Source organism: Trachemys scripta, chromosome 2, assembly GCF_013100865.1.
Source record: "Trachemys scripta elegans isolate TJP31775 chromosome 2, CAS_Tse_1.0, whole genome shotgun sequence".
In the NCBI taxonomy this organism is placed as follows: domain Eukaryota; kingdom Metazoa; phylum Chordata; order Testudines; family Emydidae; genus Trachemys; species Trachemys scripta.
Genome location: NC_048299.1, coordinates 199,285,816 through 199,346,763, shown reverse-complemented (window position 1 = coordinate 199,346,763; position 60,948 = coordinate 199,285,816). Strand labels below are relative to the sequence as shown.

Below are 60,948 nucleotides of genomic sequence, written 5' to 3'. Positions count from 1 at the left end.
CATTTTTGCCCATTTATAGTTGAAATATAACATTGATAATAATTATATTATTTACACTTAAAATAAAGAAGTATTCATGTTCCTTAGGATCATTTTAACAATTAATATTGTGAAGTTGTGACTCCCTATTTCCATATACAGGAGACAGCTCAGTCTGTAGTATTTTAGAAGTTTTGTTGAGATTGTGGTAAATTAAGGAACAATTAACAATCCCTTCCCACCCCCCCCCCCCTCCCAAAAAAAATCCCCAAACAAACAAAGCAAAACAAAACCTTGCCTGAATGATTTCAAAAAAAGATTTCACAGATTCTGAGGCAATGATAGTTGGAAAAACTGGCCAAGATCATCCCTTCCTGTGGGAGATTTCTCAGAAGGTAAACATTCTCATGCAGATTCCCCTGTAGAGATCTTTCTACACACAATCCTATTGGGAGGTGCCCCCCTAAAAGGCCATGGAACCTATCCTTTAAGTTGCAGGCAGCGATCTGCAGGGCGCCTGGTACCAAATCCCTCCCCTCAACAGCACAGCTAATTCCACTGAGGCATATTTCTACAGACATCCCTTCATAGAGGCGCCAAGTTTCTAATCTGCTGGGGAGTGCTCGACCCCCGGCTCTGCCCAGGCCCTGCCTCCACTCCACTCCACTCCTTCCCCCAATGCCCCACCCCGTCTTGCTTCTTCCCACCCTGCCTCTTCCCCGCCCAGTTCTGCCCCCTCCCCCAAGAGCGCTGCGCCCTCGCTCCTCCCCGCTCACCCCCAGCGCCTCCTGATGCTGCGAAACAGCTGATCCACAGCAGACGCTGGGATGGAGGGGGAGGCACTGATCAGTGGGGCCTGCCAGTGGGTAGGAGACGCTGGGGGAAATCGGGGGGGCTGATAGGGGGCTGCCGGTGGGTGCTCAGCACCTACCATTTTTTTCCTGGGAGTCTGTGCCTATGCATCCCTTTGCCTCAGCTGTCCTAGGAAGAGTGAGGGGAAGCTACATGACAAAGACAATACAGCCTCAGATTGCATTATCTTTGATTAATTTTCATGGGGCTAGATTTGGAACAATATATCTCTCTACAAATTCTGCCCACTTGCCCTCCCTCCCACCTCCAGTCCATCTCTCGTATACAGCATGAAAAGGCCTCTGAAGAGTACATGGAGACAACTGAGCCCTACTCCTTTCTACACAGAAAGGGTAGATGAGTGCTGTGTCCTCTCCATTTGTTGATCCAGGGGACACATCTAGGCTATTATGAATGTGAAAAGTCTAACCTTTAGAAGAGCAAGTATTGTATGCACCAGCTAGATTAAAGAGAGGAATTTAAGGGGGTGGACAAAGAAGCAGGATAACTCCGCTTGACCAATTACCCAAAATTGCCAACCTGCTGCACTAATAGCTAATAAGTACAGTGAATGAGGAAAAAGGAGGAAATAAAAGTGTCAAGGATTCCAACAGATGAAATTTCATGGGTTCTAGGTGTACTATATGCTTCTTGCATAACTACACCCAAAAATTCTTTTAAAAAAATATTTTGTTCCCATACTTATAACTTTTTCTACAAATTTCAGTTTTGTTAGACATAATTTACCTCATTGGTTTTACTAATGTGTACAAAGGACAAGTATGCAGAATCATCAAATAGAGATTTCCTCGTTTTCTGAAATTAAAACATGTTAGTGCTAATAACAAAATTATTTTTATATTCTAAGAATACATATCTTTGAAGTATTTTAAAATACCTAACCAAGCACTGCTATATGCTCCCATGCAGTGTTCAATCCCTCTAAAAATATTTTATCCTGAAAAGATAATGATCAGTCTAAACATGTTTCAACATTTAAATTTTTGTTCAATTTAATTTCTTAAGTTACTTTTTGGATAAAGTTGCTTTTGTCTTTAACTACAAGCGATAGTTTCAAGTTGCTGCTCCGCTTCAGCTGCCATGGCTGCCGCCTGTAACTGTTCTGTTTCACTCTGGATGGCGTTGGCTGTTGTAATTTGTTTCCTTTCACTGTGCATATTGTTCTCGTGCCTTTTTAGATCAGATGCTTTAGCAAATGCTTTAGTGCAAGAGCTGCAGACAAAAGGTTTTTCCCCTCGGTGTCTTCTTTCATGATCTTTTAGATGGGACTTGTGCTTGAAAGCTTTATCACACATATGGCATGCAAATGGCCTTTCATTACTATGGACTCTTTCATGCTTTTTCAGATCTGGAGCTCGAATAAAAGACTTTCCGCACACCTCACAGCTATAAGGCTTGTAACCTGTATGGATTTTCAGGTGCTCTTTCAAGTGAGCCTGTGTGGTAAACCCTTTAGTGCACATTTCACAAACAAATGGTCTATCAGCAGTATGGAGCTTTTCATGTTTTCTCAATCGTGCTTCATCAGTAAATGTCTTACCGCATGCTTGACATGCAATCTGTTCCCTGTGACCATAAAGCAAATACTCAAACTTCATGTCAGCAGCTGCTGTTGTCCATCCTGGCGTCTGTTCATCTTTCACTTCACTTATGCCATCATTAAAGGTTAGAGCTTGAGGGGTTTGAGATCCTAAGTCTTTTGATTCAGTTGTTTCCATGGGCTCCACTTCTTGACCATAGCAGTTTACTTTTCGAACCTCTTCACTCCCCAACTCTTTTAGAATTGCTTCTTGAACTCTTAGTGTATTAGTAGGAGATTTCCCATCTTCCTGACTTGGAGGAGTTCCTTCTACTGTTACATCTGATGGGCTATCATCATGATCTCCAATTTCCTCAACCTCGTCATCTTGGTTATCATTAGATTCTCCAATAGAACGATTTATTTTCAGACAATACTTACTCTTGGATTGGGCGTTTTCTTCGGGACTAGATACATCACGTTTCTGGGAACAAAGTTTATCCAAAAACCTAATACCAAGAATCTGACCTGATGACATCATCAAATTTACATCTTCCTTCTTAACTGAAATCTTTGCAGTATACATATAATTTAGAACCTCTTCAAATATATCAGAACGAAGGAAATCTATCTCTATTACTGATGAGCTATCAACCTCCAGTTTCTTGAAAAGCTTTTTGAAGTAGGTACTGCATGCAGCAAGCACACACCGGTGCGCTCTGAATTTCACATCTTCTACCACAATAGCTATGTCACAAAATTCTCCTTCCAGACGTTGTTCATTTAATGTTTTCAGAAACACTGTTTTGTGATCATCATCATTATATTTAATGCTTTCAGACATACTGATGAAAAACTCCTGGAGAGAGAAAGAAAAAAAAAAGTCTTGACTTTTTACTAAAACACTAACTCATAAGATATGATTCTAAGTGTCATCTACAAAATAAAAAATAAGAATTATCAAATGAAAACATTAACTTAATTTGATCAGAACATGTCCTCCAGACTGTAAAAAATATTAATGTTAAGTCTCTTTTTCACCTAGTACCATGTACATATTTTGAAGAAAAAAAATGCTATTTTTTTCAATGACCAATTTTATTTGTAAGGAAATATAAATTTACTCACATATTTACATTAAATCTGCTTTTGTAATTCTAACTGGCATATTTAAATTTGCATATTTCTTATAACAAAAAGAAATGTCAATAAGTATTTACACATTTAAACATATAAGCTCTAGAAACGTACATAAAATAACCATTTACCATTGTAACCCAAACTAAATACAAAACATAAAAGGTTAAGCCATACCATGAACAATGCAGGAAATTTTCTTAATAATCAATCACTAAACTTTTGACAGACGACTAATCCTTATTATGGGCACTCTGAACCTGAAAGAAAGAACATTGGAGAAGGTAAGAACAGAGAATTATACACTATCTTAATCTGTTTCTCAAATTAAGTAACATAATTAAATAACATGTTCAGCAATATTAAAAGTTATTCAGGAAATTAAGAGTCTATTCTCACCTTTTCAAGCAGTTAAAAACTATACAACTTGTTTTGTTAAAGTAAAATTTAAATGAAATTAAGTTTTGACTAATTTTATAGCAAACAGTATTTGATCTATGAATTGCAAGGGTGGTTAGGAAATAGCTATAAAAATACACCACAGCTGCAGAATTGTGCGCTAAAGGCACAATGGAATCCACAGCCCCAAGTTAGGGGCCTAGGCTCCCCATAAAATTCATAGATTCCAAAGCTAGAAGGAATCATTGTGATCATCTAGTCTGACCTCAAGTATAACACAGGCCATATAATGTCCCCAAAATAATTACTAGAGTGTATCTTTTAGGATTTAAAAATTACCACTGATGGAGAATGCACCACAACTCTTGGTACATTGTTCTTATGGTTAATTACCCTCACTGTCAAAAATTTACAACTTATTTCCAGTCTTAATTTGTCTAGCTTCAACTTCCAGACATTGGATTATGTTGTACCTTTTTCTGCTAGATTGAATAGATTTATTATATATTTGTCCCCAATGTAGGTTCTTACATACAATAGCGTTGGAACAATTTTTATAGTGGGGTGCTGAAAGCCACAGAACAAAACTTTAAGCCCTGTATATGATGGAAACCATTTCAAGCCAGGGAATGCTGGCACACACCCCAGCACCTCTGGTTCCAGCACCCCTGCTTACAGACTGTAATCAAGTTATCCCTTAACCTTCTCTTTGTTAAATTTAATAGATTAAGCTCCTATCACTAGAAAACACGTTTTCTAATCCTTTAATAATTCTCGTGGCTCTTCTCTGAAACCTTTCCAATTTATCAACATCCTTCTTGAATTGTAGACACCAGCAGCAGTTGCACCAGTGTCAAATACAGAGGTAAAATAACCTATCTATTCCTACTCCGGGTTCCTGTTTATGCATCCAAGGATTGCAATAGCCCTCCTTTTAGCCACAGCATCAAACTGGGAGCTCATGTTCATCTCATTATCCACCATGATCCTCAAATCTTTTTCAGAGTCACTGTTTCCCAGGATAAAGTCCCTCATCCTGAAAGTATGAACTACATTCTTTGTTTCTAAATGTATAAATTTACATTTAACCATATTTAAACAAACATACTGTTTGCCTGAAGATTCATGGGAAGAGTTAGGTGCCATGGACTAAAATTATAATGGGGACAGTGTCATCAACTCCATCTCCTAGCTGTTTTGTGTGGGGTTAGGCATGCTTTGACAACATCTACTCCTACTGGATTGGGAACTGCAGGCAATATAAGCAAGGAAACACCTAGTTTGAGGATCCTGCTGGGGCTTAGGCATGAGATGGTCTCCTGAGCACCTAGACCGGGCCGACAAACTTTTTGGCCTGAGGGCCACATCGGGTTTCCAAAATTGTATGGGGGTCTGGTTAGGGAAGGCTGTGCCTCCCCAAACAGCCAGCTGTGGCCCGGTCTCCGACCCCTATCTGACCCCCCCTGCTTCTCATCCCCTGATGTGCCCCCTGGGACTCCTGCCGCATCCAACCCCCTGTTCCCTGATGGCCCCCCACCCCATTCACGCCCCTGCTCCCTATCCCTACTGCCCCCAAAACACCCACCCCTGACTGCCCCCCGCCGCCCCATCCACCCCCCCCTCCTTCCTGAACTTCTGCACCCATTCAACACCCCCTCCCCGCCCCGTTCTCCACCCTCTGTGCTGCCCGGCCATCCAGAGCATTGCACTGGCGGTGCAGTGAGCTGAGGCTGCGGGGGAGGGGGAAAAGCAGGGGAGGGGATGGGGGCTAGCCTCCCGGGCCAGGAGCTCAAGGGCTGGGCAGGAGGGTCCTGTGGGCTGTATGTGGCCCACGGGCCATAGTTTAACCACCTCTGGCCTGGACTGAGACATGTTCATTGGCAGAAACTTAGGCACCCAGGGGACTTTAACAATAGAAATTTAGATGCCTAGGGAGTTTAGGCACCTACGGAGAGTTAGGTGGCAGCTGAGTGGCATTTCTGAGGCTCTCAGTGGCACATCAATGTTGGCCTTAGGCGCCTAAGTCCTTTTATGGATCAGGATTCCGCCCCCCCCCCCCAAGTAATGACGTTCTAAAATAATCAGGTATGAGAGGCGTACAGAACAATTTCAATGTATAAAAGAAAACAAGAACCGCTTTAAAAACTATGGGACTAGGAACTAACTTTTTTACAAATAGTAAAGAGTCCCTGTTAATGGTCAATAGCATGTCTTGTCATTTTTTGTATAAACAAAACACTGATTTAAAATTTAAAAGAGTTTTTCTGTTGTCCCATTGATAAGCATCTTTTCAACCTAACAGATTGTTATGGGAAAACTGAAATAGTGTATACATAACACATTATCAAATCTCTAAGTACCTACCCAGGGAACAAATATTGAGGAGGCTCTTCAATCTAGCAGAGAAAGGTATAACCTGAGCCAGTGGCTGGAAGTTGAAGCTAGAGAAATTCAGACAGGAAATAAGGCATATATTTTCAACAGTGACGGTCATGAGGGATGCATCACCAGCAACTTTCAAATCAAGATTGGATGTTTTTCTAAAAGATCTGCTCTAAGAATTGTTTTTGGGGAAGTTCTCTAGCCTGTGTTATACCGGAGATCAAACTAGATGATCACAATGGTCCCTTTTGGCCTTGGAAACTATTAATCTATATAAATGCACAGATGTATACAAACCGAAAATAGAAAATTTGCTAGCTTCTTTCAATGCTTGTAATCTTGCAGCAGGCACTGTGGTGCCTACTATGGAGCTGGTGTGCACTATGAGGCAACTGTGTAAAATTCCACTTAAATAAGGGTCACTTTTTTTTAAACAGGCAAGTAAAATAGTGTTTTGTTTTGCCCTTTTTAAACAGCTGTTCTCCCCACCCCACTGAGGCAGGGGTGTGTTTTTGTTTTTGTTCTGTGGTGTACACACAGCACCCAGCGCTAAAGCATCCCGATCACTGGGCCTAACGTAAAACAACAGCAAAGCTGCACGAAGCCACGTGGTGTTTCTCGCTCACCAAATCACCTGGGTTTAGGCAGCGGCGCGCACCTAACTGCGGCGACACGCGAGTAAGGGGCCGAGCCCGGCGTGCGCCCACGGGCCCGGGTGTCCCTGGCCCAGTGCGTGCGCCCGGAGCCAGCTGTGCGAGCGTCCCCTGGGCCGCGGCAGAGTGCAGGTGCGCGGGCCATGGCGGTGCGCGGCGCCAGGCGGGCACTGCCGGGCTCTGCTCCTCGCTGCGGGTTGTTAGAGACCGGAGCCCGGCTTCTTCTCCAGAGCGAGCCTCGCAGCGCCAGCCCGGGCCCGTCCGCGCCGCCTCTCGGGGCTGCGCCGAGGACAGGCGGAGGCGGGATCCCCTGCGCGGTGCCCGCGCATTGCCCGCCCCCTCCCGCCTGCAGAGCGGCGGCGGCCCCGCGGGGCAGGGCCAGGGCGCGCAGGCGGCGGCCCCGCTCCCCTTTGTTGCAGTGGGCTCGGGGCTGGCGCGCGGCGGCGGCGTCTCTTCGCGCGCGTCGGGAAGGAAGGAAGGAGGGAGGGGGTGAAGCAGCGGCGCGCGGCGGCTGCTGCGGCTGGCGGCGGCGGGCGCGTCTGTGGCGCCTCCATGTCTCCGGCGCGAGCCGGCCAGGCTGACGGGCAGCAGCCTCAGTGACGAGAGCGCGCGCAGCGGCCCCGCCGTGTGTATGCGGGGGAGCCGCGCTTACCTGCTGCCGCCGCCGCCGCGCTCAGTGCCGCAGTTCGCGGGGACGCTGCTGCTGGTGGGACGGGGGCTTTGGGGGGGGGGGGGGTCTGCGCGCGTCTCTCTGGCCGTCACCGCCGCCTCCTGCACGAGCATCTAGTGCGCGCACGCGCCGGGGTACGTGCATGCGCGGTGCGGGCAGGGCGCGCCTGTCGAGTGGGGGCAGGGGGACTTGCTCATTCTCGCGGGCCGCGCTCCCCCTCCCTCGCGGGCCGCGCTGTGCGAGACGAGGGGTGGCGCTCGCGCGCCGCGGCGACTGTGAGGCTCGCGCGGCCGCGAGGCGGTGACGTCATCCCGAAGCGGGCGCCAAAAGGAGGAGGCGTTTTCTCGGGAACCCGCCCAGCCACGCTTGGGTGCGCGAGCTTGGCGCCCGCCCGCCTCACGGAGCCGTCCCGCAGCGCGGCAGCGAGCTGGGTTGGCTGCTGAGGTGCCGCGGGGTAACGGTCGCCGCGCGGCCTGGGTGTGGGTCCGGCAGGGAAGTGGGGCCGCCTCGCGCCCCTACCCGCAGCGCCGGGCCGAGGTGCTGCCACTCCCCGCGGGCCCGGCAGGTGGAGGAGGATGAGCGTCGTGTGCTACCTCCTGCGGGGGCAGTTGTAGCGGGGCCCCCAGCTGCCCCCCCCCCTGCTCCTGTAACAGCGGTGTACGTGGGCCGAAGGGGGCGCGGCGGCCCAGCTTTCTCTGGCCGGGTCTGACTGGGGGGGGGGCGAAGGAAACCTGCGGGGCAGTAACAGAACTAGCAGGGGAGGCTGATCATTAGCCAAGTGCCCCTTGGCCGTGCGCCTGTGTGATGGCGACAAGGCCAACACTGGGTCAGCGCCCACAGACCACCTGCCTGATAGGTAAGAGGAACAGGAGCAATGCCCCTGTGGATATATTTTTCTCACTATAACACCTGCCCTATCACCCATCTCGCCCCCACAGCAGAGGAAGGGGCCTGGAATCACATCACTGCTGAGAACATCACTTTCAATTGCTTCAATTGGGCGGCTGGAACAATTTGTATAATGAGGGTGCTGAGAGCCATTGAGCCAAACTATAAACCGTGTATATGATGAAAACCACTTCAAGCCAGCCCCCTATTCCAGCACTTATGCTAGGGTTTCAATTTTTGTAAGAATAATATGTCCACTGAACAACCAGGACAATTTATTTCATTACCAATCTTGTGTTCTCTTCTGTTTCAAAATGAAAAATGAGCTCTTAAAATACCAGCCAGATGGCAAGATGTTCGGTGAAATAAATTGCGGGTAAATATAAATTTAAAATGTTACAAAATAATGCCTAAATCTTTTAGAATAGCACAAAAGCAGAAATTGGTTTGGAAAAGATTAATGCAGAATCTTGATGGCTACATAGCTGCTGACTTAGGAACCATTTTTGACAAAGAATGCCAGAGAATATTGCAATAAAAACTTACTAGAAAAATCAGCTCATACTGTGGGAGAAACAAAGTGACTACCTTCAAAATTGCTGACCCTTATCCTGGTGTCTCACTCCTCTGTGATATTTTTATGTAATGAGATATATATATATATATATATATATATATATATATATATATATATATATAATTTGTTAATTTTCTTTCTACCTGAGCACATCTTTTAACTGTTAAAGCCTGTTGTCCGTCAGTTGCAGATACAATAGAAATAACTCCTCATTGTGCCACTGGATACCAAAGGTTGCCAACCTTAGGATTTAACAGTAATATGGGAAGGTTATAACCAAGAAGTAGGTCTAATGTCACACTGGTGATTAATATTGTGAAATTTGTATTATTATAAGGAAATATGGATACTGCTACTGTCTGTCACCAAACAGGGAGAAACAAGTTCTTTCTCAGACAGGAGAGCAGGCAGCTATTTACCTGTCTCCTAGGTAAATTAAGTATGATGGAATCAAAACAATGGAAGCCCTATTTACATACGAGGGGATGGGAAACCCACAGGAAGGAGAAAAAAGCATAAGGTCACCTTGCCTCTTGGAACGAAGTCATTGAACTTTAGAAGATGGCAGAGAGGGATAGCTCAGTGGTTTGAGCATTGGCCTGCTAAACCCAGGGTTGTGAGTTCAATCCTTGAGGGGGCCATTTAGGGAACTGGGATAAAAATCTGTCTGGGGATTGGTCCTTGCTTTGAGCAGGGGGTTGGACTAGATGATCTCCTGAGGTCCTTTCCAACCCTGATATTCTATGATTAAGATATAAGCAAAGACAGAAGCTGTCTTTGGCATCCATCAATAGGTTGCTTAACCAAGGCTGACTGCATAGCACACAGACTCTCAGGGTGTGACCTGCATGTTTGTTGAGGACTGTAAGCATCCCAGGCAGAGAGCTAGAGCAGCAAACCTGGGCGCCTCACAATGCTTTGCTACTGTAGGTCTCTGCAGTGTGAGCTACTCAGGCTTACCGAGTCGGTGACACAAGCTCTTACTGATCTGGAATGCACCCCAACCCCATGACAGAGCAAACAGAGACAAAGACTTGCTGATTTCTACCTGTTGATGCTAGAGCACTGTGTGATTGTTAGTTATGTGGCTGAATAAAAACAAGTATGTGCCTATGAGCAACATGACCTAAGGTTTTGGGTTACTTAAATTTAGCAGCACCACATAATGAAACAAATTACATGGGAACTCAACCAAGCATTAATAAACAGCTTAGCTTAAATTGTTAGTGGGAGACTTACTTATTTCCCTGTTGAAACTAGAAGAAAAAGTTTCTGACTGTATTCGGTCTTTAAGGTAATGATTTGCAAATTGTGAGCTTAGGACTAAAGATTTTACTTCCCAATTCACTTTTGAAACATGATTAAGCAGTAGAGATGGTCAACAAATAGGGCAAATGTATGACACAGCAAAACCAAATGTTTTTGCAAAAAGCCTAATGTATAAAATATTCCTACAGTGATCCCACATAAAATAAACTAAAAGGAAGAAAAAAGGACGGAAGTAAAAAATGGCATGGGGAAAGCATACATTTAAAATCAATTTTACATGATTTGCTAACGAGTTTACAAATTTTGGGGATGATGAAATGGTACTTCTTTTAATAAATGAAAATAGCAGCTATTCAGTAGAAATGTATTTGTGCATTAAGACACACAGTCTTAATTTAGCTTGCAATGCATATGGAGAAGGCACTGTGGTATCGCTTATGAGAAAGATAAGGAGAGACTGATTGGCTTTGACTCTAGAACTAGAAGAATCATGTACAAAGAAAAAGAGTCTCCATCCATAATTTTTGGTGTATGAAAATTCCACAACTATATAGCTGAAAATGTACCTTAGTTACTGACCACAACACCTTGATGGTCATGTTAAGGTTCTGTGTCAGCAGTATCTGCGCAAACCCCACTAGGAATGCAACACTGGGCATTGATCTTACTTATATTTATAATATTGAATATTGGAAGTCATTAGACCTTGGAAATGATAGCTCAGGGGTTGGCAACCTTTCAGAAGTGGTGTGCCGAGTCTTCATTTATTCACTCTAATTTAAGGTTTCGCGTGCCAGTAATACATTTTAATGTTTTTAGATGTCTCTTTCTCTAAGTCTATAATATAACTAAACTATTGTATGTGAAGTAAATAAGGTTTTTAAAATGTTTAAGAAGCTTCATTTAAATTTAAAATGGTCACTGGCCAGGACCCAGGCAGTGTGAGCGCCATTGAAAATGAGCTCGCGTGCCGCCTTTGGCACACGTGCCATAGGTTGCCTACCCCTGTGATAGCTTATCAATATCACCATATAAGGATCTTCAGAAGATATTGGTGAAGGGATTTGAGAAGACATTATTCTATCCCAAGTTTAACGAATGGGTGGCTGAGTTTTGTGGCTTAAGGAGGCTTTTCAACTGTACATAGTAAGATTTATTTCTGGTGACCAGGACTAGATTAAGATACCAGACAAAATCCTCAATTGGTATAAATCAGTGTAATGGCAATGAAATATCTGACCCAGCTGGTGTCAAGCACCATGGAAGTATCTGAACTGTTTGTACAAGGGCATAAGGTCTATATGACAGGAAACATAAATCTGTGGAGACTCTCCATCTAAGTGATCAACTCCCTTCTAGTGGACTTTCAGGGTCTGATTTTCATTCACTCCTGATTTATGCTGACATAATTCCATTTATTTCAAAGGACTCGCTCATAATTTACACTAGGGTGAGAGAAGAATCAGGCCCCTCAGAATTTTTTGAAGTAATTCCAATGATTCCAATGGTCAAGGAAACAGTCAGTACCAACCAGCAGGAAGAGAAGTGTTCAAGCACCGATGGTATTCTGCAATAGTACTATTACCTCTGGAAAAAATATCCTTGGAAATTCAGACTACATACCACAAACTGGAACAAGAAATGAATCCACAAAGCTTCAGAGACATCACCCAATCTGTACTCATAAATCTCCTACCCAAATGGAGATAAACAGTTAATCCAGTTAAAAACATATCTATACCTACAGGACCTAATCTGAATTTGTTCACAAGTTAAAAGAAGTCTACCTTGTTGTAATAATAATATAATAAAAGCACTTAATTTTAAAACAATTGTTAACTATTTTAAATCTAAGTATAAGAGACTATTTTGCATATCTTATATAAAATGTTAACAATCTGGTTGTTTTCTCTGTACCTTTGTGTATCTGTGTGTTTCCTCATATGTAATAGAGCAGAGGAGTGTAACAGTAATAGCATATAGTGACACATTCTTTATGCTCACACAACTCCCATCAAAATGAATGTAAATTGTACTTGCATACCCTATTAAAAATTAATAGAAGTTGCAGCTGCATATCTGATGGCAGAATTTAGCCCACTACATATTAAAGTAAATATTTAATAGACAACCTAATAAAAATGTAATATAACAATGTCAATGCAAGTTATTTTTATTATGCAAATCTTAATCTTTTCATAGTCTGACCTGTGTGCATTTAAATGTGCACCTTTAGTGTTGCAGAAACATACTGTAGGTTTTTGCATTTACAGTAGCTTTCTTGGATCAGATGCTTCTCTCTACTGTGCAGAATAAGCAAAAGAATAAGAAGATAAACACAAGGGGCCCAAAGTTAATTAAGGGGGGGGTAGCAAAACTTGTTCAGCATACTCTCCCATGGCATTTCCATGGGATGTAAGTGAATTTACTAGGGCAGAGGGGGATGGAGTCAGGGAGCAGATGCTTTGTGCATGATGCTCCCCTAGCAACCTGGCAGACCTCCCAGTTGAAATCTGCGTGGGAGTTAATGATGTGTCTTGCAGCATTAACTCCCCTCTGTAGTTTCTAGAATCCTTAGAGAAGAGGATAGCGTGAAGACACCCTGGGAGGGCTGGGCTGCAATATGGAGGGAATGACAGCACAGCCCTTGATCAAGCTATTCTACCAGGAAGAAGTGGGAGTCCTAGGAGCTGAGTAGAGTTAAAATGCCTTTTGATTCCCAAAATTCTACAGGATTGGAGGATCCTTAAGCTGTGCATTATTAAGGGGCTGTGTAACCTACTGTGTCTACAGTGTAGCCAAAATACTTTGTCCCGGAGACCTTGTTCACTTTGGCCCTAAATTACTATACTGCACTAACATTGCTTAAGTAGTTTTTACTTTAAGTAGTTCTCTTAGCAGAGGTTCATGTACACTTTGTGCCACAGATACACAAGGTTGTATGTGTATCTAAGATTGTGGGACAGTATACATTCTATTGTATTCTTAATGGTTCCCAATGGCTCATTTTTGGTTACCAGCTCACCCTTTTGGAACATTTCCTAGCAAAGTTGCCAAACGTAGCTGTTTGCATACTCATGTCTTTTCTCCCTGTCTGTTCTTTGCCCTGTTCTCGTGGGTTTTTTTTTTTTTTTTAAACTCTTCTTTTTTCTTGCACACCCATTGTTCGTCTGCTCCTTTCTTGCTCTTTCACTCTCAGTTCTCTTGGTCTACATCCAGTCCTTGCCTCCCTTCCAATCCCAATTACCTCTTTCCCCAGTGATCTTCTCTCTTCTGTCTCCCCACTTCCAGTGTTGGCATCCCTCTGCTCTCTCTTCACTGTTTTGGTGCTGTTCCCCTGCCCCCCCTCCCCCCGGTTCTGGGCTCCCCATTGCCTCCTTGCCCATTCCCGCTGCACATTCCCTCATGCTCTTTCTTCACCCCATGCTAAGCAATGTGCTCCCTGCCTGTTGCCATAGAGACTGTAGGGATCACCACTGTATAGCATCACCCATGGGAAGGGCGGAAGGGATGGCAATGAGTAGGAGCAGCAGTTCCCAGGAGAAAACTGAGGTTTGGTGCTCCACATGCTGGGACTCTTTGTCCTAACTAAAGAGGGTATTACAACATACAGATTAAACATTCAACCTTAACTTCGGTATTTCTTGAGTGGTTCCAATTGCTTTATTGGAGGGGTACTTTTGCATTTGATAAATAGTTAATATTTTTAAACACCGAAAATATAAAGTAATAAGTAAGAATTATTATTTCTATGCTGAGTTCCCTTTTTTGTGCAAATCATGAAGTGAATGCACTGTATAAAGAGGCTGGCCCCCTTTTATGGCTGGTTTATCGCTATGAACAGGTTCCTTAAGCACAGGGTCAGATATATTTTTGATTTACACAGCACACATGCCATATATCCCTATGAGACCAGTTGTCAGTTTTTAGTCCATTTGCAATTCAGTTTCAAGACAGATTTTTCAGTACGTAGTTAATGGAAGAGTTCATTTACTCCTTGGTCAAACATTTACTTGATGGTCTTAGTCTAGTAGTTTGATTAGGTTTAGAGCAGATTTCTTGGATAGTGTATGTGTTAGGGGTAGGCGTAAGGAGGGTGAGCCGTTTAGTTCTGGTTCAAGGTAGATTTGTATCTAGAAAACCATAGTGAGGAATCTTGCAATGCCCATGTATGAAATCCTTATTTTTAGTTACAAAATGTGTGTACGTTTGACGTTGCACAATGTTTTTCCCATGGACTGAATCTAATTGAACATGCCAAAATGTAAACAAGCGTCATTTACCATAAGCTAATTATTTTGTTTAAAAAACAAGTGAAAGCAGCTTCTGGTCTGTGACATTCATGCAGAAGACGTTGCCTCCAAAGTGAGCATATTCCATGACCGAGAAATCATGTTACTATATTGCTATAGCCCTCATCCCCCTTTCCCAATTCTTTGTTAACTGCACAGTAGCCCATGTCTAAAATTAGACTGTACAGTCTTTATGGCAGGAACAGTGGGCCAGAGTCTCCATTGCCTTATACTTTCATTTACACCTGTGCAGGCAAATACAAAGTGCTTTAATTCTGATTGTATAGTTTCTTACCCACAGGTGTAAATGGCTAAATAAGATGTAAGGATGTCAATACCCCTGGTGAAGTCACCTGCAAGGACTGAACCCAAGTCCACTGAATCTAAACACTTGAATCCATATGGTTTACACTAAAGAACAAGGGCCCTTAACTAGGAATCAAGATCCAGTAGCAGACTTCTGAACCTCACAAACTAGTGAGGAATAAAGAACCACACTGGGTTAAGGTGTGTTATAAAAGTCTGCAAAGAATAAGACCCTGTGTGTTTTTTATTTGTTCTATGAAGAACCTAGCATACTTTTGGGTGCTACAGTTGTTTCCTGCAACAACTGATGCAAAGCATGATTTCCTCTCTCTGAAAGCATATGGTTTAATAACCAGGGAATCACTGATTAAAGAAAATACTGAAACCAAGGGCCTAACAACAGCAACTTTGTATATACATCTAAATTTCCATAATTACAAAGCATTAGTATCAGCCACTGTTTGTGCATGACAACAAACAAACAAAAAGTAGAATAAAGTAGGAAATCACTCTCCTCCCTTCCCCTGCTTCACTTCCTCATCATTATAAAGTCAACAACAGTTCAGAGAGAGGCATGAATTTGCAGAGATTACAGGAATTCCTCTGGAGATTTTTTTCCTAATGTCAATATATTTAAGGAGGCTTCTCTAAGTAGTTGAAGAGAGTGTTTGGAGAAGCATATGTTAAAGACAGATGGATCACTTCACTGCCAAGTTTTGTGCAGCTCCATGTGTGACATTTATAAACTTTAATGAGAGAGTTTGCCTATTTACAAATAACTATGAACTTCAGTTTAGGGGAAAAAAGCATGATTTAGTGCTCGTGAAAGGCATGCTTCCCATACACCCTGCCATGCCAGCGGGACACAGTCCTGATCTGATGGGAAACTTCCTCTGATGGGGAACTTCCTTCAGGGGTAATAGGAGTAATTCATGACAATACAATTTTCAAGTCTCACTGCTGAGTCTGACAGTACATGCAAAGTGTGGTGGTCATTTTGTGATGTCAGAGCTGGAATGAGATCCACCACACTCCTCTCATATAGCAGGCACCAAACATCCATTAGATGGTGTCACTGTGCCTCAGTGGGTCACAACTGAGAATACCAAATTCAGGACAAACTGCTGAGAAATAGAGCGGACACACCCCAAAACTGGTGGTTATTCTCCCATAAGATATACCAAACCAGCAACACAAGTAAACTTCTGTTTCACCACACTGGCTAACAAGAAATCAGAACAGCGGTTTCCTTAGGCATTCCAGTCCTTGTATCACCATCAATAACTCTGAACTTAATGATGAATGGTTATTTAAAACCAATTTAATCAAACAAAAGGTTCTTCTGATCCCAAAAGACCAGCTACACACCCAGGTCAATATATAACTCAGATATTACCCAATAATCATGATGTTGCCAATGCTTTAGTATCTAAAATCTAAAGGTTTATTTATACAAAGAAAGAAAGGTGAGAGTTAAAATTGGTAAAGGAATCAAATACATACAATAATTGTAAAGTTCTTGGTTCAGGCTTGTAGCAGTGATGGAATAAACTGCTGGCTTGTTAAGTCTCTGGTTGCTGCCAAATCATTGGAAGGTCCTCAGTCCATTGGTTAGAATGCTCCCATTAGTATAAGTCCATAATCCAGAGGTTTGAGCAGGAAAGAGGCAAAATGGAGATGTTTCCAGCACCTCATCTCAAGTGAAGGGAATCCCATTGTTCTCACTTTGCAAACTTACAGGTAAAAGATGGATTTTGGAGTCACGTGGGCAAGTCACAGATCCATGCATAATTTCGCTTAGGGCTTGTCTACACTGGCAATTTACAGCGCTGCAACATTCTCACTCAGGGGTGTGAAAAAACATCCCTGTGCGCAGCAAGTTTCAGTGCTGTAAAGTGCAAGTGTAGACAGTGCACCAGCGCTGGGAGCTATGCCCCTCATGGAGGTGGGTTTTTTAGGGCACTGGGAGGGCTCTCTCCCAGTGCTCTGCTGTGACCACACAAGCCAAGTTAAAGAGCTGCTGTGGCAGTGCTTTCACTGCCAGTGTAGACTAGCCCTTAGTCATATCAGGAAAGTCCATTACCTGTAGATAGGCATCTCCCATGGTCCATTGTGAGTTAAGTGTTCCTTGATGAGCCATTTAATTTGAATAGTCCCTTCAAGATAAAATAAAATAAAATTTAAATTAATGGAGATATCCCATCTTCTAGAACTGGAAGGGACCTTGAAAGGTCATCGAGTCCAGCCCCCTGCCTTCACTAGCAGGACCAAGTACTGATTTTTCCCCAGATCCCTAAATGGCCCCTCAAGGATTGAACTCAGAACCCTGGGTTAAGCAGGCCAATGCTCAAACCACTGAGCTATTCCTCCCCCCGAAATGTACAGGCTGAATAAATTGTGGGTGTTACCTCAGGAGCAAACATTTGAAATTCAGGTATAGAGCCAATACTCATAACTTCAAATACAAAAATGATACATGTATACAAATAGCATAATTATATTCAGTGAATCATAACCTTTCCATAGACATCTTACATGCCACATTTTGTACAAGATTTGTTGCAATTATATAACAGTGGTAGCAACAATGATCTACAAGGTCATAGTTTAACCAGATAATGTCACAGATGGAAAAACTTTCAGCCCTTAATGAACTGGACTAGATTCTAACTATAGACAAAAAGTTCCATAGCCCATCAGCAGTGTTAAAATCGCTGGTTATCACCTGTTTAGGAAGGATAGACAAGGCCGGATTAACCTTTTGTGAGCCCCGGCACCTGGACCGAGACCCCACTTTGCCCGAAGGCCCTGCCCATGATCTGCCTGAAACCCCACCCCTGCTCAGCCTCTCCCCTTGAGGTTCCTCCCACTGCTGGTGGGGGAGAAGCGGGGGGGGGGGGGAGAGAGGAGCCAGTGGCTGGCTTACAGACAGGGGGGAGGGGACAGAGAGGAGAAAGCAGCAGATGGAGGGGAGGGGGCAGAGAGGAGCAAGTGGTGGGCAGGGTCTCGGGGGAAGAGGCCAAGTGGGGGTGGGGCCTACTGAGCGTGGGCCCGGCACCAAGGCAGCATTGCAACCATTGTGAACCCGGTACTAAGGATAGAATGGGTTAAGAGGTGGAATGGTGGCACCCTACTTTAAAGACACTGTTTCCTGTTTTAGAGTTACTGATAATTTAGAACCACAGAATTTTAAATGGATATGGTTCAATGTGCTAACTAATAAAGTGGGTGTCTGTTACAGACCATTGAATTGAATTAGAGAACAGGATGAGTCACTCCTTAAGCATGTGTCTGTAATATATGGAAAGAAAATTTCTGTTATTCTGGGGGACTTCAGTTTAGGAGATATATGCTGGAGGACTCATGCAGCCAGTAGCAAAACATTATTAGACATTCTAGAAATATAGAGAGAATTTTGAAACACAAAAAGCTATTGCACTCAACATGGGGTAATTACTTTGTACCTGAATTATGATGGATAGAAATGAATTAGTTACTGAACTGGAACTTGCTGGTTGCCTAAGGACCAGTGATTGTGACCTGTTTACATTCAGTGTTGGCAACCAGAGGACAGCCCCAACTGGTAATATACTTACCAGGGCCGGCTCCAGGCACCAGCCCACCAAGCATGTGCTTGGGGTGGCGCCTGGAGGGGGGCGGCGCGGCGGGGCCCCAGCCGGGCTCGCCGCCCTCCCCCCGGTGCTCTGGCCGGTTGGGGAGAGCGGCCCCGGCCGGGCTCGCCACCCTCCCCCCGCGCTCCGGCTGGTCAGGGAGAGCGGAGAGCCCCGGCCGGGCTCGCCGCCCCCCCCCTGGTGCTCTGGCCGCCCGGGAGAGGGGAGAGCCCTGGGAGGGCTCTCCGCCCCCCTCCTGGTGCTCTGGCCGCCGGAGGCTCTCCACCCTCCCCCCGGCGCTCTGGCCACCGGGGAGAGCGGAGACCCCCGGCTGGGCTCGGTGCCCTCCCCTGCCGCGTTGATGGGGGGGAGGGGGCGGCGGGTAGCTTTTTTGCTTAGGGCGGCAAAAAAGCCAGAGCCGGCCCTGATACTTACTTAGTGATTCAAAAGATTTAATTTCCCAAAGCTGAGGAAAATTGATTGTGAGGAAAAATTTAGACGGAAAAAATGTAAATAAAAATTGGGAGTTCTTTAAGAAGAGTTGTTAGATGGCCAAAAAGTCATGATTCCACAATCAAGAAAGAGGACAACTTTTTATATAAAAGCCCACCCTAATTCAGTGGTGAACTGGAGGCAGCAATTAGAATAAAAAACAACAACAATATATCACAAATAGAAAAAATGGGAAATAGATAGCTATTGATATACATTGGAAGTTATGAAGTATAGAAAATTGATGAGTGAAGCTAAAGACATCATGGAAAAATCCATGACTGGCAGGACTAAGGAAAATAAGGGTTTTTTTTAATGAAAGAAATCCTACCATCAGTATAGGTCTGTTACTAGATGGAGATGATAAAATTTTTAATAATGCTACAGAAAAGGCAGAAGTATTAAATACATATATCTGTTTTGTATTCGGAAAGAAGCAGGATGATGTACTCATATCATATGAGGATGATGAAGTACTTTCCAGTCCATTAGTAACCAACAAGTATGTTGAACAACATCTACTAGGGATAAACATTTTAAAATCAGCAGACATAAATAATTTGAACTCAAAAGTCCCAAAAGAGCTGGATCAGGAGATCTGTGGCCCACTAATGTTAATTTTTAATAAAACTTGGAATACCAGGGAAATTACAGAAGACTGGAAGCATGCCAATGTTGTGCCAATATTCATAATGGGCAAGTGGGGTGACCTGAATAACTGTAGGCAGTTAGCCAAACATCAATCCCAGGAAAAATTATGGAAAATCTTATATGGGATTCATCTAATAAAGAATTGTAAGATAGGAATATAATTAATGCCAGTCAACATGTCTTAATAAAAAATAGATGTTATCAAACAAGTCTGATTTCATTCCTTGATGAGGTTACTGCTGATAAAGGTAGCAGCATAGATGTAATATACTTAGATTTTTGACTTAGTATCATGCACCATTCTGATTAAAAAATAATACTGTACCCATTAAATGAATTAAGAACTGGCTAACTGATAGATCTCAGAAGGTTGTTGTCAGTTCATTGAATGGGGGTTTCTAGTGAGGTTCTGCAGGGATCGGTACTAGGCCTGACACTATTCAACATTTTCATCAATGATCTAGAAGGAAATATAAAATCACTGCTGATAAAAAGGATTGGTAGAGAAATAGATAATGGTGAGGACAGGGCAGTCATACAGAGCAATTTGGATTGTAGGATAAGCTGGGTCCATTCAAACAAACTGCATTTTAATACGACCAAATGTAATACATCTAGGAATAAAAAATGTAGGCCATATCTACAGAATGGGGGCCTGTATCCTGGAGAGCAGTAAGACTGAAAATGGATCTAGGGGTCATAGTGGACAAGCAGCTCAACACGAGCTCCTAGTGTGATGCTGTGGCAAAAAGGGGCTAATATGATTATTGGATGTATAAACAGGGGAATAGTGAGAAGGAGTAGGGAGGTGATTTTACCCAAAGATATGGTATTGGTGAGGCTGATACTGGTATATTGCGTACAGTTCTGGTCCCATGTTTTAAAAAGGATGTTGAAAAACTGGAGAGGGTTCAGAAAAGAGCCACAAAAATGTTTTAAGGGCTGGAGACTTACCATGAGAGACTTAAAGAGCTCAATCTGTTTAGCTTATCACAAAGAAGATTGAGAGGTGTTTAAACACTTTCATAGGTAGAAAATATGGGGTACTAAAACACTCTCTAGTCTTGCAGAGAAAGGCATAACAAGATCCAATGGCTAAAAGCTGAAGCCAGACAAATTCAAATCAGAAATAAAGCACTAATGTTTAATAATGAGCGTGATTAAACATTGCAGCAAACTATTAAGGGAAGTGGTAGATTCTGTATCTCCTTAAAGTCTTCAAATCATGACCCGGATGCCTTTCTGGAAGATGCAAGTTAGTCAAACACAAGTTATTGGACTCAATGCAGGGATAACTGGGTGATATTTGCATTTAGGAGCAGATCCTGCTCCCCTTGAAGTCACTGGGAGTTTTGCCATTGATTACAAGAGAAGCAGCCCTGGGCCCTTAATTTCTAACTTGCTCTATAGGCGAAACTGACATATCAACTACATTAAAAATTCTTGGACAACTAACTGTATATTTTTGAGAGATGAATTCATGGAGTGAAGAGAATTATATTTAACTTTTTCAATTATTTTTTAAAGATACTCCTCTCTAAGACTATAGACACTGTGACAGACGCAGACCAGTGGGGCACAGGAGTCTGGTAGAGGGCAAATATACTGGTCACTGGATGAGTAGTTTTCTGTTCCCTGAGTGACCAGACCAGGGGCTGCACTAGAGTAATCAGGAACCTGTTAGAACCAGTTAAGGCAGGCAGGCTAATTAGGACACCTGGGTTTTAAAAGGAGCTCACTTCAGTTTGTGGTGTGAGTGTGAGGAGTTGGGAGCAAGAGGTGCAAGGAGCTGAGAGGGTGTGCTGCTGGATGACTGAGGAGCACAAGTGTTATCAGACACCAGGAGGAAGGTCCTGTGATGAGAACAAGGAAGGTGTTTGGAGGAGGCCATGGGGAAGTAGCCCAGGGAGTTGTAGCTGTCATGCAGCTGTTACAGGAGGCACTATAGACAGCTGCAGTCCACAGGGCCCTGGGCTGGAACCCGGAGTAGAGGGTGGGCCCGAGTTCCCCACAAACCTCCCAATTGACCTGGACTGTGGGTTCTTCCAGAGGGGAAGGTCTCTGGGCTGTTCCCCAACCCACATGGTGAATCTCTGAGGCAAGAAAATCCACCAATAAGCGCAGGACCCACCAAGATAGAGGAGGAACTTTGTCATAACACATATACAAATATTTTTAAAGTGCCTACAGCTTTATTTAGACCCCAAATTTAGGTAATTTTGGGGTAAAATGATATTATAAATCAATATTTTTTGTTTTGGGTTTAAACATTCTCCTGCATCTTCCGCATTTCTGGAATCACAACATTGCAATAGAGTCTGAGACTCAGAGAGATAGATTAAAATGACATGTAAACAAAATTTCAGTGGATTTGTCTATTTTCATTACCTCCTCCTATTCAGCCCTCCAACATTCTACAGCAGCCTTCTGCACCTGGGGCCTGATCCAGCCCCCACTGAAGTCAATGGAAAAAACTTCCATTAACTTCAGTGGGAATTAGATCAGGCCTGAAGAAGATGGGGCTGACTGTGCATCTTAATGCATGAACCACCATCCTTGTTCTCTCTGTCAAGTGATAAATCAAAAGCAATTAGTGCTAATTAACTACCTGAGCCCTGTTTCTTGTAAGGTGAAGAACAATTACATATCACAGTCTGATTTGATCATACATTAAAAATTATGAAGCATTAGACAACTTGCTGAAATCAAACGCATTGCCTTCTTTGTCCCTACTAACTCAAGGTCAGATTCTGCAAGAACAGTACTGAATCATGTGAATAATCCTATTGACTTCAATGAGACTACTTCCATTATTTAGTACGACTCAATGTGAATAAAGGTTGCAGAGTCCAGACCTCAGTGACTATACTGAAGAAGGATATTAGATTTACTTGGCATGACCAAAGAAATCTACATTAGCTGGTTATGAGACCTAAGGTCTGTTCCAAATGTTCATATACATTATACTCATGTACTTTACTCCTTTACTATGCTCAAATACATTGCCCAGAAGAGACATCAGGTTAATTAGCTGGTAGCTGTATGGTTCTTCCTTAAATATAAGTGCGTTATGTACTAACTTTTCCTTTTTACAATAATCAGGAAATATGAGGGGAGGAGCGGGCAGGAGAGAGAGAGAAGGGGGCTGCCAGGGCTACAGCAGGGGCGTTGCCACGTGACCCCTCCCGCTGCGCTGCCGCCTGCCGCGAGGGCTCCGCTCCAGTCGGCGGGGAGGGAAGGAAGAGGACTGCCCTGCAGGGCGCTCTGGTTCTCCGCGCCGCCGCCCCCCACAGGGCGGCCAGAGTGGAACAAACAAACAAAAAAGGGCCGTGCCGCCCTAGGATTGGGCAGAATGCCACCTCGAACAATCTGCCGCCCCAAGCACCAGCTTGCTCAGCTGGTGCCTGGAGCTGGCCCTGCTTCCAGGGGGTTGGCTTCATTAACAAAGAAATAAACAATTAGGCTGGGATTTTCAAAAGATCTTAAGGGAATTAAGTGCCCAAATCCCTTAGCCTTCTTTAAAAATTTCAACCTTAGATAACAGCATTCAGTTCAAACCTTCCCTAGACTCAGCTGCTCCTAGAGGTCCAACCTCAGTACTACTCCGCACAAACCATAGACCCTCCTCTCTTCTTGGAGACCAGCTCCTGACTCTCTTAGATATGTGAGGTGTTATGAAGTATCTCAGTGAACCAGCAATTCCTTTCTCTGCAGGATCATCACCTGCTAACAGGGTAGAGTATTTCAGGCAAGCATTGGCAGGCTTTTATGTATCTACCCTCACCGGAGTGACATCCAAGACATACTCTCTCTTTTTCCACATGCAACCAGTTGGAGTCCAGTGCCCAAAGACCTGAGAGCCACAGCATTGCCTTTTCTGCAACCATGAAGTTCACTCCCCCCTAGAGCCCAAAAGAGAAAGAGAAAGTGCTTAGGGAAATAAGAGAACTAATATCTCTATGAGTTGGCCTTTAATACTTTTATGTCTGGCTGTCCTTTTGAGCACAAGTGACTTGAATGGTTCTGCTGCTCAAGTCATCCTCAGTGTTTGGATGCACCCTAAGCCCACCAGCGTGGTTATGATATTGGTAGTGAGGCTTGAAAATGTCTCAAACTATGTTTAGTCATGCATTGTTGAGAAAAATGGTATATTAGAAACACAGGTAGAACTGAACTGGATTCTTGATGGAGTTGTACAGCAGTCTAGATGGGTTTCAAACAATTTTAGGTATATATCTTCACTTACTACCATTAAGATAAAACAGGGGGAGTTATGTAGAAAGCCTACTATTAAGGATAAAGTCACACATACCAACAGAAATAGCTTCACAGCCCCTCTACGCACATCAAGGAGTTCAACCATTAAATGGTCTCCCATAGTGGGGCATAGTATTGCTGAATACCACATGCTGCTGCAAAATATTCATGAACACTTGAAATCTGAAGTGCTTGCATTAGAAAATGAATGTCGGAAAACAATCACAAGGCAATGCTGCTGTACATCCCCCTCCCTCCCTCCACTCCGTTAGCAGTGCTGGCTGCTGGTAGATACCTTTCCTAAGAAAAAGTAACCTAGTTGTACTTTGTGTTTAAAAAACAGCTTGGGATGCTTACCTACTAGCTCATTGAACATTAGTCAAAAAAGAAGCTGACAAAATGTGCCTGTGCTGTAATTACCAATATGTATTTTTAACTGGGCTAACAATGAAAGAACTGTGCAACGTTTACTTTCTCTGACACATATATGTGCAGTAGGATAGATCAGTTGAATATGTGGGTGGAAACCCACAGTAAGAATGTGGGCACAGATACTGCGTTTGGCTACTAGTGAAATCGCATAATACAGCGAATATAAAATTTACTATTTGAAAAGCTGTGTAAATAAGTAGCCACTGAAATAGCTACAAATCATGTGTGCTTGCTTGGCTCCACTTACACTTTGTGACCATTCTTCACTGATCACTGAATCTTTTCAAAGCTACAGGACATTCTCAAACAAAATGGAACATTTCCAACAGTCATGACTTCCAACCTGTGCGGCGCAAGTTAACATTACTCAGTCATTATAAGTAAAAATAGACTGAATAACCATCAAGCTCGCTTATCTCCACATTACTCACAGTCTTGCTTTTCCTAATGGATACTTTGGCCCTGAACACCCTCTAGCTTTTCAGCCAAAGCCATTATTGATATAGCTACAGTCTCTAAGTGTGTCTTCCAAGCTTCTTTGCTTGCTGTAACTAAATACTTCAAAATCAGGTAGGGTTGTAGAACATTGCCTCAATCACCTGGGACAATCATGCATGCAAATGCCATTTATAAGGCTGCAGAAGTTGCATTATCACAACTATTAGTGGCTTACAGCTGAACCACGTTTATTGTTCAACCTCTTGGAAGGTATGGCTTAGCATTGTCCCTTGTGTTCTTTCCTCCACAATTCCCCTACAAGTATTATTTTGACACTGATTCAGAGCTAGATTCTGAGGAATATTGGGAAGAAGAGAACATCTACCCCCCCCCCCCCATTTTGGAAAACCTTTGAGTAATTCTACAACCCAAGTACAAGTATGATTGTGACACAGATTAAGGCCTTGTCTACACTACCAGGGAAATTCAATCTAAGCTATAAGAAGAACAGGAGTACTTGTGGCACCTTAGAGACTAACAAATTTATTAGAGCATAAACTTTCATGGACTACAGCCCACTTCTTCGGATGCATATGCTACTCTGAAATCTAAGCTATGCAATTTGGGCTACGTGAATAGTGTAACTCAAATTGACCTAGTTTAGATCTACTTACCGTGGGGTCCACACTACGTGATGTCAACGGGAGATGCTCTCCCGTTGATTCCCCCTATTCATCTCGATCCAGTGGAGTACAGGAGTTGACGGGAGAGTGATCTGCAGTCGATTTAGTGGATCTTCACTAGACCCGCTAAAATGACTGCCAATGCATCAATCACTACTTGTCAATCCCCCAGTAAGTGTAGACAAGTCCTAAGACATAGCTACTTCTCCAGACTACTGAGACACCTTGCATCTGAGGCACAAATAGATGTGTACTGCTCAGGATTGAGTTTCTGTAGCACTTTCTCCCTAACTATATGTATGTTGTACATATTATAAGGGGGCACATTTTTTCAGGATATCTGTACAGTAGTTCAGGCTACGGTGTCCCAACTAATTCCATATTTGAAGAGCAGCTCTTCCAGTCTTGGATTACAGGACTGACATAAATCCCATTGAAATCAATGGAAAGACTCCCTTTCATTACAGTGGGCTTTGCATGACTTTCTACCTCCACATAAGCGTTTCCTGTTCAAGTTTCATCCATCCCTAAACCAACCAGGTCTTATTACTACTGATGTTCACATCAATCTGGTGTAGACATTCCAAGTGGGCAAAGAAATCATATGCATGCAGCACTGCCATTGCAGTATGACCACCACTCACCATGTATCTGAGTCAAAAATGTTTTGTGTACAGAACATACTGCTGGTGTGTATTAAATCAACCTATGAATGTCTCAGGTGTCCAGAGCAAGTGCAGATATGGAGAACGGCTTTAGTTACTCATTTTAACTTGTAGAAAGTTCATTCATTAGGTATATTGTGCCAAAAGACAAAGAAAGCATCATTCAAATATTGGCAGCTACTGAATGTGAAACTGTATCTAAAACACAAAAAATAAAGAAATAAACAGTCTGTAAAAGAGATAAGGTACCATTGCTCATATTTCATTCCCTTTATGGAGGTTTCATCCTTACCATACAAACACTGCAATATCTATAAATATGTTGTAAGCCACCATCTCTTTCTACAAATGCACAGATTACTATGGTCATCTAGTACTGTACTTTTGAGAACCTCACAACCCTTGCTCAGCCTTGTGTCATGCAGTGAAAGAATAATCAGGAAGGGGTACATTCAGGGCCGTCCCTAGGGGGTACAGAGTCTGGGACAAATCAGCCTATATGGGCCCTCCTTAACATTTTTTATAGAGGTGAAATCTGATATGGAGAGGGGACATCAGTGCTGGAGGGGGGCAAAGGATGATGGAGAGTCACACGGTGGCACCTGTGCTAGGGGCAAGGGAGCTTCCTGTGCTGGGGGGTTCCAGAAAAGGGAGGTTCGCGGTGGAAGGGCAATGGATGGGGTCAGCCTGGGACTGGCATGTTCCGGCAGGGGTAAGGATAGTTCAGTGGTTTGAGCATTGGCCTGCTAAACCCAGGATTGTGTGTTCAATCCTTGAGGGGGCCATTTAGGAATCTGGGGCAAAAATCTGTTTGGGGATTGGTCCTGCTTTGAGAAGGGGGTTGGACTAGATAACCTCCTGAGGTCCCTTCCAACCCTGATATTCTATGATGCTGGCGGCTGGTGTGGTGGCAGGTGAAAAAGAAATACAACGCGTGCTTCCTGCTGCCAGTGCCAGGCCCCCTGTTAGCCTCCCTAGGCCAGCCAGGCCCCCCCAGGCACCTCCCAACTGCTCTGGTTGGCCTAGCTCTCCGCATGACACATGCACACTGAAGCACGGGGACCCCCAAAGTATGGGGCCTGGAGCACTTGCCCCGATTTGCCATATCTAAGGGACAGCTCTGGGTACATTTTTGGTCATCAGCCTGACTGAAGTATAAATGAAATTTGCTATCTATGTCAGGAAGGAACCTCTTTGGTGATAGAAGCAACCAAAGGTTAGAAGTTCTACGCAATGCACATGTAACTGCAGACCGCCATAACTGATAACACACAAGCATATTAAAACAGCCCACAGTGCTAAGATTTTTCTTGCCTCAAATATATTCAACAGCTTGTTGTTGATGTTTCTGCTAGCTATTTAATTTTCTGCCCATTGATGCCTGAGGGAATAGTGCTAACATATTCTGAAAACAGCAATTTAGGTCACATAATTGAGCGTCTAAACAATAAACAGCCTGTTTCCAGTAAGTCTCTAATGGACAAAAAATCGTGAGAAGTAAGAATGAGGTAGCAATATTATTAACCTCATCAGCTGTAAATATCTCAGCTTATAAAGAAACCGGTGTCTAGTGAATTTATGTTGCTATCATTTCACTATCAAAAGTATTTCCTTTCAAATGTGCAACATCCATCGTATATTTTGTCAACCAAGGCCATTTCATTTTTATCTTATGTGGCGCACACACTTATATCAAGATAGACAATGTTTGCTTGTTTTTAGTACAAAAGAACCTCAAAGATACGAACACCAGAGTTAACGGACTGCCCGGTCGACCGGACACCACTGAAATCGGAAGTAACCAATCAGGCAGCAGCAGAGACAAAAGCAAATACTGTACTGTGCCTGTATTGCATCTTAAAGGTAGGCACATCTGGTTTGCCTGTCCCCACGTGCAGGGCAGCCACTTCCAGCAAGAGGCTGGGGCTGTCAGCCAAAGGCAGCCAGAGCCAGAAGACCAGGAGCCGCGCAGGGTTCCGCGCCCCTTTCACCCCTCCTCCCTTCTGGGACGTGCTGTTTTTTACCCTCCTTCATCTGGGAGAGGGACCACGCTGTTTTCATTCACACACATCCACCTACCGCAGGCTGGGGACAAGCTTGAAAACTCAAGCTGGCACTGAGTAGGGAGCTCAGTTGCTGCCGAAACCTGGCCTGGAGTCTCAGCTGCTGCATCTGGAGCCCGAACTGTGCTTTGTTCAGAGTTACGAACATTTCAGAGTTTACCGACAACCTCCGTTCCCAAGATGTCCATAACACTGAGGTTCTACTGTAGTGCATGGTATTAAAGGCTGTAGCATGGGGTTGGATACACTAGGAACACAACATTAAATATCCTAACATTAAGGAGATTTGGTACAGTGATCCTCTGAGAGTCATGCTCATGATATAATTTCTATATCAAATATGTGCAGCTATTATACATTAATATGGGCTACCTGGAAGCATCTAAAAACAACATTGGCCAGATCCCAATGGAGCTACACTGACTTCCATGAGCTGAGAATCTGGCCCCATCAATTTCTGGTTTGCTTTGTTAATGTCAGAGATACAGATAATTAATTTTAAAATTTTAAATGAGTATTAGAAAAATAGTTTATAGTATACACAAAGTCACCCACTGTCGCAATATCATGAATGGTACTCCCTTTGCACTGGTTACTGGTGTACAATTTATTCCAATTTTTCAAAGCGATAGCTGTACATTAAAATTCTTCATGGCATAGTCATGAAACTTAGAACATAAAAGAGCAGCTTTATAAACAGAACACCAGACCATATTTCAAACAGGTGTTCTGAAATGTTACCTCTCCAGTCGTAATTGGAGGCGGGGGGTTATACCACATACATTAATCCACAAATAGGTAAGTTGTAACTATTTCCGAAGCCTAATTTTTATAACAATTCCTTAAAACCAAAAGCAAATATGCAAGTTATTACCAAGTAGATATATTTCACACACTCACAATTATGGGTAAAAACAACAAGGAGTCTGGTGGCACCTTAAAGACTAACAGATTTATTTGGGCATAAGCTTTCGTGAGTAAAAACCTCACTTCTTCGGATGTTTTTACTCACGAAAGCTTATGCCCAAATAAATCTGTTAGTCTTTAAGGTGCCACCAGACTCCTTGTTGTTTTTGTAGATACAGACTAACACGGCTACCTCCTGATACTTGACACAATTATGGGTGTGATTCTCCAGGAGACCAACAGGGGCAGCCCTTACTTAGGTCACTTGTTTTAAGTACTGTATCCATTTATGAAAATCTTGACCTATCAGAGTAGCACATACCAGAGAAGGTAGATCACAGTATCTCTAGGCAATAACACTGCTCTGTGTTTACTTTGATTTTTATTCTGTACCTACATATTTAAGAGAGCACTAATATTTCATGCACTGTGGAGCAGAAGTCAGAAACATATCAGTAGTAATGTTTACTGAGTTTGATAAAGTACCACTAGTCTCCCAGTGTAGTACATAGCTGCTATTTCTATTACCTTTTGATTAGTATGTTGCATACTGTTCACAGTATTCATAGTTTGCCATCACAATTACAAGAACTGCATGGTTGTATGTAGTCAGCTCAGCGCCCACATGTGTAAATCTTATATCAAACGGCTTATTCTTCCAATATTCTTTGATAAGCATTACTTATCCTGTAATGGCCCCAAAGTACCTATACATACGAATTCCTTAAATGGAAAAAACAAAACCATAAATCTTGGTCATTCAAGTTACTGTTACTTGTCCTCAAATGTGCCATGTGTTGCTTACAGTAGTCTATGAAAACAATAATACAAATGAGGCTTATTGAGTTCTTGGACACTCATCACAGACACTGAATTATTTAACCATGATTTTAGGGCTAAAACCTAGTAATACTATGATAAATGACAGAACTCAAGAACCACAAAACACACATGGTATCCCAATTATACATTGTAATTAACAATGGTAGGCTACAGTAAGCATATAGAAACATCAGGTCTGTTCTCGTTTACGCTGGCAGAGTAGGGGGGCCTTAAAGTGTTCATAAGTGTAATTCATGCCCACTTTAAGGCCCCATTACACTTCCAGAGTGGTGCTAAGGGACCCAAGCACAAATGAGAATCAAGTACACTGTTTATTTCTTCCACAATCTCTCGGTCACCGAGATTGAGTCTTGGCATTTTTTGTTCCCCTTTTTTGCTTTGTGTGTTTCCTACTGTATGTATCCAATGACAGCGGCTGTATCTTTTCCATCAAATCCCTTGGAAAGTTCTTTATTTCTGCAGCTACCATAATGTGGAGTTTACTCCTATTTTCTTGGTCACTCATCTGTAGATGATCTGGTAGCTGTTTCTTCATTTTAACAGCGTTTCAAGCCAGTAGCACAGGTGGGGATTCAGAGCTCTACCTCCGTGAATTTGTTCAAGGATTTATTATTATTTGTAATTCATTTGTTTTGATTAAAAATCATTTTGTTAAGCAGACTTTGTTAGCCTGCCATCCTTTCTAATACTGTGTTTTGCCGCTTTGCTTCAATTTCACAGCAGTGGGTATATTTCTTCTCAACCTCTTCTGGTTTTCTCCTACCTCTCTAATCGCTTCTTCAAAGCGTCCTCATGCGCCCTCCAACTTTCTGCAGGAGTTCCACAGGGCTCTGTCCCTGGTCCCCTTCTCTTCTCCTTCTACACCTTATCTCTGAGTAATTTCATCCACAAATACATATTCAACTACCATTTCTATGTTGGCAAGTTACAGCTCTACCCTCTACTCCAGATCTGTCTTTTGTCTGAACCAAAAATCTCAGCCCCTTTCCCTGACATCTCCTTCTGGACATCTAGCTGTTGGCTCAGGATCAACATGGCTAAAAAGACAGCTCTTAATCGCTCCCTCCTCCTAAAGTCCTCCCTACTACCTCCTTTCTTGATCATTGTGGACACCACCATCCTGCCAGTCATGCAGGCCCATAACCTGAGTGTCATCTTTGACTCAGATCTGTCTCTAGGTGCTCACATCCAGACAATGTCTAAATCTTACAGATATTTTCTGCATAATATCTCTAAGATATGGCCTCTCTTATCCAGCCACACAGCCAAAATTCTCATCCAGGCGCTCACCAGGTCATGTCTCAATTACTGCAACATCCTTCTCTCTGGCCTTGACAAATGCAATCTTGCCCTGCTCACAGCCATTTGGAGTGCTGCTGCAAACATCATCTTTCTAGCCTGTCACTGTGACCATGTGATCCGTACTTTGCATCCCCACACTAGCTCCCCTTCTCTACCACATCAAACATAAGCTACCTGTCTTCACTTTCAAGGCCCTTCGTGGCATATTCCCACCCTACTATCATCTCTCATTCACTATCAAGATGTCACCCACTGCCTCTGAGCAGACCATTGTGCCAGCCTCCAGTGCCCATTTGTTAAATGTCAAACACCTTCATGCTTTCATCCAGGCAGCCCCTCACATTTAGAAGGAGCTCCTTGTAAATGTCTGCAAAGCTACCTAATTATCATCCTTCAAACCCTCCCCAAAACTCCCCTTTTCTGGGATGCCTACAAAAAACTTGACAACAGTTAGTCTGCTAGTGTGCTGGTACCACTGTCTATCATGCTATTTAATACTGTCTCATTGTTTTCTTGTATGCCCTGTCTATCTATCTGTGTCCACCTGTTGTCTCGTTTCATACTTAATTATACATTCTTTGGGGGCAGGAACCATCTTTTTGTTCTGTGTTTAGACAGCAGTTAGCACAATGGGTCATGGACCAGGGCTCCTAAGCACAACAGTATACAAATGCCTCAAAAAATACCTTTGGCCCATCATCATTTCCAGTTTGGATCAGGCAGTCCCTGCTTCACTTGTAGGTTTGGGTTGCAGTGAGTGTTAGCATTGCTCTGCTGGGGTGTTCCAGGAATTCTGGAACAGCATCATGTGTTTCAGTTAATTCTGTATTAGGTTCTCCTCTCTCCTGCAGATTTTCTGACGTGTTTCCAGAATAATTGTTTCCACAGGATATTGACATAGCACACATGATGTACAACATCTATTACAATACATTTTCCTGATTTTCCTGAACCTGATACCAGAATTTTCTGGACAGTGTGTTTTCTTTGTTTCTCCTGCGGAGGAAAAAAAGGCACTGCAGTTCAAAACACATGCATATTTGCCATATGAATTACCATCACATGCTGGAAACAACTGATCATCCCAAAACATCTGCTGTCTTATGGTTGCACTTGCTTTGTTTATGTTTGGTGTCTATATTTATGAGGAAGCCATAATATTGTTATTTTAATAATTTGCTTTGGGCTTTTTTCCAGGTCTTGGGCAGAAAAAAATCATTGGTCCCATAATCTATATTGATGACACAAGATCATTCTCCAGGAATGACATAAATTGAGCAATTTTAAGAGGACTTTGGAGACCACAGATTGTAAGAGCAAAGCAGACGTTTCTAAGTTGTAACTGTTGTTACAAGTGTGTGTACACAGCACTGTTATCCGATGCCTGAAATTATGACTATCCAAAACAACATATGTAATAATTAAGTGACTTACTAGAAATATATTCAAGAGGTTAAACTGGGCTTTTTTTTAATGTTCCTATTACGTTGTTTACTAACCAATTTTGCTGCTTCCCAAAAAGTTTTATTCAAAAGTCAAAATAAAATCCTTGGCTCTTTCCATCCCAAACAAACAATATCAGATCTTTACTGCATTTACTTTGATCCCTAAGTGAGGTCCCCTCCCTTAACTGTATCTTACGCCTTGTTTTGGTCCAAAACTTTAAGTTCCTTTTGGTGGTACTGATTTGGGCCCTTCAGCTCCAGCTCGTCAGTGGAACCATCTTTCTCCAAACTAAATCATACCTTTTCTATGAAGTCTTTTTACTCTTACCCCTCTAACTGAGGCAGGGGCTGTATTTTCCTCCAGTTTTATCTCCACTATACACCGGTAAGTCAGCAAGGGTACATGCATTCCATCACACATGCGTTTCTCAGCAGTGCTATCCCAGGTAGCTAAAACTCACCATGTTTTCTTCAATTCTCCATTGTCTTGTCCCTTGTTTAGTTATTGACAGATGTGTAAAGAGGATGTGAACTTGATACCAAATCAAAATGGTCGAGTTTTTCCACTTACTTGGCACAGGTTTAAGTGACTACATACAGCATAAGGCAATGATATATCAGGTCCATGGCTTGTAGAGCAGTTGTGTCCACATGGTGGGCTTCTCTGCTATGATCTATACACCATTTAACTCTCAAATCAGTCTCACTGACTGAAATTTGGCTTTTTAGAGCCATGTCCAGAGGATTTTTACTGCAAAGCCCACAACTGCTGCTGGAATTGAATGCACTTAAATATGTTTTAGTCATAAGAAATATGCTGTGATTACAGTTATTATAAGAATGTAGAAGCAAGTGTGGCTGTACATTGTTATTCCCAACAAAGGGGGATTCACATCCCTATTTATTTGTGGGTGGAGTCAATTAATTACTTATTGAGTTTTGATTGGCAGGCCATGTGACTGCAATAGTTATGGATTAGTGTAGCTGCTGTGATGCAAGACTTTATGTCAAACTATTAATCACTAACGTTGCATGTTAGATTTGTTTGCTTTGACAAAATGAAAGACAGAAAATGTAGTGATAGTCTTGCCTAGTTCTTAATGTCCCTCAAAATGAAATTTACACCACATTAAGGTTTAATCCATGGACTCATATACTTAGTGACTTGCAGGTATTGGCAAAGTGTAGCTAGTTTAGCATTCAATGATTGTCATTTATTGCCAGTAAACTATTTGTTTCATATTGTTAGTTGTACACTGTGGAGAATGAAGGTGTTATCTGTATTTTGTATGAACAGCAAATGCACTTCAGTTTATCTGCTTATTATCCTGCTTGACTGCTAGGAACTGAATCAGAGGGGGATGTTGGGTTGTGGATGGGGGCACAAACAGGAAATGAAACTGTGAATAATAAAATAAAGTACAGCTAGAGAGAATACCAAGGGTTCTTGAGGAAACAATGGGAATACAATTAATTGGGGAATGTCCCTGTCTGGTTCCATCCAGGATAGCATGGTTTAGTCTCCCCCAACCTAGGGGATACATTATAAAATTTCATAGATTCCAAGGCTAGAAGGGACCTTTGTGATCATCTAAAGATCCTGGCCTAGGGATGAAGGGTGCATCTATGCAGCAGCGTCTAGGGAGAAGTCTCTGACAAAGAGAGCGAGAGGATGCTGCAGGGCATTTTCTATCACTCCCAGCCCAGGCATATGGAAGGCTGGGCTCAGTAGAATTTACCCAATGCGGGCAAGGCATGAATATAGTGTAGGTATGACCCAGGCATAGAGGCCTTTATAGTTTTAACACTTGTCTCCGACTGCTATGTATCTTTGGGTAAACAAATAAATAATGCTTTGTTTTGAAGATGCTGTTTTTCAGCCGCTTTAATCAGCTTCTTGTCACAGTTCCTTGGAGTGAAAGGGCTTACACGTGCCAAAACCAGTTGTGTCTGTTGTATTAACATGGGTGGGAAACAGCCTAGAGACCCTTGAACTGCTTGGCTCCATCCTTGAAAGATGAAGGAGAGCAGGCCTGCACCTGACGAGTGCCTTCAAGAGGGACAAGAAGGGGTCTAAAGCACAGCTCACCCTGTAACAGTGACAGACATTAAATGAGGATCTCAGTTAGCCAGCAAAACTGCCACCTACCCGCCAATGCAGTGTTTTCAATAATGCTGAACTGCATTGCATTATTAATAGATGTGCAAGTGCCAAAGAGCAATTAGATGGTAGGATAGAAAGTCACTAGTGATGGAGGCTATAAATAAGCATCCAATTTGTATCTATGGCTACACTAATAGCACACTTTGAAAGAAAGACATGGATGTAGAGGGCTGCCTTGGAAAGCCCCAGAATAGGACTCTAAACATGACTAATTATGAGACTATTAGGAGATTTTATCTAGATTTTATCTAGACAAGTCGTCTATTATCGGCATTTTGCACTTACTCTGAGCAATGATCAAGCAGTACTATGGCAGTTCTAGTAGCTGTAACATTTCAGCATGTAATAGCTGGGGTAGCTGGCCTCAGTCATTAGTTTTACATTGCATGGTAGCCCTGATCAATGTATTAGTTATAAATATTGCTGCTTTTATCATTTCCCCATTTCCCCACTGCAGCCATACCAGTGATAAAAGATGTTTCTTTAGATTACAGCGAATTTCCCCAATGTACTGGGTGCTATAGATGGATGGCACAACCCAGTGCACCGTCTGCCCAGTAACCGAGACACATATCAACAGGAAAAATGTCCAGGGCAGAAGGTTCTGGGTGTATGTGCAGTGTGCGTAACAGCATTAGAAATATTCATGCTAATTAATTAGGCTTCCCCTTATGACTCTGATGGGAGCTCTATGCAAGGAGCCTGTGCTGTGTGGTCTGCAGGGATAGGGTGGCTAATAGGTGAGAAAAGGGTTGTGCAGCCAGCACAAAAACCCCAGAGCAGGGGATATTCTCAAGCAAGGCTGGGGGTGCAGAGGAGGCAGTAGGACAAGACAGAGTGTGGCCATGGTTTACAATTCCCCAGGGGCATACACCATAAAATTATGGCACCAAGAAAATTAAGATACAGCAGCCCCATGACAGCCCTAGCTTGTGCCTTGGCCACAGCAGCAGAAATAGCACTAGGGTTGAATCTTGCCAAGGAGTTGAAATTCACCTCTGTGCAGCAGGCCTCCAGGAGCCCCAAGAAACATGTAATTGCTGTTTTGAGGGCTTGTGTGTGATTTAAGATGTGCAGAGCTAGTCTTGTGCTGGCCTTCTGCCAAGAAGTGGATTTCATCCTTACAGCACTGCTTGTGTAAATTAAGATAACTGTGCATCAGAACGATGTGCAGCAGATGCATCCTTTATCTTAGGAAACGCAAGATGGTATTTTTTTTCGATAGCACAGTGATCATGTTTAGTTATAATCTAAATTCTCCTGAGCACTCTGTGTCTAGTTGTAGACAGTAGGATGTGTATGCCAGGCTGAGTGTAACAGAACCTTGCGAATGAGGTGATAATGGTGAATAAGCAAGCTCCATGGATTGATGTGATACATAGCATTTTTCTTTTTTTTTTTTTCTTTCTGGCAAACGTGATCCTATGCACCTGCTCATACCAGACTGATGCCAGATTCTTCAATCTGAATTCTAGTTTATTTTAATTTTCAGCGAGTGATTTCCCTTACCTTAGAACCCAAATCCCAGTGTTAAGTCACTTGGAGTCAGTGGACGCTTTAAGAATTGTGATATGCCAGGTTCTAAAAACAGGAGTAGTATGCAAATTGCCAATGGGATAGCATGGCAATTTGTGCATTAAGTATTTATTAGAGAGAGGAAGGGCTGTCCAGTGGTTAGGATGCTACCCTGGGATTTTGCAGACCTGTTCCCAGTTCAATTTCTTATTCTGCCACAGACTTTTTGAAGGACCTTAGGCAAGTCCCTTCCGTCTCTCTGTGTCTCTGATCCCCGTCTGTAAAATGGGGATTATAGCATTTCCTTACCTCACCGAGGCTTTGCGAGGATAAAGATGTTGAAGATTGTGAGGCACTCAGATACTCTGGTAATAGCAGCTGTACAAGTTCCTAAGATAGTGTAGTTATTTGTGTTGTGGTAGCACCTAAGGGCCATGGACATGAATCAGGGCACCACTCTGCTAGGTGCTCTCCAAACACAGAACAAAAAGATCACCTGGTCCAAACAGCTTACAGACTACATATCGTAATCAATGACATGTGGCTGGTAATTGTGAATGTACATAATAGTGATATGATCCGTATCTCTACGCATTTATCTGCAAGCCCTGAGAGAGCAGGGCAGTGAAATGAGTGTAACCTCCATGAATATTTTTTTTGTTCAGCAATAAATAATAAGAAGGTATCCACATATTTCAGTCGGTGTATTTTTCTAAAGCAAATCCAATTATTTATTGCTTTCATTTGTGCTCTATTCAGTTGGTGTTTCACTGAAAATTTTCATCTACCAGAGCCTTGAGCTTAGGACAATTTGTCCAAATATTATTTTGAAGTATTGTTTGACCAGGTTTGTTTTTAACTACAGATATTAGCTGGGAGCAATGCTGAGCATGTTTGTGTGATATGAACTAAATGATAACAATGGGTGTGGTATCCAATGCATTAACTGTGGCAGATGGATAAAATAAATGTAGTGCACTGAAGCGGTACTGTGCTATTTATGATCAGATGGTTTCAACATGACAGAAAATGATCAGCACCTTAATGTTCTGTCATTGCAGGAGATGTGAAAGAGAAAGTCCATCTGTATTTACTTACACTGTTCTGGTGCCAGTCAACTCTGGCAGAAGTAGCTTATAATATTTCCCATTGCAAAACATGATGAGTAATAGGAATGAGAAAGTCTGTTTGGGATAATGAAGATGTACTTTCATGGCCTTCACCACTCTGTGACACAGTGATAGAACCCAGAAAGGCTTACTGGCTGGCTATGTAGTTGAAGAGCCACTTTGCACAACTTTGAGGGGCCAAGAACACTGCCCTTGAATGAGGATGATACTGTGCTGCAGATAGCTTTGACAAGGAAGACAATGACTTCATCTTCAGAAAAAAATCATTCCTGTTTTTCTATCCTGTCCTCATACAGTCCCGCAGGGTAGGTTGCAGACATTGGTTGCAGAAATCAAAGGCCCTCTTCTGGCAGGCATTCTTCTTGTAGTAAAGGTCTCTGAAGGTGGAGGAATACTGAGGTATCAGCTCCTTCAGGTGATGCTGAAGACTTTTGTTCTTGCAAAAGTCTTCATGCAACTTCTGGAAGGCGCTGGCAGCCTCCTCTGGATTATGAAGCTTCACGTTGACTTGGAAGGAAGCACTGGTGTGAAGTTTCCCATCGTTCTCCTGCTGAAGCCTCTCTGATTATCTGCAGCAATTCCCTGCAGTAATCCCCACATAAGTGGACCTTCTGCCCAAAATGCCTATTCTTCTAGAGACGTAGCAAACTCACTTTACACCAACATTCCTGCATTACAAACTCTATGACCATATTGTACCATGCCAGGTCCAGATACTCCTCCTTTATGTGGAAAGGTTTCCTTTGGTAGCTCAACTTTTACTTGACCAGACTCCTCCTGTTCTCCAGGTCCCCTATATGGCTGGTGGTGGACATCTTTGTGGATTTGGAGCTGGGGAAAGCTCTCCATTGGCAGCTCTGTTAAGGTTTCCTTCCACATTTTTGCAAACTCCCATTCCACCTCCTTGGGTTTCAGCACCATCTTCATCTCTATCCTGTCCCTCATGAGCCTGCTCACCTTCCCTTCAATGGCTTTCATGTACCCAGCCTGCAGATGGTCTAACTTGTGCTGGCCTTTCTGGATATCAATGGCCTCTTCAGGCTTGCAGATAGCTCTCCAGCCCACCTGGAGCAGTAGCTTAGCTGGGGGGGGGGGGGCGGGGGAGTGGCCGTTCCTCAATGAGCACATTTCCCCAAAGTGGGGCCTTTTTAATTTTTACACTCACCCCAGCAGTCCGGGTCTTCGGTGGCAATTTGGCAGCAGGTCCTTCAGCCGCTCCGGGTCTTCGGTGGCAAGTCCTTCAGTCTTCGGCGGCAAGACTTGGGTTTTTCTTTTTTTTTTTTTTCTTCGCTGCTTCGGTGCCTTTTTTACGTGTTTGCTCCCCCTGCTGGTAGCTACACCACTGGCCTGGAGAGATGTTATGCTTCAAATAATATCTTCTCTGTATTTCTCTACCAGGTGTAGGGTCTCAGCTCTACTCTCAAAGTAGCTCTGTAGACTCTGCAGCATCTTCTGCTCTCTGTTGTTCAGCAGCTGGTAGACTTCCAACCTTAGCTTCTCAAAGGTACTGGGACCGAGGTCATCTGAGGACTGGTTCTGAAGTGTGGTTTCTGCTTTGGATGCCCAGAGATGCAGAGGATGGCTGCTATTGAGTTGTGCCTTCCATTGAATACCTTATAAGAATCCTTGTAAAGACTGCTGAGAATTTTTTCTCCCAAATTGTGTATCCCATGAGACACATTATCATTAATCAAGTTCAGTGTAACAGGCTGATAACATTACCTGATGTTTTATGAGAGACAGGTCTTTTCCAACTCAGTAGAGCTGTGAACTTTGTCCTGTTGAGGCATTAGCTGGTTTCTCTTACTCTGCAGTGTTAGATGTCAGCTATCCACAATGATGAAAAGCCCACTCCACACCAGAGAGGACAGTGTCAGCCCTCAATGACTGACTTGTCTTCCTGGTCAAAAGTGAGGATGTAATTCTATGCAATTTGAGCAAGGAACCAACTTCCATGGGGTTTGCTACCATCATTTGGGCACTACCTAGGTTTTGTTTCTGAAGGGATTGATCTATAATGCATGTGACACAGGCTGTAGGACTTCAGAACAAGTAGGTGTCAATTCATTGATGATGCAATTAATTTATTCCATTACACTAGTAGGTAGCATATTACATAGTAGTCATTGCATACTGCCTTCATATATGGTCAAGAAATTGCCAAGGATGATTCTGGCATGAAGAAAGGCAACTTATTTGTCCATTATGGGGAAGCATCATGAAATAATGGATATTCAGACATGTCTTTGCAGACATGTATGTAGTTGGTTATTAGCAGAATATGAGGCAACATGACTTCATACAAATTGCAGCAATTTTGTAAGGGTAATCCTCCAAAAATAAACTCCTAGGTTTGCTCAGAAGTCTGATTGGAACTACAAGAAGTTACCAAATCTTTAGGACAGGCATAAATTCTGAAAATGGTATGTACTGGCAACTTGACAGTGGCTTCCAAAGAAAGTTACGCTGACCCTCTTATTTCCCCACAAAGGGATTCAAGCAACCTTTCCATGAATGTATGTTCCTAGCGTAGAGGTACATGGAAAGTCCAGATTAATTTGTCAAGGAAGTAGGAGGAAGGAGAGTGTTGCTGTCCTTACCCCACATAGTCCTCCTATGTCAGGTATACACTTATACGGGAGAATGCTAAAAACACTGTACATCAGCACATTACAACTATCTCGTGACAGTAATGCCACAGGTATGTGCTTAGCATTAACCATTTATAAGTTTTCCATATGTAATTATGACTTAAGTGATTGTCTGTCTATTCCAAGGATGACATAAAGGAAGCACTACTTTGCCAGAAGCTGTACCGCAGTCAGTTTCAGTACTGCGCTGCAGGTTAGTATCCCTGACAGGCTTTGGCCTTGGAGCTATGACCATGGTGCACATGTATGTGTTTCATCGGTAGCTAGGGAACTAGGAGGTGCTAAGTCCTAGTGAGTAGATTAACAACACCCCCTCCCGCTGTGCAACAAGATTTACACTTGTGGGAATTATGTGCAGGCTGTGGTCTAGATCAATGGAATAAATGCCTGCAGAACTAGGCCCCTATTGGCTTAAAAGTCCCTGTGAGAAGGGCACTTAGCTGAGAGATGCACTACTTGTGCTATTTCCACTCATTATGCCAGGGCTGAACACAGTGTTCGGCCGGACTCCTACTGGAAGAGGTTTTGTAGACTCATGGATATTTGATTTTGTACTTTCACATTTTATTTTTCTTACCTTCAATGTCAAATCACTTCCTTTGACCCCATTCTAAAAGAAGAATTTGGATGCTGTGTATATCCATCCTCTGGGTCCTGTCATGAGTTTTATCTAAGCTTTATCTTTGGGACTATCATCACCCTGAGAAATAAGACTGGACCTTATCCTGGAAAACACACTCTGTCAGTGCTTAATAATAAATAAAATAAATAATACATAATAATAATAAAGACGGGTTTAGAATACAAGGTGAACTTTAATCCAGCCATGTTGAAAAGTACAGTACAATTTGTGATTCAGAAGCAACCTTAGAACCAGTAAAATGTTCTAGAATCCAGAATCTAGAACAAATGTTCTAGAATTTTGCAAAGCAGAATAGCACTGAGGCTGGCACCACCGTTGGGGTATGTTTGTGTGAGTGAATGGAGGAGCTCTTGTATCATTGTAACATTTCCTACTAAATAGCAGAGCAATTTCTTATAATAAAATAAAAAAATCATGGTACATCTTGAAAGGCAGGAGTGTTCTCTGAACATAAAGTGGCTGTTAGCTAAGCTATTGTACTGGAGAAAACAGACCTGATAGAGCCTTCTAAAGATAAAAGTAAAATAGTAATGAGGCTAAAAGTATTGCTGTCATCTTCATTACTTTCCTTTAAGACTCTCTCTCCAGTATAGCCATTAATCCTAATTATGTGGAATGGTGATTATGTTACAGACTAGAATGAGACCATCAGACTATAATGGTGAGATCTGAACTCTGGTCCATGAGATGAAAGGAGAGGGGGTACTGTGGATTACATATAAGCAGATCCGACTTCTTTCAGACTAGTATTTTTAAATCCCGGAGCCAACAGTCTGAGAAGCATGACTGTGCACTCGAATAGGAGCAAGGAAAGGGAAACAAATCAGATATGAAGAAGCACAAAGAATATTTAACAAAATTACTAAGTGGCTACTATTACTTCCAATAAAATGTACTATTTAGTCTTCAAGATAATGAATACAGTATTTTGTGGTTGTTCGGTAAGAATAAGCAGTGTCACACCTACTGCTTACCTCCACTTAAATCTCTACTTTGACATGGAACTACAAGATGCATAGGTGGTAATGGTGTTACTAGCTGTCCGATAAGCTACTTATTCCTAGATTAGGAAATCTAATCATGTCCTTCCACTGTGTGGAAGGAACCTGAAGCAAGCCAGCCACAAATGATGGTTACTCATTTGTAACTGTTGCTCTTCGAGATGTGTTGTTCACGTCCATTCCAATCAGGTGTGTGTGTGCTGCGTGCACGGTCATCGGAAACTTTTTTCCTTAGCAGCTCCCCTTGGGTCGGCTCGGGAGTCCCCGGAGTGGCGCCCAATATATGACCCTGACGTGACTCCCCCTTCAGTTCCTTCTTGCTGACTACTCTGATAGAAGGAAGGCGGGTGGGTATTGGAATGGACATGAACAACACATCCCGACGAGCAACACTTACAAGAAGGTGAGTGTGACGTTATTGATATAATCTGGGACCATATAGACCATTGTTGCAACCAAGGTCCCGTAGTGGCACCCAAATCTTGTATAAAGGGGTTCAAATGGGGTATCTAAGACAAGGTTATGGCTTACTGGTTATGATTATGCTGTCTATATCAGTTTTGTAGTTGAAGTTATGAATATTGGCTCTATACGGTCTGTATTGCAAGCTTATGCTATACTTCTGGGTGACATCCCAGACAAGCTGGTGTTAGCTCTGCCTAGCCTGCTTGATGGCCCATTAAGGACCATCAGCTAGACAATGGACCCATTGAGAGAAAGCAAATATGCCTTGAGACTCAGCAAAGTATGCAGGAACTGGCCCATGTGACTCCAGACTCCGTTTTGCTGTAATTTTCCACTGTAAGGACAACGAGGTGTTCTTACACCTGGAAAAGACTATATAAGGCTGATGCCTCATCTCCATTTGGTCTTCAATCCGGCTTCTTACCTCTGGAGGGACTTTGCTACAACTGAAGCTCTGAACAAAGGACTGATGACCCATCCCAGCTGGGACTTTTCCAGGGACTTGATTTGAACCTGCAGTTTATTCTATCGCTGCTGCAAGCCTGAACCAAGAACTTTGCCATTACTGTATGTAATTGATTCCATTTAACCAATTCTAACTCTCATCTATATCTTTTTCCTTTTATGAATAAACCTTTAGATTTTAGATTCTAAAGGATTGGCAACAGCGTGATTTGTGGGTAAGATCTGATTTGTATACTGACCTGGATCTGGGGCTTGGTCTTTTGGGATCAGGAGAACCTTTTTTCTTTTACTGGGGTATTGGTTTTCATAACCATTCGTCCCTATAACGAGTGGCACTGGTGGTGATACTGGGAAACTGGAGTGTCTAAGGGAATTCCTTGTGGTTAGCCAGTGGGGTGAGACCGAAGTCCTCTTAGTCTGGCTGGTTTGGTTTGCTTTAGAGGTGGAAAAACCCTAGCCTTGGGCTGTGACTGCCCTGTTTTTAGCAATTTGTCCTGAATTGGCACTCTCAGTTGGGTCCCACCAGAACTGCATTGTCACAGTGAGTAACCATTTTTCCTTCTTTGAGTACTTGTTCACGTCGATTCCAATCAGGTGACTCCCAAGCTCTCCCCCGGGGGTGGTGTCAGAGTTAAGGAATCAGATTAGATTGGAGAACCACCCTGCCGAAAGCTGCGTCCTCTCTAGCATGCTGGGTGATGGCATAGTGGGTGGTAAATGTGTGCACCAAAGACCAGGTTGCCGCTCTGCAGACCTCCTGGATGGGCACCTGGGCCAGGAAAGCGGCGGACGAGGCTGGAGCTCGTGTCGAGTGGGCCGTAATAGCCGGGGCTGGGACCTTGGCGAGTTCGTAGCAGGTACAGATGCAGTCTGTGATCCAGGAAGAAATGCGTTGTGAGGAGACCGGAAATCCCCTCCTCCGGTCTGCCACTGCTACAAACAGTTGGTTCGACTTCCTGAAAGGCCTCGTGCGCTCAATCTAGAATGCTAGCACAAGCCGGACATCTAGTGAGTGAAGCTCTGCTCCTATGCATTAGCATGTGGCTTGGGATAGAAGACTGGTAGAAAAATGCCTTGGCCAATGTTTAATTGGTATACCACGTTGGGCAGGAAGGCTGGGTGAGGCCTGAGTTGTACTTTATCCTTATGGAAGACTAGGGGAGGGGTGGGGTTCAGAGGTTTATGCTTTTAACTCTGACATCCTCCTGGCTGATGTGATGGCAATCAGAAATACCACCTTCCATGAGAGATACAGAAGGGAGCATGTAGCCAGTGGTACAAATTGGGTCCCCATTAGCCTATAGAGGACCAGATTGAGATCCCAAGCAGGTACCGGTGGTCAGGATTGTGGATATAGCCTTTCCAAACCTTTCAGGAAATGGCCCACCATAGGGTTGGTGAATACCGAGCGCCACAACTCTCCGGGTGGAACGCCAAGATGGCCACGAGGTGTACTTTGATGGATAATCCAGCCAAACCTTGCTGCTTCAGATGCAGTAAATACTCCAGGATGGATGGTATAGATGCCTGAAGTGGAGGTACATGACTCTGCTCACATCTGCACAAGAATCTTTTCCACTTAGCTAGGTAAGTGGCCCTGGTGGAAGATTTCTTGCTACCAAGCAGCATCTCCCTCACCAGTTCCATGCATTGGAGCTCCATTGGGTTTAACCATGAAGCTTCCAAGCCATGTGATGGAGGGACTGGAGGTCTGGGTGAAGGAGGTGACCGTGGTCCTGTGTGATCAGGGTGTCCACTGACAGCTCCAGAAGCGTGGTGTACGAATGTTGGTGTGGCCACGCAGGGGCTAGCAGAATTACCTCTGCCTTGTTTCTGTGGATCTTAAGCAGCACTTTGTGGATGAATAGTATCTGCAGGAAGGCATACATTAGACGGTCTCCCCGGGTAGCACGAACAGTGACATCCCGAGGCTACAGACCTAGAAGCCCTTGACAGGGTGTCTTGGGCCTGATGGTAAGCCCAGGGGGTCCAGAAGGGCCATTGTGTGACGAGTGGCCACTGTGGCTGCCATGCCGCTTGTACGTCTCTTCGGCACTTACCAGATCTATGTCTACTGCGCCTTGACTAATATGAGTCGGCCTCCGAGTCCGAAGATCCTGAGGGCAAACGACCACGGTGGTGCCGACAACCCCTGTGCTGGCGGTCGGTGCCAAGAAGAGGTGGTCAGGGATCGGTGGTGTAACAATCACGTTGAGGATCAGTGTGTGACGTTGCAGTCTATATGATTTTATAAAAAATATGCTAATGAGTGAATATAATGTAACTAGAATATGCTTCATGCAAAAGGTCTCTTGTAAGGTATCATTACAAAGCTTATAATCTACTGAGTGTGATCATCTTATTTGTATAAATGTACCACTCTTGTATCTAAAACTAGAAATATAAAATATAACTCTGAGGGCCTATTGTAATTATGCAAAGTGTGGGCCATTAATAGTGGTCTGGAATCTTGATAACTCCCATTAACCAGGACAATTGACTGCAAATGGCTCTGTTTTACCTGTAAGTCTTCCTGTATACAAGTGGGTAATGAAGTCTTGCAGTGACATGTGATCATGTCACCTGAACTGGAATCCATCTTCAACCTGGTGTCTTTCCATTGAGAAGGAGGGGGTGGGAACCCAGAGAGGGACAAAGGATTCCCGCCTTATGCAAATGATATATAAATGGGTGGAACAGAACAAAAAGGGAGAGGAGCCGTCATGAAGAATCCCCTAGCTTCCACCTGAGCTGGAACAAGAGCTGTACCAGGGGAAAGAATTGTGCCCAGGCCTGGAAGGTGTCCAGTCTGAGGAAAAAACTTACTGAAGCATCTCTGAGGGTGAGATTATCTGTATTCAGTTTGATTAGACATAGATTTGCGTGTTTTATTTTATTTTGCTTGGTGACTTACTTTGTTCTGTCTGTTACTACTTGGAACCACTTAAATCCTACTTTCTGTATTTAATAAAATCACTTTTTACTTTAACTCAGAGTATGTGTTAATACCTGGGTGGGCAAACAGCTGTACATATCTCTCTATCAGTGTTATAGAGGGCGAACAATTTATGAGTTTACCCTGTATAAGCTTTATACAGGATAAAACGGATTTATTTGGGTTTAGACCCCATTAGGAGTTGGGCATCTGAGTGCTAAAGACAAGCACACTTCTGTTAGCTGCTTTCAGGTAAGCCTACAGCTGTAAGGGGATGTGATTCAGACCTGGGTCTGGGTTTGCAGCAGGCTAGCGGGTCTGGCTCAAACCAGGCAGGGCACTGAAGTCCTAAGCTGATGGGGCAGGAAAGCAGGTAGTAGTAGTCTTGGCACATCAGTTGGCAGCTCCCAAGGGAGGTTCTGTGATCCAACCCGTCACACAGTGCCAGCTGTCCTGAGACCGGTGCCTTGTGTCCGGTGCCGGGGAACAACTGTTGTGCTCCGGTGCTGTGTGTCGGTGCTGGCCCTCGGTGCTGGAGACATAGATAGTCGTGCTCCTGGTGAAGTGCGATCTTGTACCAAGGCTGGTGCCGGGGAGTATTATGGCAATGGGGACCTGGAACAGTGTTGGCCCAGTGATGAGGAGAGCTTCATCGTTGCGGGCTTGCCTCTAGACGGTACCTGTATAGGCAGTGCTGGAGGTTTCTCTCTAATGGCCGGGGGCTGAGGTGCAGTTATTTCAACGAGCTCCTTAGCAGCCTCAAAAGTGAATGTGGTAGACACCTGTCCCGCTGGAGAGTCACTAAGTGCTGGGCTCAATGGTGCCATTTGGGGTGCCGGAGTCGATGGCATGAGCTCTTGCTGCTTGGGAGCTGAGACTTTCCTCTGGAGCAGCAAAGCCTCCACTGATGGTCTCACAGCTCTCTGAAGTGAGCGCCCTCTGTCCACCTTCTTATGGCAGTTGTGGGGCACCAGAGATGTGGAGCGGTGCCAGGGCCCTGCTCTTTGCTGCGGTGCCAGGGATCTCTCGTGCCAGCATCCTTCCTCGGCATTGATTCACGGACCCATACCGGGGCGCTCCGCACTGGGCCCTGGCAGTCAGGTGCTGCTGGATGGAGCGTGGCTTCCATCAGTAACTGTTTTAAATAGAAGTCACGTTCCTTTCTAGTTCTAGGCTTGAAAGCCTTACAAATCTTGCAGCGCTCAGACTGATGCACCTTCCCTAGACACCTCAGGCCTGAGTTGTGGGGATCGCTATTAGGCATAGGCTTTCGGCATACACTGCAAGACTTAAACCCTTGGGCTTGAGGCATGCCCTGAAGCCCAAGGCAGGGTAACGGGACAGGAACGATCCCACTCACCAATTTCTATACTAATTATAAACAACAATACACTATCTACTAAAATAAGAAACTGGGTAGGACTAGGTACTAGGCTAAGGGAACACTTGCAAGTAAGCGAAACACAGTTCCAATGCCGCCACAGATGGTAAGAAGGAACTGAAGGGGGGTCAGGTTGGCAGGGTCATATATACGAGGGCGCCACTCCAGGGGGCTCCCTAGCTGACCCGACAGGAGCTGCTAAGGGAAAAAGTTTCCTACAACCATGCACACGGCATGCGCACACCTGATTGGAATCAACATGAACAAGCACTCGAAGAAGAATCTCTTGTTTCTGAAGTTGCACAAACTTTAGTGATAAAGGTGCTTCCTCTGTGCACTCTTAACTCAAGCAGCATTTGCACCTGGAGAATGATGCCGTCTTTGGGAGTTATTGAATTAATACAATCCTTCATTTTCTTTTCCACATAGAAATTATATGATAGAATGAACCCTCATCTTGGCACTCATATTTAGTAAATATTTGCAACTAAGCCTGGTGGTCCACAGAGCACTTCACGGTGTTCTATGTAATTTCTTCTGTCACAAAGTGGAACCATTTGTCTTATTCAAGCAGCTGTGCTTCTTGTCACTAGCTGTAGTTCAATCCAAAACTCCCAGGGTTTCCAGAGGGTTTTTTTTTTTAATCAGCCAAACTCCAAGAAACAAGCATCTCCCTGAACAACTGCTTTTTTGTCCCTCTTCTTTGGGAGTTTCTTTGGTATATATTTGGCTGTGGTCAAATTTGTGGACACCACCAAAATTGGAGACCTATAAAACATACAGAGAGGCAGAACTAAACTGCAAAGGGATCTTGAGAGAGATTAGAGCAGTAAGGGCTGCAGACAACATGAAGAGATTCAATATTAATGAACAAAAAACCTCTTCCCAGAGAGATGCAACCAAGTAGCTTGTTTTCATTATAGCTCCTTAATATTGGCCCGATATATTACACTTTTACTTCATATAACCAGGCACTATAGTCGCTGCAAGGATGACATGGATTCAAAACTGTGAGGTAGGGAGGGAAGGGGTGTCCATAATATGAAAAAGATTGAGACCACTCTTCCAGTCCAATCACCCGTATATGGTTTGGGACTTGCTTGCCTGAGATGCTGCCTTTTTTCCTTATGTTTCACCGCATTGGCTGAAATCAGCTAAAGACCTCTTGCTAGTATTAACAGACCTTTGAAGAATGAAGGTATAGGGGTTTTAGTATAGGGTCGCTGATAGTAACCCAAGGTTTGACAGACTATCAAAGCATGATGCAAGGTAACGCTGATCAAGCATTTGGGGGACGGATAGCTCAGTGGTTTGAGCATTAGCCTACTAAAGCCAGGGTTGTGAGTTCAGTCCTTGAGGGGGACCATTTAGGGATTGGGGCAAAATTGGTACTTGGTCCTGCTAGTGAAGGCAGGGGACTGGACTCAATAACCCTTCAAGGTTCCTTTCAGTTCTATGAGATAGGTATATCTCCATTTATTATTATTAACTGTGCACTGTTATGTTTCTTTATGACAGGCAAGGATAATCTAAAGTGTTGTCTACTGCTGGCAGCTTCAATATTTTATATATAACATATGCCATGTGCCCAGATGTTATAACAATGGATGTATAAACAAAATATTTACATAAGTTAAACTAGTACTCAAGCTGAAGAAAGGTTAAGGCATGGGAGTAGGATTCAAAGATCAGGGTTGAGTTCTGTCACAGATTTCTTGAGCGAGTCATATAGCCTCTCTCTGCATTCAATCTCCATCTATAAAATGGGGATACTAATATCTGACCACTAGTACTTGTGAATTGGGAAGATTCTATGGTTCACAACTACATGGAAAAGCCAATAAATGACATTAAATGAAATACTGAAATTCGGATTGTGTCCCACAATCTTTTATGAGAAAACAAAGGAAATCGGTATCAGATTTTCCTGAATTACAAGTTGATTGCAAGACTGAAGCATGGCCTCATTGTCTAATTTACCTGAAAATGTGCTAACAAGGAACAATATCTGAATGGGAGCTGACAAAGTGAATATCTGTCAGCCCCCACCCTTTCTCCATCTGAACAAGTCTTGTCTGTTTGAAGAATATGGGTGAAGATGTTGGTTCAGATTCTGATCTTATTTCTGAATATAGAGGCCCATCAGAAAATTCCTGTAATGCTTCAACTTGGTCAACATTACTTATTATTTATGTGGTTGTAGCCTCAAAAAGCTTAAGAAAGATCAATACTAATTGATTCCTAAGGACAGTATTTGTTTTTAATGATTATGAGATTATTGTATTTATACTTTCTGTATCTAGAATGGTGATGCCTGCTATGTTTCTTTTTTACCTATACATCAGGATCCCTTATCTTAATGATGCAGAACAGCCCGTTCAGACAGTGCTGTATTGTCAGAAATTATTATTCCAGCTGTAATGAGTGAGATTTCTCTCTGTATTGGTCTGTGTTAGTAATGGTGCAGGTCTTGTGACAGTTTGTTTGTAGGGACTGTCGTACAGCTCAGAGCTGGACAAGTGAGAAGAGACTGAGACAAAAGGCATCTGGTAGAAACAGGAAAGTGTTCTTTATTTCACGTGGCACAGCATTAGGCAGACAACCCAAGAAACAGTCACTAACAAAAATCAAAACTATTATTCCCAGGACCATTCCGAGGAATTACCCCAAACAAAGGTCTGCTGCTAACAATGACTGAGATGTCATCGCCGATCCACTCTAATCTTCTCTTACTCTGTAACATGCTTAGGCCATACCCTAGCTTTTGAAGGAGACTAACCTCAAAGATACAGTATCTTCAGACAGCATACATACTGTACATAATCACTAGAGTACATTTCCCTCAAGCCATGCTAAAATATAATGCTAAGGGTAACTCTGGACAGAAGGCAGTATAGTAGCCACTCACATCTCTGAGGTAACATAATGCTGTTTCTTAGCTGACAAGGTAAGGGCCACCTGAGGGAAGATCAATATGGCTTCAGAGTCTATTTTTAAACTCTTAATGCAGAAGCAAGAGCCTGGAATGTAGTCTGCTGAGAAACAGGGTAGATACCTCTTCTCTCTGTAGCTGAAGTGGGGCGGGCGGGGGAGAGGGGAGGAAAGAAATCCAATTCTAGGAAGGAACAGAATTTATAGACACATTCTGTTATATTAGGAAGAGGGTCAGGAAGAGAACTCCAAAAATACGAACATAAGAACACAATCTTTGCATTATTCATTAGGTAATAGGTGAGAGATGACTGATGTGCTAGAAGGGGAGATACATAAAGGGAGGTCTTAAACAACAAAGACATGAAGAATGGCTGATTTAAAACATCATTTTAGAGAGACAGTAGAGCAGTCAAAGCCTCAGGCGATTTCTTTTTAATTATTAACTACAAATTATTCTCTTGATATATTCTCTTTTCTTTCTTTCTAAATTAAGAAAATAAATACTTGTAACAAATCTGTGGGCCAAATCCTGCCCTCCACTGAAGTCAATGAGAGGGAGCCCCATGTACACAAGTTCACTTGTATTTATTTCTTGCATTCTACCAGGGTTTATGGATTGAAGGGTGAGTTAAGCCTCTACAAATCCATCTTAAATCCTCAAGGGAATGCCATCCAAGTGTGGTCAAGGAGCAAGCAACAGCAAACAGAAAAGTAAGGATTCTCTTAAATAGATAATTCATCCATGATTCAGAGCAAAAACAGAAACGGAAACAGATCTTGAGCCAGTGCTACATTTTCATTATAATTTTGTTAGCCAAACACAAATAATTTCCATTTAACGTAATTGAAACACAGTACACCGCTATAGAAAAAAGAAGCAATGTTCTTTTTCCTTTGCGAACATCATTTTACTCAAAGGAGTACATTTTCATCTTATTATCCCGTAGGCTCCCCTGCAAACTCCAGTTGTCTGCACGACGTACTGTGGTCCATTGTAAGACAGGACACATCTACTATGCAGATGAATAAAGCCTTTGATATCATACAGATATTACTTGGGTTTTGAATATAAAAAACACTGGATTCTTTTAGACACAGAACAATACAATTTTGGATGCATTTACCACTTTTATTTCACTATGCAGAAACATACATTCACCATGTATTGTGACGCAGCTGAGAGTGTAATGGAGACTATATCCCTTCAGTGGATATTATAACGGAATACTAATGAATTTTCAGTGGATGTTCTGTACAGTTTAAGGCTTGGCTCTGAACTAGATAGTAAATGCTGCTAACCAGATTCTGAAATGAAACATTTTTTTCTCTGAGAACAAAAGGGAAGTCAATAAAAAAACCATCAAGGTTATTTCAGAATAATAATTTTGTAACACTATAAACTAAGGAAAATACAGATTTTCTCCAAAATAACTACATATAATTAACAGGGTTAGAACTTCTGAAGGGTGACTGGAAACTTTCTGACTTTAACGCTGAACAATGCTGACAAAAAATCTTGAAATCAAGTAAATGTGCTGAAATCTTTACTACCTCACAAGGTATTAAATCAGGTATGCAAAGCACATTTTGTAAGAATTTAAATATTTTGATAAGATTAGAGATTCAACATTTTTTATCAGGCAACAGTAATAAAACCAGATAAAACAAATACAAGATTCAAATTGTTTCCTGAATAAACTGTGTTATTGGCACATCTAATGTGTGATAAAACATTATACACAGTACCTACACAGCTTCTAGCAGTTTAGGGTAATCTTCATTTACAGTATCCATAAACAAAAGGTTTGCCACCTAACAAATTGTAATATGTTTAGATTTAATAAAACGTGAAAGGCATGAACTGTTTATGTGTTACATTAGATCACTGTTTATATTGTTTATGAACGTGCAGGTATAGCGGAAAACTTAGATATAATGAAAATTTAAAATGCTGCTTTTCTGTAAATTTATCGTTGCTTCATGCAATATTGTTTTACTGATGCTGATTCAGATTGCTTTATACGGGAAAATATCTCTGCCAGTGTCTTTATTAGTGTTTAAGATCAATTCTTCGGTACTGAAATTTTCCATGGACAGATACAAGTCAGTCAGGTTAGAACTGAGACTCCATATAGGCTCTGGTATTCCTAAGGGTGTGCATGACTGGATTCGTATGCAAGCTAAATTATTCCTGCAGGAAAGAGAACCGAGTTAATTATTTGAAACAACTGAGTTTCCCTCTCTCTCAAATCATAGGTGAAAAGGGGCTCATGTTGAATACTTCAGGTGACAACAATATTATAACCACGATTCCAGTATAAGTAACTGCCAACCTTGGGCCTCATCCAAGGTGCATTGGAAAGACCCCCATTGATTTCAGTGGGCTTTGGATCAGGCCACTTCACTGTTTTCTCTGAACTGATTAGCAGAAGACCATAATTGTTATTGGTGCTCATTCCTTAAGGACTGTCTCCATCTTCCAAAATAAGTAGTAGTGGTCTTACTCACATTTGCTTTAGGCATTTATATTTCCTCATCCAAAGCAGGAAAGCAGTAAACTTTCAAGAGATGCTGCACATCATACTAATGTTACTTATACCAAATGCTAGGGAATACATAGTGCTTCAAGAATATGATGCTGCTATCATTTCAGACAAATTAGACAAGCAGCCTCTTTTTGTGTGTGTGCATACAGCATTCAAAGCAGCCTATGGATGATGCTGTCATTAAGAGCTCTTGCATAGCAGGTTAGTATGCATGATATGTTTCTGCACATACAGTAAATACAATATTATCAAGATGACTGTTTAGCCAAACTTAGTTGGAGAGCATGCCTTTACTGAAGACAGCTTGACACAAGAAAAGCTGCATTATTATCTCATCCTGAGAAACAATGCCACTTTCAAACACAAAATGTCCTTACAAAATACAAGGAAGTCAAGACAGCCAAATATTGACACAACAATTAATTTGGGGTTAAAAAAAAAAATTGGACCACACAGCTTTACAAGTTTGAACTAAAACCCTAAATTGTGCCATATTTGTGCCTAAAATAGGGTAAGTAGCTATAATTATTTCCCTCAGCATTTTAAAAGAAATTAAAATTGTACCTTTAAGAACAAAATGCCTTTGTTCTTAAGACACATATATAAACAGACAACAGATTTTTGATCGCAGAGTTAGAAATTTTAGGAATACATCAAAGCATGGATGAGTAACATCCAGAGAGCCAACAAAAGCCAATTTCCATTTCTCTAACTGGCACTATTAAACAAAGAAAAATACATTGAACTAAATGTGTATAATTTACATCTGAGGTAAATTCCAGAATTAATACTTGGCTCACACGGTTTTTGCAAATGCCAGTGAGAGAAATAAGGAGTTAGAGGTGAATTATGGAAGGAGAATGCCTTTGCTGCATGCCAGCCCAGTGAGTGCCTAGGAAAATCATCTATTCCTCTTACCTGTGGGTCAATCCTCCCCATCTTCTGGTGTGATTTCTGTTTCTTTATGTACCACTACTTTGGTCACTGACATGTCAGGGTGCTGCTCTTTGGCCTCTTTAATTGCCTGAGCCAGCGCCTAGCCCAAGGAAACCACAGAAGGGCAAAAACAAAAAGGAGGTGGAACATGCATGATCAGTAGCAAGGTGGAGAGATTCATGAGAAATTACACAATTTACAAATGAGGAAAAATGATTAAAATATACTATCATTGATTTAAATACTAATCCAGTTTAAAGCATGCCAGTACAAACAGTGTTTTAAAGCTTAAGGTTAAATATTCCCTCTTTGGTAGTTTTCAGTTCAAGGCAGCTTTTCGTAGCTTATATACTCTACCTGATCATGGTCAATATCGGCATCTCCTGTGATGACTATTCGTTTTTCAATTCTTGTCTCTGAAATGCCTCCTTTCACAGTCTAAAAGTGAGAGGAACAAATACAAATAAACATACTCGTTTAAAAGTGGTGCTGCTTGTTCAAAGAAACACTTCCAACATATGAAGAAAAGCATGAATACACAGCATATCTATACGCACAACAGGGGAAACACAAAGCCTCTGCTCCCACTTAAGTTCTATTGTGAGGGCTCTTAAATGGGGTGTGTGGCCTTGTGTGACTCCTTTGCCTAGAGATGAATTTCACCCAGATAGGCTTAAATCCCGGCCCCAGTAGGTATGTCTGCACAGCAACTTGACACACATAGCTGGCCTGTGCCACCTGGCGTGGGCTTGCAGGGCTTGGGCTGTGGGGCTGTTTTATTGCTGTGTAGACTTCTGGGTTTGGGTTGGAGCCTGAGGTCTGGGACCTCCCACCCCATAGGGTCCTAGAGCCCAGACCCCATCCTGAACCCAGAAGCCTGCAGAGCAATCAAACTGCCCCGCAGCCTGAGTCGGCTGGCATGGGCCAGCCGTAGGTTTTTCTTTGCTGTGTAGACATACTCGGTGAGGTTAATGGGAGTTATGCTTAGGGAGAAAAGATGGTCCAGAGATTGGGGTGCTAGCCTGGGACTTGGAAGACCGAGATTCAATATCCTGCTCTGCCACAGACTTACTGGGTGACCTTGGGCAAGCCACCTAATCTCTTTGTGCCTCGTACAGGGATGTTGTGAGGTGCTCAGACACTACTGCCGTGGGGACTACATAAGCATATACGCTAGATAGGATTTCACACAGAAAATATTAGCATGCATCCATATTCTGAAATATTGATTTATACAGTCATGTCAAAGTTCTGAAATACATCTATTCAAGGACCGAACCACTCATTTTCTTACTTTTGTGATATGTGTAGTAGTTGTAGTACTGGTAGTTTCAGATGTGATGGTTTGTGCACTCATCAACACACCTGGCTCTGAGTCAGCACCAGAATCTGCCTAAATAGCCAAAAGAAAAAAAAAATGCCACAAATTGTTCGTGAAAAATGGAGATATTGGCTGAGCTTTCCTGTCTCTAGACTTCTGCATAAAGAATGTGGCTGATGATATAAACTAATTGCTGCTGGGATGTTCCTTTATAGCTGACAGGCTATTCCATTTGACTGAAACAACAGCATTTCTATTATGCCTGGTGGTGTTCAAAGTGCTTTGCAAATAGCACCTATTGTGGCCACTTCTAGAGTGGAATGCAGCAGCTGCTTAACAATATACATCAACAGTTGGAACATGAAGTAAAGAATTCTACGTGCAACTGGAACTGCCTGGAGAATTCAGAGGTAAAATGTAATTGCTTGAGTTGGTATTTAATCTGAACACCAAAATTAATATCTTATTGTATTGAGAATCTCTTAATATTCTTTTTGTAATACTCTTACAAAAAGAATCATGTGGTTCTTTAATGGCCAGGAGACCTGTCAGACCTGTCTCATAGGACTTAGATATCGTTTCATTACTTACATTTCTACTTCAGAATTTTGCATCACCTCATAAGTTTACAACAGTACTTTTGTTTGTATTACAATGTGTCTCATACAGTTTTTTAAGGATATATGTTTAAACATATACATCAAAGTCCTGTAGTCTAAGCAGTGTTCACAAAAGACTGTATACTGGTACAAATAAGAGTACCTTCAGATAAACCTACATATTTATATAGTTCTTCTGTTTAGTATAGACTTACTATGGGTGATATTACTATTTAATACTGTAACATATTTAAAGCAGCTGACACTCAGGTACTTTTTTAGCCCTTGGTAAATTAGGTCTTGGATCTTGCAGAGTTTCTTACCTGTGATGATTCATATGTAATGGTTTTTGTTTCTGTATGAACTATGGGAACTTCCTTGGTAGACATTTCAAGCTTCTCCCCAGCTGGAGAAACACTGCCAAAGCTGATGGTTTCAGTCTTCACAACTGGTGACTGCTTCAATGGAAAAGTAATTGGAGCATTTATTAAAGCTTTTGGATTTCTCAGAGATATTTTTTTTGTTGGGGAGTGGAAAAAAATAAAATAAATGTGCTCTGCATTACAGGAAGGAAAAAAATGTCAGCATAATGGTCCATACATGTATATATGTTAACAATACTCCAAGGCAGTTTTTATATCTAATGCTAAGCTGTAATTCATGAAAGTCGACTTTAGAAAAGATGTCAATATTAAAAATTTGCTTATTTTAAAATACAGTAGAACAGATTGACATTACAAGTTTATTTTCTTGTAATTACCTCTCAGAAAGAGAAGCAAAACAATATGAAGGTTTTTAACACCTTAGTACAAATAGGTTTAGAAATCCTGCTAATGAGGCTAAAATGAGAAAACTTAGTAGTTTAAAATAAGGTAAATTATTACAATTGAGAGAAACATAGAAGAATGTATTATTTTCTGTTCCTTTTGGACAAGTGAACTCTATAAATCTTAATGAACTTTCCACAGGCAGTGGACACTGAATCCTTATGATCAGTTACATAAAAGGCAACAGTCTTCAGCGCTGCACACTCCTTTAGGTAAAATATACATTGCATGTTGTCCAGGACCGGCCTTACTGGTGGGCGACCTGGGCGACTGCCCAGGGTTCTGTGGTCCAGGGGGATGCCATGCTCAAAAGGAAAGGAGTGGGGCAGGCCTGGGGTGTGAGGCTGTGGAAGGGAGCTCAGGGCAATGGGGAAGAAAATAGCAGGGCCTGGGGGTGATGGAGGGTTGGGGAGCCCAGGGAGGCAGCAGGGACCAGTGGCGCCAAAATACAAGTTCACCCAGGGCGCCATTTTCCCTAAGGCCGGCCCTGATGTTGTCGATAATGGAAACCAGCAACAAGCCTCAGAACTGCCATGCAAGAAAGAAATAAGAGGAGAAACAAACTGCCCACTATAAAGATGAGATAATGTAATCTACTACCTGCGTATATTTTATTTAACTCTTCATCAGTGCAGTTAATTTAGTCCAATATTGTATACATTATACCAGTGATAATCAAACCTCAGCGGGTCAGGAACCAAATTAGCAATTATTTTTTATATATATACATATATACATATACATATACACATATACATATACACACACACATGCATGTGAGTATGTGTGTGTGTCTATATTATATATCTAGATAGATTTTTTTTCCCCCTCACAGCAAGATGACTGACCAAGTATTCTACAATTGGTTAATAATATAGCAAAAATATCCTGACTGATTAATAATTAAATCACACGGTGTTTTAATATCGTGTGCTGCAAAGAGCTGCAGGAGACTCATTAAAGAGCCACATGCGGCTCCCGAGCCTCAGTCTGAGTATCACTGCCTTATACTTCAATGCAGAAATAACTGATTATTAATAACTAGTTACCTCAAAATGAGGTTTTCTTTCCAAAGTATCAGAAACGTGGACTGTTGCACTCTGCTCCTCCTCTTGCTGATGAGAAGCAGCAGCAATTTCTTCCCGTTTGGTTACAGCTTTATCAGCCTCCTCCCTTTTTTCCTCTGTAGCCCCCTCAGTCACAGCTGACCCCTCCTTTCCTTTCATACTAGAAGCAACAGCAGATCCTGCCTGCACCATAGCATCCAGCTGATCTCCAGCCAATTTAACAGCATCCCCACTTGCATGCACATTCGTCACATATCTCTCCTCGACCAATACAGTCTCCTGCACAACCTTCTTCACTGCATCCTGATATGGCCGAATCTCTTCCTTCATTTCGCTGACACTTATCTCCTGGCCGGTCTTTGTTTCCGTTCTCTGTAGGGAAATGGATCTAAATGTCAGAAGTGAAAAATAAAACTTAACCCAGCTCCTAATGCCAATGTACTGTAAATATAAGTAACAAATGATATTAAAGTTTGGCATTTTGTTTCTTCTGAGTTGCTTAAGTTTTCACTTTAAGGTAATTATTACAGCAAAAGCACACCATGAATCAGCATTTAAAAAGGGGAGAAGAAATCTCATACTATCCTTTTTGTTTGTATCAATGCCCTAGCATTCTAAACGCAAATAAAATATCCTGTAAAATGACAAAAGAAAAAAAAAAAAAAAAAGGAATAGAACTTGATTTTCTTGTGAGGTTTCTAGTTGTGATCTAGCTTAGGAAGTAAAAGGCACACCAAGCATTTGCATTAATATTAACCATGCAGATTCTGAAATATCTATGAGTCAAACACACTTATGTGCAAATATAGGGAACAAAAGAAAAACAAAAATCAGTAGTGTGCAGTTATAAAATTCATAGATGGAATCAAACGGCCACCTGAGCCCTGCTATGTGAAGTAGAAGTAACCTCTCCTATGAACTCAGTTGGTTTTCTCGCAGACTCTAATAAACTGAAGATATCTGAACCATCCAAGGTTTTTTCACTGGAGGACTGTTTAGTCTAAGTGGACAAAGAAATGCAGAGTCATACACAAAAGAGAGACAGACAGACACACACAGATATGTTAATTGACAAAACTCTAGGCTGAGACAGAGGAAAGGAGGATAAGGTTGCAAGGACACAGACAGGTTGAAAACAGGAAAAGAATGGGAAAATAAATGAGCACAAATCTGTAATGACTATAAGCAGTAATTTAAAAGCATACTTGTTAGCACTGGGATTTTGCTGGTTCAAGCAAACCTTTCTTTTCCACCCCCATTACAAGCCACAGCAGCAATACTACATTTCAGCAACATGAATCTCTAAATAAACTTGAAAAGTTTAAAGCATTATAATGCCTGCTTTGGACTGTGGTACTGACTTAAACCATGAGAAAAAAAAATAAGCTGGGTTGGCTATTGTCAACATAAAGCCAAGCAGCAAGAGAACCGAAAGGTAGGGTAGTGTGAGGGTATTGCCTAAAAAAGTCATGCTTTAATCTTTAAATTGTGGCATAAAGTCAAAGCCACTTGTTACCACTACTCTTGATGCAGACGACTCAGAAACATAGTGAGCAGTAGCAATGGTAAATGGCTGTTCTCTGGAATATCTCCACTCAGATAGGCTCTTATCTTTCCGACCAAATGCCCCTGCTTTCAGAGCTTCACTGTCAAGGTGTTTTTCAGCTCTGCCAAACTGCAAACTTCCCAGTGTACCATGAAAATCCTGGTCCATCTTTTGTGCTTTCTTCAAACTTTCCTCTTCAGGACTATGCAACTGAGACTCTGCTTCCTTTATAGGTGTCAAAGATTCGGACAGCTTTCTTTTTGTACTCTGTACATCGGATCCCCTCCTGGCTTTTTCGTCTGTGATGGGCTCTAGAATTTCATATTCAGCCACTACTGGAATGATTTTCACAGATTCTGGCATTCCCCTCTCCATTTTTTGAAATGCTTCTAGTGATGACTGCACTGTTTTCTCTCCCTCTTTAGCTTTACTTGTCATGGTTACAATTTTCCCGGATACAGCGTCATAGGACTTTCCTAAGGTGTACATTTTCTGTTTATTCTCCTCTTTTGATTGTATTTCATATTCCAAGTCCTCAAAGCTTTGCATTTCAATGGTACTGGATTTTAATATCTCAGGTGGAATGTCACCAGTTTTACTGCGCACAGTCATTACTTTGTATGTCACAATTTTTTTCGATTCACCATCAACTACCTCAGTAGGTATTTTGTCTACAATAACCCAATCCTCAGAGCCCTATATTTGAAATATAAAAGCTACATTAGATTATCCAATTGTTTATTTTTGTTTTAGGAACACTAAAATATTAAAAACTTAAGAAATCTGAGGTAGCTATTTTGAGAACATGTAATAGCTGTACCGGGTACAGCAGCAATTAAACTTATAAACAGCATCACTGTTTGCAACATCAAATCTGCGAAGAGTTTCTTTTGTGACCCCTGTTTGAGGCCATTTATAATGTGGCACAGTCTGACTCTGATAACTTGCAGCTGAGTAGCATTTTAAAAAAATTAAAAACACATCTGACTGGCTGTTTTTGAGTAATCCTGGCTGGCTGTAAGCTCATGCACCATAACAATACCCTATTTCTTTAAAATGAAGGTCAAGTTATAAAAATAAGGTAACTAGCCCATTCAGTCACCCCCCACCCACTCCCATGCAAATATTATTTTGTGAAAGTATTTTGAGGTCTCAGGACAGCACATGTTTGTATATGCCAGAGTCTTAACTGAGTTTCCTTGCTTTTATGGGACTAAATCAGACTCCCCTAGAATTATTTAAATTTAGCTATACAAGTATATTAAATATCCTGAGTATTGTGGATTTTGTTTGAACATAATATACAAATGTAATGTGCCTATATACAAATACAAGTATGCTATGTGATTTAGTTTCAATTAGGGTGACCAGACAGCAAGTGTGAAAAATTGGAACGGGGTGTATGTGTGTAATAGGAGCCTATATAAGCAAAAGACCCAAAATGCGGGACTGTCCCTATAAAATTGGGACATCTGGTCACCCTAGTTTCAAAGTACACAGTGTCCAATTATTTATCCCTACAATAGTTTAATTTATTCAACTAAACCAATGCACTGATTTAAATAAAAATTAATTAAAAATAACCTCTAAGGATGATGGAACACTTTTCTGGAAAATGATTTGATGAGAAGTAACAACAGTGCCAGCAGATTCTCCTTCCTGCAGCTTCTTCTCTATCTCCCTTGGCTAATGGAAAAACCAGTAAGAATTCAAACTTAATCATCAAGATCATCTGAATTCACTTGACACCATAAAGGAAATTCATTCTAATAACAACATTGCCTCATTCACTGTAACATTTTCAGTGAGACTTCTGTACTCTGCAAATGCATGCACAGTTAGAGAACTCTCCCCTCGCCCAAATCCACTCACCCAAGGCTGTTAACCACCGTGAAACAAATCTCTAGTAGGTAGACAAAAACTTTGTAGGATACTTGTTCTCCTTCCCCAGCATTCTGCCCACAATAACATACCTACTTGTGGAGCTTTTTTTAACATAATGTTGTGGTTTTGAAAAGGAAAATGATAGCAAAAGAGTAACTCCGTGCCAGTCTATTTGATTGCATTTTAAGAAAGTATGTTTCATTTTT

General features: G+C 42.3%; 2 protein-coding genes and 1 long non-coding RNA gene across 36 annotated transcripts in view; 1 reads left to right on the top strand and 2 right to left on the bottom strand.

The window, feature by feature from the left end:
* Positions 1-716: 716 nt before the first annotated feature.
* Positions 717-7,732, bottom strand: ZBTB14 (zinc finger and BTB domain containing 14). Of its 4 annotated transcripts, none has more exons than XM_034762694.1 (3): positions 7,595-7,732; positions 3,686-3,768; positions 717-3,230 (listed from the first exon to the last, which is right to left on the bottom strand). In XM_034762694.1, the coding sequence occupies exons 2-3, from the start codon at positions 3,686-3,688 to the stop codon at positions 1,887-1,889; spliced, it is 1,347 nt and encodes a 448-aa protein (XP_034618585.1). In that variant the 5' UTR covers positions 3,689-3,768; positions 7,595-7,732; the 3' UTR covers positions 717-1,886. The 4 variants fall into 4 exon arrangements, with proteins under 4 accessions (XP_034618585.1, XP_034618583.1, XP_034618582.1 ...); XM_034762692.1 differs by lacking the exon at positions 7,595-7,732 and adding an exon at positions 6,916-7,372; XM_034762691.1 differs by lacking the exon at positions 7,595-7,732 and adding an exon at positions 6,924-7,372.
* A 141-nt stretch (positions 7,733-7,873) lies between these two features.
* Positions 7,874-12,245, top strand: LOC117873372. The gene is made up of 2 exons (XR_004644702.1): positions 7,874-8,468; positions 11,773-12,245. It is a non-coding gene; the product is annotated as an uncharacterized LOC117873372 (long non-coding RNA).
* Positions 12,246-49,632: 37,387 nt separating this feature from the next.
* The window catches only part of EPB41L3 (erythrocyte membrane protein band 4.1 like 3), a 192,879-nt gene continuing 181,563 nt past the window's right edge, over positions 49,633-60,948 (bottom strand). For 20 of the 31 annotated variants that reach the window (XM_034762672.1, XM_034762662.1, XM_034762663.1 and 17 more), the window contains 9 exons: positions 60,443-60,544; positions 58,829-59,554; positions 58,190-58,312; positions 57,295-57,684; positions 55,742-55,876; positions 54,793-54,891; positions 53,856-53,936; positions 53,481-53,598; positions 49,633-52,207 (listed from right to left, as the gene is read on the bottom strand). In XM_034762672.1, coding sequence (XP_034618563.1) covers positions 53,488-53,598; positions 53,856-53,936; positions 54,793-54,891; positions 55,742-55,876; positions 57,295-57,684; positions 58,190-58,312; positions 58,829-59,554; positions 60,443-60,544 — 1,767 coding nt within the window. In that variant the 3' untranslated portion in view covers positions 49,633-52,207; positions 53,481-53,487. The remainder of the gene's footprint in view (positions 52,208-53,480; positions 53,599-53,855; positions 53,937-54,792; positions 54,892-55,741; positions 55,877-57,294; positions 57,685-58,189; positions 58,313-58,828; positions 59,555-60,442; positions 60,545-60,948) is intronic. The other 11 variants (XM_034762664.1, XM_034762687.1, XM_034762688.1 and 8 more) reach the window with 6 other exon arrangements.